At 40.0% G+C, this 72,089-nt stretch overlaps 1 long non-coding RNA gene across 1 annotated transcript; it reads left to right on the top strand.

Annotated features, from left to right (window-relative positions):
* The first annotated feature begins 14,589 nt into the window (after positions 1 to 14,589).
* Positions 14,590 to 24,556, top strand: LOC147916947 (uncharacterized). Its single transcript, XR_015552343.1, has 3 exons — positions 14,590 to 14,790; positions 17,576 to 17,648; positions 24,073 to 24,556. It is a non-coding gene; the product is annotated as an uncharacterized LOC147916947 (long non-coding RNA).
* The last annotated feature ends 47,533 nt before the right edge of the window (positions 24,557 to 72,089 follow it).

Genomic DNA, 72,089 nt, shown 5'->3' with positions numbered 1-72,089 from the left:
CCAATTTCAGCTATGATGGAGTTAACTGATCCTGGATTATCCCTTCTGCCATAACTACTAGAAGACTGGCCAAAATATATAAAAAATCTTTTTCAGATGCTAAAAAGAGGCATCAGCAGACTTTGGTCCACAAGTGAAGGGAAACTAGTGAGAGGAAGCCCACAGTTACCCAGATGGCTTCCTGCGGGCACTTTGAGAACCCAAGAGTGCGAGGCAGAAACGGAGCTGAGTACGGTGGTCCCCTGAGACTAGGAGAGAGGTCAGAGGTGAGGGAGGTGACGGCACTCGAATGTGAGGGGCAAGGAGAGAGCCACACAGGGACGGAGCTCCAGAAATCAGCCTACGAGTCCCCAGATCTTCGGTTGGACTCTAAGTTGCACCCGTGTGGGGTGAGGTCACATGGAACCAAGCAAAGACAAGCTGGGGAGAAAACACCCGCCTGGAGCCACAACCGGCACAGGACGAGACGTGGAGTTCTGAGTGAGAGGGGGAGTCCCTCTGAAGCACTTGGGGCATCCCAAGAGGCTCCGGGAGACGACTGCTCCAGAATCGGGCCGGTTCAGCACCATCTGCTTGGAACTCGTCCTACACAGCTGGAAGAAGCTTCCGCCGGGTGCAGCTATCTTCAAACGCGTTCAGCATCTGACATAAGACTCAGCATACTTCAAGGAAGGACACAAAACCCAGACCTTCACAGACATCGCATTCCCAATATCTAGGGTCCAATAATAACTTTGTGGACACTCAAAGAAGCACAACGTGACCCATAATCAGGAGAAAAATCAGCAAATAAAAATGGAGCTAGAAATTAAAAAGGCTTTTAAAAAAGGAAATCGTTGGGGTCAGCCCGGTGGCATAGCAGTTAAGTTCCTGTGCTCCACTTTGGCGGCCTGGGCTTCACAGGTTCAGATCCTGGGCATGGACATACCCACTGCTCATCAAGCCATGCTGTGGCGGCGCCCCACATAGAAGAGCTACAACTCTGCAGCTATGATATACAGCTATGTACTGGGGCTTTGGGGAGAAAAAAGAAAAAGAGAAAGATTGGCCACAGATGTTAGCGCAGGGCCAATCTTCCTCAAAACAAAAAAAAAGAAGAAGAAAAGAAAAGAAATTACAAAGATGATTCGATTAACAGACAAAGACCCTAAAAAACAGCATTATAAGTATGTTTGAAAGTTTAAAATAGAGCATGAGCATAATGAGGAAACAGACAGAGACTTTTGATAAATAAATGGAAACCATTCAAAGGAACCAAATGGAAACTCAACAACTAAAAATAGAATGAAATGAAAAACACACTGCTTGGGCTTAACAGATTAGATACAGCAGAAGAAAACAGCAGTGAATTTCAAGCTCAGGCAATAGAAACAATACAAACTGAAACACAGAAAGAAAAAAAAAGGCTTAAAAAAATGAATAGAGCTTCAGTGATCTCTGAGACAATATCAACCAGTCTAACAAATATGTAATTGGAGTCCCAGAGAAGGACAAGAGACGGGGGGGCACACAAATATTTGAAGGAACAGTGGCCAAGAATTTCAAAATTTGGTTGAAATATAAACACAGATCCAAGGAGCTCACAAACCAAAAGCAGAATAAACATAACAAAATTCACACGAAGACACATTGTAATCAAATTGCCAACAATGACTAATAAAGAGAAAATCCTTAAAGCAGCCAAGGGGGAAAGGCCATCCACAAAAGGGGAAAATGATAAAATGACATTTAACTTTTCATCAGAAACGAATTCAGAAAACAAAGAAATGATAAAGTGCTGGGGAGAAATGTCAACTTAGCATTCTACAACCAGAGAAAATGTTCAGAAAAAGTGAAGTGGAATAGACATTGTCACACAAATAAAAGCCGAGATAATTTGTTGCCAGTAACCTCCACTCAAGAAATGTTAAAGGAAGTTCTTCAGACTGAAAGAGAATTATACCAAAGATAAACTCAGATCTTTGCAAAGAAATGAAGAACATTAAAAATAGTAAATACATGGGTAAGCAAAATTCATTTTTCCTTGCTTTTAAAATCCCTTGAAAAGATAATTGAATCTTTAAAGTATAATTCATAATGAAGTATTGTGGAGTATGTAACATATGTAGAAGTAAAATATGACAGCAAAGAACAAAGCACAGGAAGCAGTAAATGAAGTACTGCTGCAAGGTTCTTAAATTGTACATGAAGATATGTAACAGGATTATCTGAAGGTAGATTGTAATAAGCTACAGTTGCTTAATGTAAATCCTAGATTACCATTTAAAAAATTCATAGAGTTGTAGCTCAAGTCCAATGGAGGATATAAAATAAAATATTAGAAAATAATAAATCCAAAACAAGGTTTAAAAGAGAAACAAATATTATATGAGACAAGAGAACTAGTAATAAGATGGTAGACTTAAATGCAAATATGTCAATAATTACATAGAAACGGACTAACTGCACATATGACAATGCAGAGATTGTCAAACTGGGTTAAAAACAACAACAAGATCCAATTTACTTGAAATATAAAAACACAGGTAGGATAGAATTAAAAGGTTGGAAAATATATATTGTTGTTGTTAGTCCCCGGAAAATATATATTGTTGTTGTTAGTCCCCGCGAGTCAATTCTGACTCCTAGTGCCCCTGTGGACAGCAGAATGGAACCCTGCTCGGTCTTTTTGCACCATCCTCTCACCTTCTGGCATTATATCAGACAGTGCTCTGCTGCTATTCATAGGGCTCTCGTGACCAATTTTTTCAGAAGTGGGTGGCCAGGTCCTTCTTCTTGGTCTGTCTTAGTCTGGAGGTTCCTCTGAAACCTGTCCACCATGAGTGACTCTGCTGGTATTGAAATACCAGTGGCATAGCTTTCAGCATCACAGAAATACGCAGCCCCCACAGTATGACAACCAGCAGACGGTAGTGTGGTGCCCTGAGTGAGACACGAACATGGGACCCTGCTGGATCTTAACCACTAGACCACCAGAGCTGGCTACATATGTATTATGTAAGCACAAATCATAAGAAAACTGGAATAATGTTATTAATATCAGAGAAAGCAGACTTTAGAATGAGGATTTTACCAGAAATAAAATAGGGAGGAATATATCATGTGATGACAGGGTCAATCCATCAAAAAGATATAACAATGCTAATTGTGATTTCAAATAAATAAAAAGCTTTAAATGAAGCAAAAACTAACAGAACTGAAAGGAGAAATTGGTAAGTCTACAATTATACTTGAAGACCTCATAGCTCCTATCAGTAATTGACATAAGATGTAGACAGAAAATCAGTCAGGATGTAGAAGATTCAAACATCCCTATATACCAACTTGATCTAGCTGACATACATGCATCGCTACAACCAATAACATTCGTTTCACCTGCACATGGGACATTCACCAAAATAAATCATATTCCAGGCCAAAAAACACTTAATATATTTAAATGATTGAAATTATTCAAAGTATGTTCTCTGACCAAAATGGTATTAGATTATAAATCAATAATGAAAAATCTGGTAAATCAAAATATTCGGAAATTCAGCAAAAATGCTTTTGCAACTTATGGGTAAAAAAGAAATCACAAGGGTAAATAGAAAATATTTCAAATTAAATGATAATTAAAGAGATAATTTAAAAGATAGCATATCAGAATTTTTGGAATTAAGCAGAGGGAACTTTATAGTTTTAAAATTTATATTAGAAAAGAAGAAAGGTGTAAATTAATAATCTAAGCATCCCCTATAAGAAGTTAAGTAGAGCAAAGTAAACCCACAGTAAGTCAAGGTAAGAAAATGGTAAAAATAAAAGTAGAATCAATGAAATAGAAAACAGAAAAAAAAATAGAACAAACTGAATGGAATCAAATGTTGATTCTTTAAAAAGATCACTATAACTGAAAAACCTCTAACTACACTGATCAAAAAAAAAGATAAAATATAAATTACCAGTATCAGAAATGAAAGAGAAGGCATAGCTAGAGATATTACAGAATTTAAAATGATAAATATGAAATGATATGAAAATGTTATGCCAATAAATCCAACAATGTAGATGAAATGGACATAGTCCTTAAAAACACAAATTAAGAAGAAATAGAAAATCTAAATAGCCCCAGATGTATTTAAAAAATTGACTTTGTAGTTTAATACCTTCCAACAAGGAGAACTCCAGACCCAAATGTCTTTACTGGTGAATCCTATTAAAAGCCTAAGGACGGGCCAGCCCCATGGTGTAGTAGTTAAGTGCGCATGCTCCGCTGCTGGTGGACCGGGCCCATATCCCAGGTGCACACCAATGCACCGCTTCTCAGTCCATGCCATGGTGGCATCACACATAAAGTGGAGGAAAGTAGGCACAGATGTTAGCCCAGGGCCAGTCTTCCTCAACAAAAAGAGGAGGATTGGCATGGATGTTAGCTCAGGGCTGATCTTCCTCACACAAAAAAAAAAGCCTAAGGAACAAATGATATCAATCTTATAAGAATTTTTTTCAGAAAAGGGAGAAGTAGAGAATAATCCCTAACTCATGACTCCAGCATAACCACGATATTAGAAAAAATACAACTATAGACCAATATTTCTTGTTAACACAGAAACAAGAATCCTTAACCAAATAACAAATTAAATCCAGCAAAATATAATAAATATATCCAGAATGGAGGAATCCAAGGAATAATATAATTTGCCACATTAATAGAATAAAGGCCAAAAAATAATATAATCATTTCAATAAATGCAAAAAACAATGTTTTACAAATTCAACTTCTATTCATGATAAAAACTCTCAGTAAACTAAAAATAAGTGGAAACTTCCTCAATTTAATAAAGGGCATCCATGAAACCCTACAGCAAACATCATACTTAATGGTGAAGACACAACACTTTCCCCAAAAGAGTAGGAACAATGTTTGCTCCCACGGCTGTCATTCAACATCGTAAGAGACGTGTTAGCTAATGCAAAAAGGCAGGACAAGGAGAAATAGGCATAGAGCTTGGAAAAGCAAAAGTAGAACTGTCTTTATTTGCATATGACAAGTCTGTGTAGATAATTCTAAGGAATCTATAAGAAATTTACTAGAATTCGTTTGTGAATTTAACAAAGTCACATGATACAATGTCAATATGAAAAATAACTTGCATGCACGCACATATATACGTATAATTAGCAATAAGAAACTGGAAAATAAAATTTAAAATTATACTATTTACAAGAGCATCAAAAAAATAAAAACAGAAATAAATTTAACTACATATGTGCAAGATCCCTACATTTAAAACTACAAAACATTTCTGAGAGCAATTTACATTCTAAATAAATGGAGAGCTATACCACGTTCATGAAATTGAAGATTCAATATTGTTTTAAGAGGTCAGTTCTCCCCAAACTGATCTTAGATTCAATGCAATCTTAATCAAAATCCCAGAAGGTTCTTTTGTAGAAACTGGCCAGCTGATTCTAAAATTTCTATGGAAATGCAAAGGACCTAAAATGTCAATGAAACTTGAAAAAGAACAAACTGGGGGAATAACACTACCTGATTTCAAGATTTACTATAAAGCTACAGTAATCAAAACAGTGTAAAATTGGCATAAAATCAGAGGAATATATCAATGGAACAGGCAGAGTGTCCAAAATAGACCCAATTTTGTATAATCAATTGATTTTCTTTACATAGCGGCCAAAGGGATTCAATGGGTAAAGGGATCTTTTCACTCACTGCTGTGGGGACAACTGGATGTTCATATGGAGAAAAAGTACTCCTCCATGCCTACCTCAATCTATACACAAGTACAACTTAAGATAGACCATAGACCTCAACATAAAGGCTAAGGGTATAAAGTATCTAGAAGCAAAAGTGGAAAATATTGTCAACTTGAGGTAGGCAAAGATTTCTTACAAAGGATCCAGAAAGCAATAATCATAAAAGAAAAAATACATAAATTGAACTTCAGCAAAATTAAAATTTTCTGTGTCTCAAAAAACATAAAGAGATAAAGCCACAGCTTGGGAGACAATATTTGCAATACATATATTGACCAAGTACCTATATGCAGAATATATAAGGAACAATTACATCTCAGTAATAAAAGGAGAAATAACCAATAAACAATGTGCAAAATACTTCAGCAGACACTTGCAAAGCAACATATACAAATCACTATAAGCTCACGAAAACATGTTCAACATCATTAATTATCAGGAAATGCAAATTAAAGCTACAATTAGATACCCCAAAACACCCACTAGAATGAATAAAATTAAAAAGACCAAGAGTATGAAATGCTGGCAAGGCTGTGGAGCTGCTGGAATTCTCAGATGTGGTGGAAGTACAAAATATACAACAAATTTGGAAATTGGCCTGGCAGTTTCTCATAAAATTAAACATGTACCTACTCAGTGACAGAGCTGCCCACTTCTACACATTTACCCAAGGGCAATAAAAACACATGTACATAAGAAATATTGCACTAAAATGTTCATAGCAGCTTTATTCCTAATAGCCAAAAACTGGAAATAAAAATGCCCACCAACAGGAGAATGGATAAACAATTTGTGGTATATTTGTAAAACGGAGTGCTATTCAGCAATGAAAAAAATACATACTACTGGCACACACAAATATGGATAAATCTTAAAATCATTACGGTGAGTGAAAGAAGCCAGACACAAAAGAATACAAATTGTCTGATTCTGCTTACATGAAGTTCTAGGAAGAGATAAAATTAATCCATGATAAAAAAAAAAAATCAGAATAGCATTGCATGGTGGATGGGGCATTAATTGACTGGAAAGGGCATAAAGAGATTCTTTGGGTTGATAAAAGTATTCTGTATCTTGAGGGGTCGGCGTCTGCATTTGTCATCACTCGCCGTACACTTAGGGTCTATACGTCTCTATGTATATAAATTACACTTAGATAATCTAATTCTACTAAGATTTTTGAACATCTTTATGTACAAAGAGCCCATGGGTGGTATGGGGACAAATAATCTGAATGACATATGCACTCTGACCTCAAGTTTATGGTCCTGTGGGGAACAAACGTTTAAAGGACTCAGAGTAATGCGACTCACATTAGTGCTGCAGAGACTCAAGACAGAGGGCTTTTGGAGCAGTCTAAGGAATTATTCGTTCAGCTCAGAGGATAAGACAAGAGCCACCTTTTATTTCAAGGAAACAATCATTTATTGAGTGTCTATAATAGGTTATGTACAAGAAATACAGAAATAAATAACTAAGGCATTTTGTTAATACTCATAAATAACGTGTGTGGAGCAGCTGCAGGGTGCAGACATGGTCTCCTCTAACATCATCTCCCTCTAGCGTGGTAGTTAAAAGTCAGCAGATCTGGATTCAAGTTCAGGTTTTGTCACCTGCTACCTATATAACCTTGGGAAATTACTCAACTTCCATAAATTTCAAATTCTCACGTGTAAAGTGATAATCAATAAAGTACCTATTATTTTGTATGTTTGTGAATATTAACTGAAATAGACAAAATCAAGACATGGTCCAACTCCTAAAGAATTGACCTGGGTGGCCTATAGCAGGTAATCTCATCGCCGTGTGTGTAGGAGTCTGTCACTGGTGCTCTGAGAATACCGAGAGGAAGCTGTATCACCCCAGGAAGAGGCTCCCTTAAAAGATGCTCGGTGGGATCTTAAAGAATTATTCAGAAGTGTTGGGGAATACGGAAACTTCAGGCAAAGGAAACATCATAAACACAATCTCAAAGGCAAAAAATAAAAAATCATAATTGCTGAAATGCAAGACACAAGGCAGACAAGGTAGGACAAATTCAGAGGGAGCAGGTTTTATAGAAGGTTTTATATTGCATGTTAAAGAGTTTGAGCTTTGTTCTCTTGGCTCTTAGGAGCCATTGAAGGGTTTTGAGAGATAGCAATTTTGCATTTCAGAAAAACGGGTGGCTCAATGAAAGTTTTATTTGAAAGTGGCAAGGTGTCAGAGAGAGCAGTTAGGAGGTTGTCACAAAACCTCAGGCAAGAGATGATAAGGCCTGAGCAAGGGCAGTGGTAGAGGGATGGAGACGATGGGGAAGATCTGAGAAACTCCAAGAAAGTAGAGCTGGCAAGGCAGGGTGAGCAATGAGATACAGGGGTGAGGGAGACGACACCCAGATTTACTCCCTGGGTGGTGATGCTGCGATAAGGATTATGGGATGAGGACGGGTTTGGTTCTGAGCGTGCTGAATCCCAGATACCTACAGGAATCCCAAGGGGCCATGCGTAGCACAGGTGACTCTGCACCTGGAGTCCTGAGGAGAGTTCAGGGGGAGTGGAGTGGGTTGGAGAGCACCAGGGGGAGGAAGCAGGGACGCTACAGCAGCTGAGACCATCTGAAGAGAAAACAGAAAGTACAGACTGCGGTCAGCCAAGGACGTAACCCCGGGGCACGGATCAAAACAATTCGTGAATGAGGAGACTAGAAGAAAGCAGAGAGAAATGGAAAGGGAAACGGGAAGTAAACAAGGAGAGGGTAACGTCGCAGAAAAGGAGGGACCCAAATATTGGCCCCTGAGCAGAGAAAGGAGAGGAGAGAGTACAGGTGGAACAAGAGCCTGAGGGGCCTTTGCTGCGTGAGGAAAGTATCCAGCATAAAGCACGTGGGGTGAAGTGGATCAAGAGGTTGGGACCAGCTCAGGGAGGATCTTGAAGGTTCTATTCTTTAGTGTTGGGAGACTTTTTTTGAGGTATAATTAATTGAAAAATAAAAATTGTATCTATTTAGGGTGTACTCATGGCGGTTTAATATACATATATATTGTGAAACTATTGCGAATCATTTGGGAGAGAAACTACATATTTGGTTATTTCAGAAATAAAACTCTAACCTTTATGTGAGAAAGAGTGAAGACAGAAGGGAAGCTGGAAGGGGCTGTGGGAAGCAGTTGGGAAGTATGGGACTGCGGGTGAGCCCTGCATTAGAGGGTGGAGAAGTGAACAGAACTGCTCTTCCCCGGGGTGGGGAGGAGGGCACTGGGCATCCCCAGTGACTCAGGCAGGAAACGCCCTGGAAGGAGCTGCTTTAGGGAGATGAGAACCGAGACCATCTGTGTCCACAGGCTTTAGATAAGTATGTAGACCACCTATGTCAACATAACATAGTTCTTTGTTCCCGGAAAGCTTCCAGAAAAAAGATAAGACCCGTAAACCAAAAAATAATTCCACCAATTGTTTTAGAAAATTCCTACAGATAAATTTACTAAAGATAAGAGTCTGTTCACCTGAGCAAACAGCCCACTTGCCAAACAAAAGTTTGCTTATCAAGACTTCTTCAGGAGATCTTGTGCAGTCCCAATTAGCTCCCATCTTGAGGGACCAGCCTTAAACCTCTTAAGCCTAGATGCCAAAATTCTGTAAATATTCCATTTCTGAGACACTGCTAAGACTCTGTCAAGGTCGTGTCCTCCCTTACTGAGACGAGTTAGAGTTAAGTTTTGCTTTACTAACAGATTCTCTGGTGATAATCTGGCGACTTGAAGAGAAAGAATGTAATGAGTGCAATGTAGGACATATTTGATTTGAAAATCTGTGGAACATCAGCAGGCACTTGAAAATGTGCATGGAGAGCTAAGGAGTTGACAGAGATAAAGGCAATATTTGATAAAGCCTTCAATAAATCAATATCATATTGTTCAGATGGACAAAATATGTGTTCAGGACAAAATGGTGCAAACTAATAATGATGACATTTTCTGTAACCTTCCCCATCCGACTTCACAACCACCTTCTCCCTCTGTACATCCCCCACTGTATGAAGGCCTGCCATGCCACACTCATCACCACGTCTATGATTTGTCAGGTTGCTTTCTCTGCCTGGAACAGTTTTCCGCTCCTTCCCACAGTGTAAATCTCTCAGAGCTAGCAGCCTCTGTTCAGCCTTGAAGCCTTCTCAGAGGCGTCTAAATCCTGATGTTTGTCCCTCGCCTCTCCTCAGTTGCATCAATGGCTCTCCAGTCCATTTATACATTTGCTTTGTATCCTTGAGCACCCTGGAATCTCTTTAAAGAGCGTGATCAATTCTTACACTTTGTTATTGCTCCCAGCCCCTAATTTATTTCTCACCTTGTAAGCCTTCATGCATATATTTAAATATATTAATTTGAACTCAGGAAGGTTAAGAAGAAATTGAAACATGTCTTACTTTGCAAAAAAAAGATGTTTAACTAGCAATTAGCTAGTTAATAAACATTAGCTTAATTGTATATTTGTTTGATGAAAGCTTAATGAGTCATCAGGAAAGAATGAAAAGGAAATCAAAAAATTTTATTAGAGGTAAAGAACTAAGAGCTACAACTTTTTGAATTTGTTTCTGAAATGTGGACATTGAATGTTTTGCATCAGAAATATATGTATATATCTGGAAACATTATATACCTATGCCTGTGTCTGGGGGATAGAGACCCCCCCCCAAATGTTTATAGGGGTATCTTAGGTGTAATGAAGGCAGGAGAAAAGATTATAAGCAGCATTTTCTCTTTATTTTGATATTATTTATTCATTTAATTTATTCTAGAGCATGCTAGTATTTGTCGGACAATAAAATAAAGCTGAACAAAATTTAAAAATATCAGTGTTCATTGTCTGTTTTCATATGACATGCTAGCACAAAAAGTCATCCTCAAAAGAAAATAGTCAGTCATGCACTTCCTCTTTTGAGCAGACAGAGTAGTTAGTTCTTTGTTCTATCTATTAAACCAGAATTGTTCTTGCTGAACCTATAAGCCCAGATGCTAATTATAATGAAGAACTGAACCTATCAACTCCCCTCAAATGCCTCAAATTGTACTGATGCAAACCAGGGAATTGTTTGTATTGGGGGTCTTGGTGATCAGATAAGGACAAGATTTGAGTTAAACTTGAGAACTTCAGGTGTAATTTAACGTTCTTACTCATTATTTCACATCCTGCATTATCTAGTACCCGGGGTAGGGCAGTAAACCAGAATTGTTTTCAGACCTGAGATTAATGTGCACAGGCTTCCCACTGGCTGCTCGTCTGATGGGCACATTTTTCCAAATCTTTGCGTGTCAGAATTCAACATGAGCAGTGATTACCAGATATGAACTTGGACACAATTAAAATGTGGTCTTCTGCCCCTAAATATAAATATCTCCTTCAGCATCTCCCTGCCCCACCTACTCTCTTTTTTATTCTGAGCTCCTTTTCAAGCTAAAAATTTATTCTCTAACTAATAGGAAATATCTTGGATGACCCTGACTAATTCCAAAGCAGAATCTATAATCCTTTAATCACTTTAAGAAGCAAACCAATAGAGAGGCATTTGGAAAAAAACAACAAAGAAAAAAGCTCTGGTGACAGAATATATTAGACGAGTGTCCCATAGTTGGACAATCTCTTTCCATCCGAAAAATCACTGTTCTGAAGCAGCCACATCGGATGGCACGTTGGTTTGTCTGTTTTTTGATGGACTTGACCATTAATGTCAAGTCAATAGAGTAAAATGAATGTGTACATATAGAAGTTGTCATATTGGATACTGTATTGATATTCTGTATTTCTTATGATCTATTTCTTTGTCTTTATCAATTTTTCTGAATTTCTTATTTTAGGAACACTATTGTGTGTACTTATAAAAGTGTATGCCTAAAGCCATAAATAAAATAGAAAAGCAATTAGCAGGAAATTAGAAATAGATATTTCTATGGTACTGTAAATTTTCAATCTCTGTTTTATGTCAGTCTAGTTTGCCTCATGGCAAAATAATCTATAATTAAACTTTACTGCAATATAAATGTTAGCAAAATGGACTGTCTTAGTCAATCAGTGTTCAGAAAAGATTAATCAAATCCAATTCCTTTCTCTAATGAACTTCTTCACGCTCCACTGTCTCACGCATCCCACCCTACGTGAGGCTGGGCGGGCAATCTGGAGAAGGCCATGGACAGCTAGGGCAGTCTTCTCGCTTTATGCTGTGAGACTGGGAGTTAGAAAGCATGTGAAACTAGCTATGGGAAAAATCCACACGCTTCATAACTTCAGAAAAACTTCATATAGGAAGCATCTGATTTCAAGTGCATTATAGCATATGATACTTACATGCCAATGAAAAATTAGCCGACTAAAAAACACATTTTGGAAGCTCCACATAAACACTTTGCACACCAAATTGGGCGTGGTCAGCCCAATCCCTTCAACTGTCTATATGGGGAAGTGTTTAGAAATAAGCCTTAGAGTCTAAGCCTGGCTCTGCCGCTTACAAATAACTGGACCTTGGGCAAGCATTTAACACCTCTGTGCCTCAGTTTCCTCATCTCTAAAGGGGAGGAACAATACACACGATAGGTTTTTTTGAGAAGATCGAACAAGGGTTGACATACAGACAGACAGACACAATACACATTCACAAACATATACTGTGTTTCTATAATGAGTAAAATTCGTACGTTTGATGATTGATTCAAGAACTCGTCACCGAATTCTAAGTTGCCGTCAGGGAGCTCCCGTGGGCTCTCCCTCTGTCCATCTTCCAGGACCAATTCCCCGAATTCTCCTTCCTCCCTGTTGCAGACTGCAGGCCTTCAGTTTGTTTTACTCTCCTTTTCTGAAAGCCTTTCCTCTTTGAAGCTGCTACCTCCTGTCACCCCGTGACTCTCTCCACCGCCAAGGCTGTAAGTCAAGTGGCAAAAATCATCTCCCTTAGTTCCCCCAAGGGCTCTACATTTTTTTCTTTTTCTCGCAGCTTCACAGTTTGGAGAAAACAGACTGAGAATAACAAAGGGGGATAAAGTGGGAGACACCGCAAAGCGTAAGACATCTCTCAAACTCCATTCAGGTAGCCACCTGTCAAAAGACGGTAGTTTGCATTTCTGAAACCAGTTGACCTAGAATCAGTCCTTGGCCGACATCATCCACCCCCAAGACACACACATACACACACACACACACAATATTACATCTTTATTTTCACAACCCTCTAAGTGAAATTTAATGTTTCCTTCATTACCGCAATAGTAATAGCAGTATCCATTCCTTTGTCACCTTATAATTGTTGCAAATATCATTTAATGCTCATTGCTGCTTAGAAATTAAGGTAGCTACTGGGTCTTGTTATTTAATGTTTTATAGAAAGCATATGTATATTGCAAATCTGGTTTTTTGATGTCTGTATTCCCATACAATTGGCTTCCTTTGTAATTGTATGCATTTGCCTTATGCACATAAAACATTGTGTGTTTGGTTACTGTTTCATTTAAATCCTACATTATTTTGTGTACTTGGCTGTTCCACTCTGTTTCCTTCGACTTGGATGTGAAATGCTGACATGTTGGCTATGATATGACAGTGACAGTGCCTTCCACACGTCACCATGATCCTGAAGCTCTTCTTTAACAATGGTGGTTGAAGCTAGGAATAAAAGATAAATACTAAAGAATATAATTTCTTTAAAGCCTCATCATTTAATCTTCGGAAACTATTTTTCTAGGGAAAAAGACGAATATGCAAATCTGAGAAACAATGAGCTATCTACAATTGGTTCCTGGAGTTTGCGAGGCCAAGTACACAATCTACGCCCAGAACACAAAGACACAGCTCTCTGAGTCTGCTAACTGAACTCCCTGCTGTATTACTGACGAGAAACGCCGTGAACTGACTCACATGGCATCCAGGCAGGACCGGCCCAACCCTGTGCGTAGGTGCCGCTTCCAAAGTCCACACAAATAGAGTGAGTTCCCTTTGTTCTGAGCACATAATGACAGCTGCACGTTGTCGCCATGCTGTTCAGAAACAAATCTCTGAGCTTTTTCAAAAATCTGAGCATCCTCAAATGATGATTTCCTATTATGCTGCGAAATTGCCTCAAAGCATTATTAATATTCTTTATGCCCAAACTGTGGCTGCTAAGTAAGCTGTAGAAGGAATTCTCTCACACAGTTACTGCAAGACAAAAATTTACCGTTTCTCTCTTAAAGAGCTTGCTATTGTGTGACCAGTGTTATATGCCATCTTGCAGAGTCAAAAACGTTCACTCATAGGAAACATTTTACCTGAGGATCTCATCTAAATATTAGTCCAGACAACTCGAAATCTGACCCAAATGTAGAGTGTTTTAGGAAGACAAAGCCGACAATCATAGCTGTCCTAGAGAGCGGTGAGAAGTGCCCAGGACATCCACAGGTCCAGACCTCACGCCAGTGAAAAGCTGAGGAAAAGCATCTGTTTGCTGGGTTAGAAATACCTTCCCCAGAGAGTATCTTTCAAATCCACAAGGATTTAGAGTTATCTTACAAATGTCTAGGATAATCAAAGATAGAGAAATAATACTTTCAGATTGTGTAGTGAAGAATGAATCTGACTCAGAGGGTCCGTCCTTTGCCTTGGGCTCCTGGGAGGGGTTCTCTGGCCCCTGGCATGTCCTGCCTGGTGGGAGGGTCTTTGTTTGCTAGGGGCCTTTGACCACCAGAGGGTCACAATGTGATTTATGATGGGGCTTTGAGCTACGCCGTGTCAGTGTTGACCGCCAGAGTAACAAGGGACTAAAGGCATTAGCCTGACCTCCAGGAGGGGCTGGAGCCAAAACATCAGCCACTCGGGCGGCAGGTGATTGAGCCGCATAAAAAGCCAGACCCCAAGGCTCGAGTGAGCTTCCCTGGCTGGCGACTTCTGCGCATCGCCACACGTCATGGCCAGGAGGTGGTGACGCTGTGCGCCACTCCGCAGGACGAGGATGACCAGAAGCTCCGCATGTGGGCTCCTCCCAGACTCTGCCTTGATTTTAAGCTCGTGAGGATGACAGCTTTCAGTGATTTCTGTGAGTTCTTGCAGCAAATTGTCAAACCTGGGGGTGGCCCAAATTTTCAGCCAGCTGGGCTGAAGTGAGGGTGGTCCTGAGACCCCAGCTTGCAGCTGTGTCTGAAATGAGGGCTGTCTTATGAGGACTGTCCCCTCCAACTATACAGTTTGGCTAACTCTGGAGAGGGATTAAGAGAGAATCTGAAAATTTAGGATTTTATACACTTGTAATATTTGGCTTATTAGAGAGCCAGCCTTATAACTCCAACTTCAAAGGAGTAATTGAGTTGTCTTTTGATTTAAGGCAAGGTCTTACTAAGTTTATCAGTTATTGATGACTTAGAACATTAAATCTGATGAATTTTTAACTTTAATATATTAGTTTTATAAGAGTTATTTAAATACTAAGAAGGTTTTGTTTGTCAGATATTAAAGTACTTAACAATGAAAGAAAATGATTACATTTATAAATGCAGTTTAAATTGTTTCAAGATATTGAGTACACTTGTTGTAAATGGGACCAAAAATTATTTAAACATACCTTAAAATTGATAGCAAAAATTTTTTAGAAATATAAGTAGAATAAATTTCTGAATTGATCTTAAAATCTCAAGGAGGACCTAGTCTTTTGAATTTTCAGATTAAAAAACTGATTAGTAATTTAAAAAATATTAAGAGCATTTTCTGTCCTTTTAAGTCTATTAATGGAGATTATAGTGCAATTTCTAAATTTAGGGAAGGTGAACTAGGAAAAGGCTAAGTGATTATTGAATACTAATAAAGGAAGGACAGGGTTAACACAGGAAACATTCAGAAAGTTACACATTTCTACTGTCTAATCTATTGTTTTCCCCTTCAAGCTTTGCCTAGATTTGGGAAAACAATATTTGGAGTTCTCCCATACAAAAAAAAGGTCATTAAGTTTTGAAAGCAAATTAGAGATTCAGTAGTACCGTTCCATTGGATTCTATGTAACTGATGAAGCCTGAGAAAGTTAGAAGGGCATAAGGTATCAATTAAGACTCTTTTCCTTGCAAGGAACAAAGTATCCAGTCCAACTGGTTTCAGCATAAAAGAGAATGTGGGGCTCCCCGAGCTGGTGCAGCTGAGATGTGCAGGCAGGGCTGGATCCAAGGGCTCAAACGATGGCATCGAAACCCATCTCTCGGCTCTCCTCTCCTCTGGTTGACTTTACCCACATGTTGTAAAGATAATGTGGCTACCAGAAGTCTGGACCTAATCCTTCCATGTTTAAAACCAGTAAAAAATAGCATACCTCTCTAAGGGGAGGCAGAATTATCCAGATGGCATCTCACTGGATGATGTGCCTGTTCTTCCTCAACTAATCACTGTGCCAGGGGCTGGGTGGGTATCAATCTCCCCCTCATCCTTGGAGCCAGGAGGAGAGTCAGGTCAGGAGCTGGGCAGGGGCAGGTAATTCTGGAGGAAATTCACCTTGGAGAAAGGTGCATGGATGCTGGATATAAGTCACTTGTAACACAGAATGCCAACATATCCAATAATTCTACTTTCAAAATGTGTCTGGTGGAATCTATTAACCGTGTAAGAAGTCAAGGAGCTTAAGCAAGGGTTAGGGAGAAAGTCCATTTCTCTGTGCGACTAAATAATGGTGAAGTCAGTAGAATCAAAGGGGAAACCATGTTAGTTTCTATTCTTATCCCACCAGTTGGCTCTGTGACAGGACAAGTAAGTCTGGTTAGTCCGCAGCTTCCTTACGTGTCTCACGAAAACTGCAGACCTGCCATACCCCGAGTTTTAAAGTTCATACAAGAATTGAAAGAGACCACTTGAAAAACAAGGCTTGAAAGATATCATTTTAAAATTGCAAAAGTTCTAGATGAATATAAGCATTAGTAGTAGCATTATTTCCTGTACCATACTAATTGGGGTGGTAAGTTGCAAACAGCAGAATCCATTCCTGACACTGTAAGTAGAAAAGGAAGTGGATAAAGGGGGTCACACAGTTCACAGCCTTCTGAGCAACCAGGCATAAAGGCTGCGCCACTAGGAATAAACAGGACAAGACCGCTCCAGGGGAGACTGAGGCCTACAGCCTGGGCACAGGCTCTGTACCTCACCTTTCCAATGTCAGGTGACAGAAGGTAGGCTGTCTCCCACTGCTGCTGCTGAAAGTGGGTGTCTCCCTGCCGTTCTCCACAATGCTCATCACCAGAACTGAATCCCCATTACAGGGCCTTCTTCACACGTCTCTCTAGCAATCAGAGACCTCATGTGTTAACACGTGCCTGTGGCAGAATCAAGGTCACAGACCTGTACCTTAGCTTCTAGGGAGCCTGGAAAAGCAGGTTTCTGGCTTTTATCCTAGCAAAGTGGGATTCATAAGGTAAGAAATTCACCAAACATAGGAAAGGTGCTCAGTACATCTCCAAAGGCACATAAAATATCTGCTATATGCACACCATTGTTGTCAGTCTTAAAACATTTGATATCAATGTGCAAATGCAACCTCAAAAATTAAATTCACAGCAGAACACATATGCCCTGCAGTTGCAAGTCTTGCAATTTAGACTTTCCCACCTTTTTTTTAAAAATCATTGACAATTAGACTAATTTTAAAGCCAAATTTTTGCCTTTTTGTGTTTTTTAAACCATTTTTTGTGCAAATGAGAATCTCCAGAGTTTATAAACATATCAGTCAACTTAAGTGTTTTTTAGAAACTCAGACTCAGCTACCAACTGATGGGTAGCAGTTACTCACTCATCTATATCCAAGGTAGAGACCCATCTTATAGACTAAATAGCCGAGTTTCTTTTTTTTCCAGTAATGTACCAGAAAATCATTATATGGAAATCCTGCAGAAGTGTTTTGGAGTTGGAACGATATTTGACTTACAGGTCTGTGCTAAGTAGAAATTATTCCTTTTCCTTCCAAACTGTGTTCTTCTAAACTTTCTTTAAATTCTGGGCTTTTCTACCCCCAATAGATGCATGAAATACAGAATGGAAGTGGGAATTTTGAACATTCATTATCTCTTCTATAGTGAAATATAGTACCTTTCCTTCTTGTTGGGGAGTTTTCTTATACAGTCAACAATGATGAATAGGTTTAAAGAGGTCAATAATTTAACCTTTGTTGTCCATTCCCCTGAGATACTGAGGGGAGATAGGAAGAGAAAGAATTTTAAATAAAGTCAAAAATACTTGTGTGGAATGTGTTACTTGAAATTTTCTTGACCTTATTGGGTGGCAATATGAGTTTTATAACTCAATTTTGCATCAGATACTTTCTGACCCTTATACAAGGAGAGGACAGTAACATTCATGTACATAATCCAGGCATTACATAAAAATTATGAATTTTTGCACCTGAGTGTGTGTGTGTGTGTGTGTGTGTGTGTGTGAGCAAAAGGGAGGGAGGGAGGGAGGTGTGAGGGAAGTAGAGTTTGAGTAGAGTTTGCTTAGACTGATCTTTAGGGAGCATGTGCACCTTGCAGGGAGGAGGGTAATGCATAAAATTTGAACTTTAAATCAGGCATTTTATTATTGCTCCCATTTATTACTATTAATCCCATTTTGCCATTATTAATGCCAAAATGGAGTCTCAGAGTAACATTTAAAGAAGAGTTGGTTCACATCTATAAATTATTTTAAAATTTTATGAGATACTATAAATATAAAAAGTGAAAATACTAAAAATATATTGCTTTTTAAGTAACATAATTTTATGCTTACGTTTTTAATAGAATTATAACATTTCTACATTTCTTATTTCATAATTATTTTATTTTACTAATTAAATGACTACAGTTGACTTGTTATTTGATGACTTATCTAAAAGAGAGAAATAAACGCAAAAATCCTGCTATCCAGCATGCTCTGTTACCCAGCATTTCCAGCGCGGCCTTGTGGCAGATGCTGAAGGAGAGAGCAGAGAACCAGAAACATAGTCTTGGGGATTTGGGCAGAAAAGGGTTAAAAAACACCAAGGAATAAAGTTCTGGCTCTAAGATTGATCTAATGTTTATCAATAAGTCGAGAAGAAGATGGATAGGGCTGCATTCAAGAACAAGAGTGACAGAAGAAGGGTGTAGGTCCGTGGCAATCCTGACACAGAGGTGGGAACCAGGGCTGGAGGAGGGGGATTGGGAAAGAAAGCAGCAAAGAGGACGGAGCACTCCAGCAGCGGTTGTGGGTTTAAGTCACACTTGCTGAGCTCTTAGAAACGCCGGGATGTTCTTGTTTGCTCTCGAGACAGTGGGAGATGGTGTTGCTCCTCGTGTACAGAGGAGGAAACCGGGAGGAGGGCGGGGGCCCAGGTGCCGGTCTCGTAAACAAACCATGCAGGAGGCCGCATCAGACTCTGCACCAGCCCTTTAATTCATGCTCAAAACGTGTCCCGGGCCACCTGCCCTGCTTGGACTCTTTGACGCTGTATCCTCACTACATGTTTGAAAAATTCTTTATTAGCTTGAATACGTGTTTAGCAATACTCTGCAACAAGTCAAAGTGTAATATTTTAGTTCTAAAAGAACAAAAAAGTAGCAGCCAGCAGGAAGTATGGCACCAGCTCATATTCCATCAATCTTCCCTTTACTTAGGGTGCTTTCCACATTCAGACACGGTGCCACGAGGCAATAACCACAAAAAGTCGACTATCGCTGTTTACTGAATCAGAGCCCCCCTTGGGTTAATGCCTAAAGCTAAATAGGAACTAGACGAGTTGGGTTGTATTTAAATTGGTCTACCTCAGGTCATTTCCAAGAGGAGCTTTCCTAGGCCAAATAATGTTTTCCCCTTGAAAGCGTGAAACCATGATGTATGAAAAACTGAATCTATTTTAGTATTGTTAACCCATTATGAAAATATTGGCTACTGGTTCATTAGATAGGCCCAATGTAGGCTATGAACTCAAAGTATTTTAAAGTGTCAAGAATATACATCTGTGACTTTAGTTAAAGATGGCTACCTGACTAATTGCTTATACATCGTTTTCCTTCCAAAATCCAACTGAAATAAAAATAGACAGATACTAGTTAGAAAACAGTAGAGACTACTCTCATGGGTAAAATTTTTGTGAAATTTCTACAAGTTGGAATCAATAAAAGAGACAGTGTTTAAAACAAATGCGCACACACACACACATACACCAAACCAGGCAGAGAGGACTAGTACAAAGATAAAAGCCGTGCATTCCAGCAGTCCCCAGAGCAATTCCAGAGAGTTTCCCCAGGAGAACGCAGGAAGTCACCCAGGAGCAGGGACTGCAAAGGCAAATGATCCAGGTAATTAATTAGGAGACGGCAGAGACGCCAAACCCACTGTGCCCTGCCAGCCCATCACACTCCCCATAATGCCACATACCGGGGCCATTCACCCCTGGCCAAAACCACAAGGCCCTTTCTAAAGGAGCGCTGGCTTCGTGGTGAGACGGGGATGTGCTCCCTACACGGGTGCCAGAGGGAGGGGCAGAGCAGAGCCCAAGACAATCCTAGACCTCCGCAATGGAGGAAAAAAAGAGGAACATCTCCTTCCAAAAGTGAAATAAATACAAACATGAAATAAATCCCCTACAGAACAAAATCCAGCTAACGGAACACAGAAGGGTCTGTTCTCCAAGTTCCGACTGACCTAACCTAAGAGCAGGCCCAGCCTTTGTCAGCTCCGAAATACAAGCCACCCCACAAAGTGTTAGTGAGAAATTTCAGCTTTTATCAGTTATTTCATGGAGAGACCAAGAAAACATACATTACGCATCACATAGGAATAACTTAATAACAGTCACATGTAATCACACACGTTTAACTGTAACCTCCAAAGACCTCCTCCTTCATTTCCTTCCCCTCTGTTCTAGTTGCAAAAATATCAAATTTTCTCTTCCTCTTTATGATGTCTGTGCCTCCAGAGTTCTGGCTGACTCCAGCATGTTCTTCTTTCTTTCTATTTAAGTAATTGTACTAATTTAATATATTTTAGTTCAAGAAATCAAGCACACAAATTGTCCCCAAGTTTGCATAACCCTATAATTAATTATATCTCTTTACCTACAAATCCCTTTGCAATACTTATCCTATATATTATTTAATTGAACCACTATTTCCCTGCAGATCGCTACTAATCACCACTTTTATACTGTTGTGTCTTCCTATTATTTCTTCATTTTCCTGTAAAATGAGACCACATTTGCCTTCCCAACACCTGCCTCCACTCTGCAATATTTCCCACTATCACACAGGCTCATTTTTTTAAATACATTTAACCACACACTCTGTATCTTATAAGACTCTTGCACCAAAGGAGATGTAATACAAATCAGGTCCACATATGAAAAGAATAAAGTGGATCTTTTGGGGTTTTTATGATTGGTCCCTGAAAATCTTCTTTCCCTACGGTCCAATTGACATGTGCCCAGTCCTGAGATGCCTTCCACCTCACATGTCATGCAGTTGGACATGAAGAAAAAAGATATTTGAAGGATTTTCCAGAATTCCAAGACAGTAGCCCACATGGCATCCCCTGTAATAAATAAGTCAATAGTATCAATACTGCTTAATTAGAACTTTTCAGGGCTGGCGCCATGGCGTAGCGGTTAAATGCGCACACTCCGCTGCTGGTGGCCCGGGTTTGGACCCCTGGTGCACACCGAAGCACCGCTTGTCAGGCCATGCTGTGGCCGCGTCCCGTATAAAGTGGAGGAAGATCGGCACAGATGTTAGCTCAGGGCCGGTCTTCCTCAGCAAAAAGAGGAGGATCAGCATGGATGTTAGCTCAGGGCTGATCTTCCTCAAGAAAAAAAAAAACAACAACTTTTCAGAATGGCAGCTGAAAAGTTAATTTCCTTGCGAGGTCAAATGGCATCTCCAATGGCCTGAAATTTCCAGACCAGCCTCTGTAATTCCACTATCCTAATAGAAGTGTGAAACCTAATTTATTTGTCTTGGCTAATTAAGTTCTACTGACAGTAAGTGCCACCACTGCTTGTCTATAAATTAGAAATGTTAATTATATGAGAATATTCAGTGTTACCATGCTTGGGAAGTCGATTACAACAGCCATGTTTTTAAAGGCTTGGACCAAAGTCACTTTGACGAGTTCTAACTATTCCACTGGAACGTCAATGAACCCTATACCTCCAAACCCAGAGCCGATACCCAACACCTTCTGTTCCCTGGTTTGCACCTGATATGTTAGCTGCTGTTTTCATACGTTATCCATCATGTTGAAAACATGCGAAGTAGAGAACATCAGAAATACATGCCAAAATGGTATACAAAAAATCATGAGCAGGAGAAAATAATTTAAATTTGTCACCAAGACTAAGAGAAAAAAATAGAACAAATAGAGAAAGGCCATAAAGATACATGCATAACATACAGAATTAATTGTAAGTTTTCTATATTGGAATAAAAGACCCTCTAAGTGTTTCTAGTAGACACCATTGCTTCTTACTCAAGATCTATTCCTTTCTCTTCCTTATTAACAAAAGTTCCTCTTATTCAGATAACTACATAGATTGAGGGTAAATTCTGATTAATCCAGGCAGTCATGTAATCACATTCCCTTTGCTGGTGGTGGTTCTGCGAGTTGTTCTAGACGGGTGTGCAGCCATCTCACAGCCCTGACCGAGGCCATCCTGATAGCAAGCTTGACACGAGGCGACAGAGCTGAAAAAACGGAAAGTTGTGAACGCTGTGAACACGACTGAGCTGCTAAATTAACAGGACTCTAAACCAAACTGTCTTCTGACTGCTTGTTAATTGAGATTATGCATTTACTGATACTTTAATAATTGGAGATGGTGTTGCAGATAACACTCATTTGTTCTTTGAGAGAAGCAAAGTTTCTAGGAATTAAGAGAAAATTTTCTATAAAACATTTTCATGTGAAACTTCATAGGGAAGGCATCAAGCACTTGGGTGAACAATATCCTCAAACAACATTCGTGTAGCAAATATAGAGAGGTTTTATAAGGATTTTATGAGGACATAGCACCAAAAAGCAGCTCCATAAGAGCAAACCATCAGGGCCGTACAATCCAGACAATGCTAGTTTCCTGCTAGTGTGACTATTTCAAAATAAATTCTAACCTACACAGAGGAGTTTTCCCAAAGAAGGCACCAGAGGTGAAAATGTTGTAACAGTGGATGTTCTGCCAAGAAAGGAGGAGGGAGAGTGGCAGGGAAGGGAGGAAGAAGGAGAAGGAGGATGCGGGATGGCCAGATAAATTGAGGAAATGCTGAGATAACAATGTTAACTTCTCATGGGTGCCTGGTGTGCTAGTGTGCATTGAGAATGTCCAAGAGACACTCGCAGCATGTAGATTTCCTCCATTAATCCGACCCCAGAGCCCCGTTTGTTCTCAGAGCATATAGAGGGAATATTTTTCTATACTCTTGTCATATAGAATGTAAAGGGAATCATGTTCTATACATTCTCCTATATAGATCATATTATAGAAAACTGAGCAATTAATATGCTATCATCAAAATCACCACAGACGTCACTGCTCTACACTAAGCTTTTGACCAATGCACAGCTGGCTGTCCCAGACTCTGGATCCCCACACGCCACCTGGGGTGCTGCCTGAGGGGCCCCCTGCAATTTAGACCTTGTTTAGGTGGATAGCACAGTTGATCTCCATTTCGTGGAAAAGGAGAAGCCTGGTGAAAACTCTGCTGGACAGATAAACATCCCACCTACACGTGGCCTTGCACCCGGAGGACCAGCAGGAAAATAAAATAATCAATGTTTATTACTACTGGCCTTACTCACAGTCTGAACTCCAGAGATAAAAAGTTTGTTCCAATTTTATTGAGGCAACTTGAGGCTCTCTGCTTGTCTTCCTGCCCTGAGAAGAGAAGTGACGCTGCTGTTTTACTTGCTTTGCTGGGACTCTTAAGAACTATTGTTACAAACTGAAAAATAGTTACTGAAAGAAACTTCAAACAAACTTTTATCAGGTCATTAAATGGAAAAATATCTCAATCACATGTTAGAAAAGAGGAAAAAATAATTATAAACTTTTTTTTTCATCAACACCCCAGAAAAATCTGAAAATGAGACAAAAACCTTAATTGTCAAACAAGGGATTCAATCTAGAATCTTAATATGATTCCCTTTGTATCCCACTGTGTCACACTTTCCTGGTGTGCATTGATTAGTGAGTAATATGTTGTTCAATTGAGACTAGAGACCAGTTACTGTGAAAATATTGCAAATATTATGGTTCATAGAGAGCTGCAATCCCTTATCTATTTTCTTGAAAGTCTCTTCTCTTCTGAATTCATCCAATAAAGACTAATTTGTTGTTTTCTCTGCACAGGTCCCCACCTAAGCCTAACCTTGCTCCCGGGTGAGGATTGTTCCTTTCAGGAAGCACTGATAGAACTCATCGTGCCAGACGCCGGGCCTGGTGCTGGAAGCACAGAGCTGGACAAGATGTGGTCCCCACTTTGAAAGCTCAGAGTCGTGTAAATGCTACCATTTGTCTGCCAGAGACTGATGAGTACTTAACCATTTACAGTCGTGAGGAGAACAGAGAGTGAGAAATGCACGTCAGTAATTATTAATCAATGGCAATTGCAGAAAAGAGGAGCTGATTGTTACAACCGGCGTGACACACGAACTTTGAGAAATGAAGCTAATACTCAGAGATGGCGTCTACAGAACACCAAGGCACCTGACCAGTTTGATCATTTGAATCAAGAAACTGTTCAAATGTAATGATTTTGATGCTCTGTCATGTGTATTCACACTTGTCAACTGAAATAAAGTTCAATTTGAGAAATAAATCCTGAGTGTGCGCTGTATTTAGACCATGTGGTCTGGAAGTAGGGGTGAGAGAAGGTAAAGGGAGGAAGAATTAACACAAAAGTGAAGAGAAGTGTCTGAGGGCTCAAGAAACTTACAAAAGAGCAGGAGGGATTAACATGCAGAAAGTTAACTTGAATAGAAGAGCAGGTCAAAGAGAGAAAGAACAGAGTCATAGGGAAACAGTGGAGGAGGGGTGGTGGGAAGGTTTTATGGGGTAAGTAGCGTTTTGAGGGGGCATTGAAAGAAGAGTATGATTTTATTGCAGTTTAAATAGGAGAAATTCATCCATCACCATGGACATTCTCTCGGCTTTGAGCTTTACTCTGACCCCCTTCCGAAACTCCACTTTGCCATCATTCTTGGCAGACATCATCCCTGTTCCACTGACTGGGTCTTGAATTTATGACACTTAAGTACTTCTAAGGTTATCAAGAAGGAAGTTGCTTTTAATAACAAATTTTCTAGGTTATAATGGGATTTGGGGAAAATCCATCTGTCTTGGGGTTATTTGACTCTAAATTTATATCAGTTCATAGATGCGTAGATCACAAACTCTTTCTACAGAGCTCAAAAAATAGAATCCATATATCAAACGCTAAAGCTGAAAGGTACGTAAGCCAGCATGTGACCCAAATATCTTGAATTTAGAAATGAGAAAGCAGAGGCTTAAGGAGGTTAAGGGCGTTGCTGAAGGTCATATTGAGGTTTGTGTGGAAGAAATGGTGCTAGAAATCGGGACCGCAGCTGACCACACTGTTCTCTCTCCATCACACTCACCTTCCTTGATTAGCTTGGATTCACCACAGGTTAAAAAATTCCCAGTTGCCATGACCCCACTCTGCGGGGAGGGTTCTGTTTGGGTGCCTCTACTGACACTTTATATCTAGGAATTCCTGTTGATGTGATAAAGCAGGGGCTCATGTGTGTCTTTCACTGGAAACTTGCCACATAAATCCAAAGATGGTTTTAACACTATCCCTGTTGCCTTTTTTCAACCACTACTTATGTATATTTTCCTGTCAAAAGGAATATGCTTTATGCACAAATTAGCATGTGTTGTTCATCCTGAATCTGTGTAATCAGTATAATAACAAGAGAAATGACTCTCAATTTTTGCCTTACGTTTTTTTCAATTCGATAAATTAAAAAGCAAGGCCAAATTGCAGACGCAAAGAGGCAGCTGAGAAGTAGGTTTAACTGCCACAGCCTCACAGTCTCTGTGGAAGAAAAGCCACATCTGTCTCTTCTGTGAGCTTGTTTGGGGATGATGGCACTCATGAGAGAAACACTCATTCAGGAATTCGTGTGATTTTATGAACCAGACCAAGCAAACAAAAAAATCCAATCAGCATGTCATTGAAAAGAAATGATTTTTGGTTTCACCAATTTGTGTCATAGTCTTTGAAAAAAAGAAGTGGACCAGATGATCCTAATTTCAAACCATTTAGCCCATTTTCTGAGTAATTAATATGCTTAAATATTAGCAGTATCTCAAGGGTTTTCTACAGAGAAGTGTAAGTTATAATATTGTATCATCTGATTCCTGTATCTACAGATTCACTGATCTGTTTAGTGTTTATATTTACATTTAATTTTAGCATGCAATAAAAACATTTACATCTTATGTTAACACACAATACTGATGTGGAGAAAATTCATTGGCAGATGACTTTGGGGCTATGGGTAAAATTACAATTATTTCCATAAATATTATGTGATCATTTTTATTGCTAGGCACGTATCTGCAGTCCAGTGACAGAAGGTAGATAAATCTCTAGTAGGAAGTATAATAAGAGGTATTAAGCTCAACATTAAGCCAATAGAGAGCTTCAAAAACATAAAAACTAGATGTGAGGATGCTATAGAAATAGCAATATCCCCTATGAATTATATGAACATTTCTAATTAATTCTTGCACTTTAACGCTCTAATATATCAGGAATGATTTAAAATTCTACATGTTCAAATGGAACTACAATTTGTTCTTCGAATGAGAGAACTGTGTGACTTGACTGTGAAAAATAATTTACTGTGATCTTAGGCTGCATTACTGAGAGTGTTAATATCCAGATCAAAGGAGATCAAAAGTACTCAAAGCACAAGAGGAAGGAAAGCTCTTCTTTGAGAATGCTAGCTAAAGAAGGTTAAGGGAATAAAATTAGAAATGTTGCAACTGCCAGTGTAAGAACTGATGAAGGCAAGGACCATCAGTGGATGCTAAATTGGTGTAAATTGTTGGAGAACAGGATGCTTATACAGTCTTAACGTATTGTCCCACATATTGTGGATTAATTACAAAGGAGAAGACAGACCTCTGTAGGGAGGGTCTGGGAATACCATCTTAACCAAACAGTCTGAATATTTGCCCCCACTAATGGGACCAGCTGACACCATGCACCTCCTAATGTTATGGAGTGGTGTGACACAAATTTACCTAAGTAGTGTTCTTGAGAAAATGTTTAACCTGAATCTAAAGTGAAAAATTAATCAGACCAACCCACACTGTGGAACATTCTATAAGACAAAATGTCAAAAATGTCAATATGATCAAAGAAAAAGAAAAGTGAAAGGACTTTAAGAAGCCTAAGAGACACAACCACCAAATGCAAAGCGTGATGCTGGATTGGATCCTGGGGCAGAGAAAAAGAAACACCTATAAAGGACAATTGGGGACAGTGGGGGAGTTTGAATGTTGACTGAGTATTACCACAGCGATGTTAGGTTCCTGGATGTCTTGATGATATAGTGGTTATGTGACAGAAAGTCTTTTTTGTTCTTACGAAATACATGCTAATGCATTTAGGGTCAATGTGTTATAATGTCAGCAGCTTATATCACAGTTTCAGGTGAAAATTCATACATTTATATATGGGGACAGATAAAGCAAATGCAACAAAATATTAAATGTTTGTGACTGCAGGTGAAGAGCATATAGGAGTTCAATGTAGTATTCTTTCAACTTTTCTCTAGGACTAAAATTTTTTTAAAAATTGGGGTAAAAAGAGTACACCAGGAGTACTGAGTCCAATTCTTGACACCATATTTTAAAGGAGATGACCGTGGGGCTGGCCCTATGGCTTAGCAGTTAAGTGTGTGCACTCCGCTACTGGCGGCCTGGGTTCTGATCCCTGGGGCGCACTGATGCACCGCTTGTCTGGCCATGCTGAGGCAGCGTCCCACATACAGCAACTAAGAAGGATGTGCAACTATGATATACTACTATCTACTGGGGCTTTAGGGGAAAAAAAGGAGGAAGATTGGCAATAGATGTTAGCTCAGGGCCGGTCTTCGTCAGCAAACAGAGGAGGATTGGCATGGATGTTAGCTCAGGGCAGATCTTCCTCACAAAAAAAAGGAGATGACGGTGTCCCAGAGAAAGGTAAAAGGATCAAGACGGTGAGGGGATCAAGAAACAAGTCATATAAAAATTAGGAATTATTGACTGACATACAGAATGGATGACTATTCTCCTGGACCTGAAAATCCCATCATACAGAAGATGGAGTAAATTTTTTCTGTCTTTCTTCTGAAAGAATGTGTCAGAGAAATGACTGAATGCAACAGCACCCTAAGGCCAAAACCAGCAGAGACTGAACGGCATTTTTCCTGAAGTGGGTGAAGACCCCTTCTCTCCCCTTCAACTCCAGGAGTCCATGGTCAAAACCAGAGACTGGTCTCAACATAGTCTTCTGGGAGCGCAGTGACATTTACCAGATAACAGCACCCCACAGTTTGCTTCAGTGCTCTCAGACATCAGATGTAGATCAGAAGCAATACTCAGACTTCTGATTCCAAAAATGCATGTTTAAGGGGCAGCACATTCGTTATAGGTCAGGCATTTTGTTAAGCACTCGGATTCCAGAATTGACAAGAATGATGAGGTTCCTGCCCTTGTGGCCTCTCAGTCCAGCCCATACTTTTAGGAAACAATGAGGACCAAGAAACAAGTTTTGTCCATTTTACAGGAATATTGTTCTGTGCTTAAGGAAGAACTATAAAGGTTATCCTGAAAAGCCAGATCTTCTCTGTGAAACTACAGATATGTAGTTCCTCATCGTCAAGCAAGACTTGACTGTGTTTATGAAACAATGTTTTGTCCTATTAATATCTAAGCACATTTCAAAGGAACATGTCCCAATGTACTACGTTTTAGGGACAGAAACACTGATACTATTTACTTTTAATTTATTACATTTATTTTTTATTATTTGGTATATGTATACCTTCTAAATTTTTGTCACTATGAATTAATATGGGTTCAATAATTCCTTTGTAATTTTGCAACATAGACATTAAGATACCTGAATGTTCCCTACAAAAGTTAGGTTGATAATTACTTTCTGCAATTATATATTCAAAAACCAAGTACATGTTGAATATTGGTAATTTAAAAGAATAGGCTTTTTTTCAATGGCTTTGTCAATTTTCTGTCTCTTTAGGAAGGGCTTTTGGTGGATCTTGTCCAGGATCTGCATAAAGCTGGAGCAAATCTGTTGTTCAGAGGGGTCTGTGCCAGAGGAGGCAGTCCTGGTGGACCAAAAGAGGTAGGACATTTTTTGAGGAAGACTCGGATGTTGATAGAGGAAGTTTCAAGCTGTGTGTAGGGGAAGAGTGGAGGGAAAAACAGTGAAGAAGCCCTGAGCATGTTAGACCCAAAGATCTTGGTAAAACCATAAGGTGAAAATGAGTCATATGGAACAAAATCAGTGCAAGTGGTTCAGGATTAAAGCGTGAAGGTTTAGGGACAGGCTTTTATGTGAATGTCTACTTGGTGAGAAGACGGCTTAAATGAACCAAAGTCAGCGAGACCAGATTGTCTTTTCCTGCCGGACTCCGTCTCTGTACACTTCCAGAGAGGCCCGAATACAAGACTAAAAACTTGGCAAAATTTATCTTTGGTATTCATATTTAGACCAGGGCATCTTGCACTTTCCCACAAAATCATATTAGTGGTTTAAGTTCTTATTGGCATTTCACGCTGGTGAGAGCTGGACCTGCTTCTCCACCCTAAACTTCACGGAAACTGTTGCTTATTCACCCTTAACTGCTCAGTCCAATACGACAGGGACCCCAGAAAACATTGGCCAGGCCCTCAACATAAGTGTGCAGAATGTGGGACTATGATAATTTGTGCCCCTAAGACTGTGTTTTGTTATTGTTTATCAGTTAGGATGACTTCATATAACTCAAAATCACTTAGAAAATGAACTGATTTATTATCAGACACAACCAGAAATCAGAGCTAGTTCCAGGTAGTGGTTCCAAAATTGTTTTATGACTCAATGCCATTCTCAGAGACATGGCTTTTTTCCCTCAAATTTGTCTCCTGTGGTGGCAAATGTCTCTATTTGTTGCCAACTTCACGCCCTGACGTAGCAGCATACAAAACCCAGAAGAGACCATCTCACCATCACATGGGATGTGAGGCAGGAGGCAATCGAGTGGGGGAAGCAGCGAGAGTTGCATTATACACAAACTGCACTTACATCTTTGGAGATAGAAGACAAAAACAGCATTAATTTTCAAGAAGAATTATACCTATTGTCATTTTCTGGGCTCAAGTGAAAGACATTTGGAGACCCATCAACACAGGGCCAGTGAAGAAGTTTGCCAGCTGAGACTGTCAGGAACCCATTCATTACAAGGGTCATCACCTAACTTTAAAATAAGGCTTCCCTGGACATGTACAACAGATGAGGTCATGAGCTCTGACCCACTGCCCATGACACGTCTGAGAAGGAAAAGGGGAGAAAAGCACAGGAGGAAATAAGGAGTGAGAAACAAGAAAAGCAAGCAGATACACGGCGCAGGCCCACGCGGCCCCATGGAAAGTGGTGTGTGGATAAATTGAGTGTGGCATTTAACCTACCACACGTCTCTATCCAGAGGATTCCCTGGAGAGAGTCACTAACTGACAGATTCATGAAGACCACAAAGGAATTCATTGAAATGGATAAACTACGACCAGTTCTTATTGTGATGGCTACACATGAAGCATTGTATACACGATATTTGCACTTAACACTAGCATAATTGTACATAAAGAAATTATAAATCTTGTAAGCTGCACCCTGAAATGGATTTCTAGACCCTCCTCAGCAGCTCACTAGCTAAGCGACCTGGTCTGCTCTGGCTAGAGCAGATTTTCCTTCTTGCCGTATTGGGTTCTGCTCCTTGGCTTCCCATCATCATGCTCCCAAGCAACCCTGGGCTGCTTCGTTCACTCCCTTGTTCTCAGGACCTAAAACTGCAGTTGCTTCCAGAATACTTTACATGTGGCATTTCTCAGCTCTGCTACTATGAAAACTCTACTGAGTGCCCACTGCCGGTCACTTACCACAGGACCAACTTATCTTCTAATACCAGTGGCCCTGAGGCTCTGTTTCTACACCACGTTCATGACCAGATCCTTCCATGAGCTCAGCTAGTCTTTTTGGCTGGAAGGGTAACTGAGACCAAGTCCAGCCTGAGAATCTGCCCCTTCCTTAAAAATAGACTCCATCACTCTCCATATACTATTCCACCGAATGTCTCCTCTGGCTACCTTGTTCCCCTTTGACATGCCCACCATCACATAGACAACAGGACAATCCATGATGGATTCCCAAATTTGGTGAGTGATGAACAGAGATAAACAAGAGGCCAGTGTGGGAAAAAACTTGGAATTCAGGAGTGAGGGACCCAAAAGTGCAGAGACCGGGGAACAAGGCAGGAAGATTCTACACTGGCAAATTAACAGAATTTGCAAAATAATAAGAATTTTCATCTCATATTGCTGGAAAGCCATTGCACCCAAAATTTTCACTTTCATTTAGTTGATTTAATATTTTGTTCAGTTAAGGTGTATTGAATGAAATATTTTAACAAATAACATACTGATGGAATGAAAATTCAGTAGCTTTTTGCCTTGGGTAAAGATATGATCTTTCACATTCTACCTAATATTTTAGCTAGAATTTAAGGTAGTAAAAGCTAACAGTTTAAAAAGTAAAAGCAGTGCCACCCATTGACGGCTTAAGAGAGCCAGGCCCTGGACTGAAATATTAACACATGACCCCATTTTCCTCACGTCATCCTATATGGTCACAACAATTACCCTCATTTTACAGATGCAGAAACGGAGGCCTAAAAAGTCAGGTAAAATGCCCATGATGACAAATCTTAAGGGAAAGACTGGGCTTTGCCCCTGGATGTCTGATTCCAAGGCCATGCTACAATCACAAGCTCGTCAAAGATGGAAGTTGGGAGTTCAGAAAGCTGGCTTCCACCTGGGGCAAATCTCCACATTCAGATGGCAGCTCACTTGTGACACCAGCGCAGTGACATCCTTAGGTGAACGTGAGGTGCTCCCTGTTTACGGTACTTTTCCCCCCATGTGGACCTGTCAACCATCCCATGTGAATGATGTCCTGCAGTGAATGATGTCCTCTGTCCAGTCCAGCATGTTGCCACGCGCTCCATGGATGCAGACGCAGCTGGAGGACACTGGGCTATGCTCAGCCTCTGTCTGTGGACTTGGTGATAAAGTGTGTTTGCCAGGAGAGCTCGGTGTTCTGTCACTTGTTTGTTCATGCTGGAGTTGGGAGGCACCCCACAGCGCAGGCTGCAAAACAACAGATGATGCTGTGCTGGTCACCGTGGAAACCAGACCCTGGGTGGAAGGAGTCTCTCTTGGCACTGCTGTGTGCATGCACTTCCAACAGTTGACTCTCTGTCCCTTAGAGAGGTCTGAGTCCCCAAAATCACTTACAGAATCCCAAATCCAAAATGTCAATTTTCCAACATGTGCTGATATGCACAGTTCTAAAGGACGTTTAACATATTTTTTAATGGCCTGTGGTAGGCAGAATAACGCGTCTCTAAAGATGTTTATGTCCTGATTCCTGGAACCTGTGAATATGTTACCTTACATGACAAAGGGGAACTAAGGTTGTTAATCAGCTGACCTTAAAAGAGGGACATTATTCTGGGTTATCCAGTGGGCCCAATGTAATCACAAGGGTCCTTAAATGTGGAAAGAAGAGGCAGAAGAAAAGTCAGAGATGTGTGGGAGGAGGATCAACTAGCTGTTGCTGGCTTTGAGGATGGAGGAGGAAAGCCACCAGGCATGGAGCGTGGTGGCCTCTAGAAGTCCAAACGTACAAGGAAACAGGTTCTGCCCTGGAGCCTCCAGGAGGAACGCGGCCCTGCCAACACCTTGTTCTATCTCAGGAGACCTCTGTCAGGCTTCCAGCCTACAGAACCATTAAAACACTAAAGTTGTGTTGTTTTAAGCCACCGAGTTTGTGGTCATTTGCACAGTAGCCATAGGAAAACAATACACTGCTAAAAATTTTTAAAAATAGTAATCTATTGAGTGAATACTTGGAGACCTGTGACTTTGTTAATTTAGAAGTTGTTCCTGGGCCCAGACAGCTCCACGGGGAGACACGGGCACTGTGAACGGGGGGACGGTGCAGACACAGCCCTGGTCAAACAGCGTTTGAGAAGCCAGGTGCAGGCATAACAACATGCCTTTCTGCTCATGTTAGCAGTTTCCGTTACCTGAGGAAATATCTAGAATTAATATGGATTAGTTATATTTGAAGAATGGAAATAACGGATCTGGGTTCTAAGGGGTTGTGAGCTGATGAGAGAAAAAATATGATGGCAAACCACCAAAGGGAAAATATAATTTTTCAGTATTTTTGCAAACTCTTGTTCTATTTCCCATATCAATGTGATATAGAAAACATTACCATGTTGATTTCCCGGGTTCTTGGGGAGTATTTTATAATTCATAATAAGCTAAGAAGACTCAGAACTTAGCGTACCCTAAAGTACTAAAATTAAAAATTAAACTAACATTAAATTTTTTTTCAGTTAGCTAATGAACAAACTTGAGTGCCTACCACATTTAAGATACTGATCTATGTGCTATGGAGTATAAACATATGTTTCTTCCATTTCTCAAGGAATTAATAATCTAGAACATATGTATGTATATATACACACGCACATATGTACACAGACACACAGACAGATGCAGACACACATATACACACATACAAATAATTATATCATAGGTACACAGACACACGCAGACACACATATACACACATACAAATAATTATATCATAGGTAGAAGGTGGGAAGAGAGACATAAAACATACATGGAGGCGAGAGAGGTTACAACGCGTTGAACAACTGTATTTGCCATATGCTCATCATGTTTCAAAGACAATCTCTGACCCTCACTGTGCAGCCAGGTACTGTATATTCCCTATTTTAAGATTAAGAAAATCAGACTCAGAAAAGTGACTTACTCAAGGCCAAATGGCTAGTGGTGACAATCAGAAATTTCTTATACTAAGAAGAGCTTGGTTCAGATGCCCCAGCTACGTACCTGGTACTGTTCTCAATGTTTTACACCCTCAGCAAGGTATGAAGTAGGTCCTTCTTATTATCCTCTTTTACAGGTGAGGAAACAGAGGCATTGAGAGGTAAGTACCATCCCTAAAGTCACACTCTTAGCAAGTGGCAGAGCTATGACCGAACATCAGAATCCTGGCTCTACAGTCCGTCGCTCAACCACTATCCACACAAACTCTTTATAGTCACTCTTCGCCACATGAATGCTGAGGGTTTCCTTATAAACCTGCTTAAAACTGGAGCCTAATACACTGCTTGACAGAAAACCATAGAATTTGTCATTTTTATGGATATGAATTAATATTATAATACTTGGAAGGAGTGTTCAAACCCAGAAGACTCTCTCGTGAAGTGGTAGAAAGTAATCACTGTATCTGTGACAAGGACGTGAGGTGCACTGTGACTCCCACTGTGGCTTCAGCGGAAGATCTCAAGGCTGAAGTCACTTATTCTAAACTTCTGCAGGTTAGAGAACCCCTCATTAATTTTCTTGGGGTTGTGTAAATATTATAGGAAACTGTGGTTGCTTGTTTTATTCATAACTCACAAAAACAAAGCACTTTTGCATGTGCTTCTTTCTCCTTTCATTTTGCTCTGGACATTTCTTTGAGTTGTCCTCCAAACACATCTCCAGATTCTGAGAATTGGACAGTTGACAAAACGACCAACTATGCGGAAAAAAATCTAAAGTGAGAAATTCTCTCTGTGTCTATTTCTCCACTTCAGTGTTATTTTCATTTGTTTGCATTTCCCACCCTTGTGACAATGTTACAGTGTTTTGGCAAAGTGATAATAGAATTTTTCTGGAAGAAATGGAGAAAAGAACACATCCTTCTTCATATGGCAATCTGCAATTAGCAGTTGTTTTTCAGTGATGTGTGACAGTCAGGGAGCCCTGCCTTTCTGTAAGCCTGGGCTCCTTTATTTGAGAATTGTTTCCTCTCTCAGAATGGGTAGAATTTCAAACCTTTGATTATCAACTTGACCTGAAGTTTTGGACTAGAAGCCATGAGTTTTGCCCTCAGCTTCTGATCTGCTGCGAAGCTGCGGTACGGAGGCGGTCAGAACTACAACCGCGTGAACACGGACCCCTGCTGGCTGGGCTCGTGGCACCATGTTCTCCTTGAATCTTTAAATAATATCATTTTAACTCTCAAATAAACTCTCAGATTGAGAAATTTGCCCAAGTTCACACTGACAGTGACCAGAGTCTGTCAATCTGGCTCCAGGTGAATCCTTAAAGTTACCGTCTATCTAGGTGTGGTTAACCAATATTCGGGTAAAGTAGAGCAGAAATAGAATTGATGTTGTACTTTAAACTACGGAGTTCACATCTGAATTAAAATTTAGATTCTACTCATTACTCATTGTACGATATTAGATTTAACAATCTCAGCCTCAATTTCCTTAGTGGTAAGATGGAAACAGTATTACCTACTTTGCAGTTTTTCTGAGAATACTAGAGATAATATATTTGAAATGCCCCACGTAGTGCCTGATATATAGTAGCCACCAATAGGTAGTAGTTATTATTAATTCATAAACATATGAATTCACAAATAAATTTTTGTTATGCTCCGAATATGCATAAAATATTCAATAAGAAAAAAATGTTTGCTCCCTTTACAAGTATATCTGTATGAGGGAGAGTTGTAGGTGAATTGCTAAATAGGGCAAGCTGCAGAGACAGACTCATCAGTGATCTTTGTAGCAGCACGAGCAAAGCGATGTAAGGACACTGCAGAGAAGGACTCACATAGCCGTGCTGGTGCCCAGGGGCTCAGGCCAGGAACACGAGACAGTAGGTGACAAGACTAACCCACTGTGAGGGATGGCCTGTCTGGGTTCACATCGGCTCAGGCATGTGGGCAGAAGGAAACCTCAGGCATGTGGGCAGAAGGAAACCTGGAGATTGGAGGTTCCCAGAATCTACACTATTGTGGGGTTGGGGTGGGGGAGGGAGAGCTGGGCTGACTCACGGGAACTCAGCCACCTGCCCCAGAGGCTCAGCGTGATCTTCCCAGGTTTCCCAAGATGAAAGGGCCTTATTCCAAAAAGACTGCACCAATCTACATTCCAATGAGGAGGCCATGGGACTGCCTATTTTGCTTAATTCTAAGAAACCTCAAAAAAATTTTTTTCTCAAAGAATTAATTTTCTAGACTTCATACCAAGCTAATGCCAAAATTGAAAGATAAGAGTGGCACTTCCCTCTCATGAATTCAGAAATTAACTGGTCTGGGATGTCAAAGACTTGGGCAAGCAGGGGTCAAGAATAAACAAGCAAACAACGGAACAAACCCCGACGGCAAGCGTGTCACACAGACTGAAGTAACGCTGCAGCCGCTGGGACGGTCGCTGTGCTCTGGAAGGCTTCTGATAGTAAGAGAGGAAAACATCAAGATCCATCATGACATTTCTTCTTAGCCTTGAAGTAAACCTGATGTGGTGGACGTGCCTTCTTAAACACCTAGATTTCAAGGCCCACCCCCCGAGATTCTGACTTCGTAGACCTAAGGTGTAGGCCAGGGTCCTGCATTTTCACCGAGATCCCAGGTGGTTCTGAGGCAGGTAGAGCAAACTTTGAGAAACACTGACCGCTGGCCTCACCTCTGGCTGCACCCTGACCCAACGGGGAGCTTTTAAAATCTCAGATGGCTGAGAGCCGCCAGTGGACGGCTTGCAAAGGGGTGAAAAGATTGTGGTTATTAAATGTATTTTAAAACCTTATGAAATGCTTTAGGAGCATTCAAGACCTTGCAGTGGATTCCAGAGTGTTTATATTTTAGTTATTAGAAAAGTGTGATAAACATAGAATTCTTGATAACCAGAGTTTATGACATTCTCTGCTTTTTATTTTACTAAAACAAGAGAAGGAACAGAGTAAACTCCACAGACTATTCTTGAAGCAGATGGTAAATATCAGGTATTGTGAGAAATTCCTCACTAAATATTAAAAAATAAATAATATTTTTATTGCTTTTCTGAGAGTCTCTTTGCACAACTAGGATGAGATTTTTGTTGTTACTGTTGTGTTATGAGTCCCTGAGTCTGCACCCAGAAAAAGGTTTTGAATTCTGATAACAAGTATTTACGCCTCCTTCCTAGTATTAGAATCAGTGATTGTTCACTTAATTGCTTAGCAACCTACTTGCAGAAGGCTTAACTCTTCAAGGTTCAAATCTACTTCATTAATAGTTATCTGTTAGATAAATGATCCATAAAACTTTGACAAGTAATTTTTATAAATGATAAATGTAGCGTCTCCACCATCAGTTGCTCTAAAGGTTAATGGCAGGCTTGTCATTTCCCTCAGTTTCATTAGGCGGATATTGTCAGAAAGGTGTGTACCAGCACTGACAGGTTTACTGAATCAATAGTGGTAATGAGGAGCTGCTCTCTTCAGGAAGTGGAAGTAGAATATGGGTGTTGTTTTGCTCATCACACGCCTTGGATCAATGATCTGGGTCTTGAAAATAACCAGCTATGTTATCGGTCACCTACAGGCAGGCAGAGAATTTGGTAAATGATAGTGAACTACACAGATTAAGGTGATGGACAGGTAGGTAAGATTTTCACTGTGTTTCTGGAAAATAATAAAGTCTCTGGCCATAGGATAGGACAAGGGTTAGTTTAAGCTGGGCACGATGAGTGGTAAGACTCAAGTTTGGCAACCACATGTCACCTCCTCTTTATTTTCAAAAATAAGTTAAAAAAACAAAAACAAAGCATTTAATTGTATAGGATGGAGACTTCACTAAGAGGATTTGAGGCTGAAACTGGTTATTCCTGTATTTAGTGTCTCTGTAAAACCCCAAATGTCTTCGGCTTGGCTTTGAATTGCACTAATTTACAACACTCTAGTTCTGTTCAGCGACTTTAAGAATGTGGCTCATTAAACAAAACCTGGTACCTTAAAGGAGATGATGAACCTCAGTGGGTAAGCGTTTTACCTGCATATTTATGAGCTCAATACAGAGAAGCAGATATTTCCATATGAGGTGATATTAAGTCAATTTCTCATTTAAAAGCAAAAACACAACAACAGTGTTGCATTTAGAGGCGTTTGTCTTGGTTGGTTTGGAAGCTCACAGTATCCAAGATCCCCTAGAACATGGGATGCGGACTTTAGTTTATTCACAGTTATCCCAGGGCCTAGAACAGTCTTACCTCGGGGTAAGCACTTGACAAACACTTGTTGAACAATGGATGTTTATCCACAGATAAACAGACTCTCGTACCAAGAGTTTACCACATTTTAACAATATGCCAACTTTTGTGTCAAAAGAGGGGAAAATAATAACACATATTTGCAAGTGGGAAGACAGGTGTTGCAGGAGGAGGGGAAAGTGTGTGTAAAAAGGCCCTGGTAGAAAAATTGTAAAGATCTCCAGGGGAGCTAAAAGTGGAGTAGAAAAGGAGATGTGATCCTAGTTTATGGTGTAGTTTAGCTGTTAGTGGTCATAACGGTGCAAACACCACACACTGCCGCAACCACAGTTACAACACGACGACTAGAAGAACGGGTCATGAGAACCGTGTCTCTTTACGGTGTGGGAAGATGTCACTTTTCATCCCCCAGGACAGAAAGTCAATCAACAACGCCTAAACCTGAAAGTCAAGAAGTAGCTACAGAAGCATGAAATTTAAAAACTTGGAAATGAATCCCAAAACAATCAGCTAAAAGAAACGAAAGTGTTTGCCTGTGAGGAGGAGCGAATAGTGGACTGGTGGTTTTGTATGCACGTGCGTGTCTGTGTGTGTGTGTGTGTGTGTGCGCGCGCGCACATGTGTGTTTGTTTTGTAATAAAAGTTCTTCAGAAAGGCAGAATTACAAGGAATGTCACATCAAGGCTAGTGGACTGGCTCCATCCCAGGACCTTGTTGCTGATGACCTCATACTCACGTGACCTACGGATGCACCAAGGAGTCTTCATATCAAATCTAGAGCAGGCCACTACCCACGGCCTATTACACGCAGTTCTCTTCGTAACACAACGTCAAATAGGTGTTAAAAGTGGAGAGACCGTAGACGAGAAGACTCACGCTTCACTCAGCCTCCAGAGAAATCCTTTTGAAACAAAATTCTGGTTAAGTTGGCTCTTTATTTAGAAGCCCTCCACGCCCTGTCACGCACACACGGTGTGCCCCTGACCACCTTCCCGCCTCTTCTCGTGTCTCACCTTCCTCACCAGTCGTTCCTCTCCAGCCGCGCTGTTTCTGTACAATTTCTCAAACAGCATCATTTCTTCTTTAAGGTACGTTATGAAAAATATCCCTGAAAAATCTCATCAATGTATCTACTGCAAGGATGTTGTTGAGTGTTGGGATTTGGGGGGGGCAATAAATAACACCCCTCTTCAAGCTCAAGGCCTGACCAATTGTGAAATAGGCAGAGTGTCTGACAGATGAAGGTCAAGATTTCCCTTCCCGCTGAGGGAGCTGATGAGAGGGGGATCCTAGCTCTGTAGCAGAATGGGCTCCCTGAGGATGCACCAGCGGAGCCACAGGCTGATGTGGACGACAGCAGCCTAACCCCACCCCTCTGAGGCTAAGCTGCATGCTGAAACTTACCCTGGGGCTCGGAGAATTCAGATTCCCCGAAGGCAGATTGGTTCCAAGAGTTACAAACAAGGAAGGGGCTGAGCTGTACACACTCTTTCCCTCAAATTCCCTGATTAGGTGAGTCATACCTTCCGCTTCGGGGCAGGAGGAAGGGCAAGAGAGAAGCTTCTAGTCTCCTGCTTTCCCTCCTGGGGTGGGGAGTGGACATTCCGTTTTCCCCATGGAAACATGAGAGAAGAGGGGAGAGTCCTCTACCCCTAAAGAGCAGAACCCTCTTCACTACATTCACACGACGTCTCCTTTGCAGAGACTCACTAGCAAGAATATCTCTTAGATTTCATACTAAAAATAGCTATTTAACAGCTAGTTTGTTCTTACGGCTTTTTTAGACAATGCAGATTATTTTCAAATTAGCTGCTAGAAAAGCAGAGCTAAATCTGCGGCCACTTGTAATAGAGCAGACGGGACAAGAGGGTGGATGTGCTGGGTCCTGACTGTAGCCCCAGCTCTTATTCTTCTGCATAATCTCCACCTCCCCCTTGCTCACACATTTTTAACTCACTTTGTTCTTACAGTGGTGTGTGTGTCTCTGCATGCACCTCAAATTCTGTCCTGAAAAGCTTGGTTATAGGGATATTTTTTTAATTATCATAATTATCATGTTAGTGGATACCAAATATTCATTTTACTAGGTTCCTAAACCATTTCTGTGCTAGTTATTTCTTAGGCTGCTTCCCGTGTTTCACTGTCATATATGAAACTACAACCTTCTTTATGCAGACTGTTTTTTTCTCTTTAGTGTTATTTCCCTAAAAATTCCTATATGTTTGATAACTGGAGTCAAGAGATATGCACAGTTTTCTGGCTTTTAAATATTTTTCCACAATGCTATCATAAAGAGCTGTAACAGATTATTACTACCAGCAATGGATTATACTAACAGTTTCAACAAAACTTTCCCAGGCTAGGATATAAATGTTAAAAATTTTTACTAGTTTAATAAGTGTAAAGTGCCAATTCTTTGCTGGCTAATCAGATCAGTACTCCAAAATTTTGCTCATTAATTGTATTTCCAGTCATATGAAATGAGTGTTCACATCACTGACTTCATTATCTATTGTAATCCACGAGGTCTTTACCTAGCATAGTGTATTAGTGACTGACAGTCCTCCAAAGAAACAGAACCAAAAGGAGATATATATATACATCTGTTTATTTATTTATTATAAGGAACTGGCTCATGCAATCAAGGAGGCTGACAAGTCGGGAGGATGGAGACCCAATGGTGTACTTCCAGCCCCAAGATCGGTACACTCATGGTACAGGAAGAGCCAAAGTTTCAGTTCAAGTTCTAAGGCAGGAAAACACTGATGTCCCAGCTTGAAGGCAGTGAAGCCGGAGGGGTTCCTTCTTACTCAAGAGAGGGTCAGCCTTTTCATTCTTTTCTGGCCTGCCACTGATTGGATGAGGCCCACCCACATTAGGGAGGGCAATCTGCTTTACTCAGTCTACTGATTCTAATGTCAATCTCATCCAGAAACACTCTTACAAATACACCCAGAATAATGTTTGACCCAATGTCTGGGCACCTCATGGCCCAGTCAAATTGACACATAACGTTAACCATCACACATAGACATTAATCTCTTGCCTTTCATATTTGCTAAAAAAGAGTTAGAGTTTTTAATAAACTCTATTAATTTTTCTCTTCCGATATTTCTTATATGTCAAAATTATTAAGATTTCAATCCTTATAAGAATTGACATTTAATAACTTGTGTTTTGGCAGGCTTCCAATTACACACACATATATATGTGTACAGCTATTTGTATATATACAAATATACACACATATACACACACACATTTAACTCTTTGATATCAACTATAGCATAATATATGACTTCTTATTCTGTGAATCCAGTTGGTAGTAGAACCAAATATCACAGAATTAGTTAATTTCTGAGTTCTGACTGGAGAACTGAGAAAAGACAAGGCAGGAGGTATGAGGGTAGGAAAGTCCTGGAAGGGTTTTGTAAAGAACACCAGCTCAGAGACCATCACATCAAGCCATCAGTGTTTAGGGGGGAATTTACCCACTTAATCAGAGAAGTTTATGTGCAGACAAGTGAGAAAATACCTTCCCTGTGACCGTCAGCAGTTTTTATTTCATGACTGGACTCTTGATAACAGTTCTGAATAATAATTTGTAACCAAGCATTGTTAATGTGGCCATGCCACCAGGCCTCACTCACTTGCTCAAGATTAATTTTTTTACTAGATGATCCAGGAATACTGACTTCAAATATTTCCTAGATGTATTTCTAAAGAGAGAGAGAAACTATTAGCGAGTTGGTGAATTTCTGTGCTTGTTAGAAGGTCTTTATTAATAGAAAAACATCACTGTCTTATTGGATCCAATGTAGATTGTGTTGTCCCTTCGCATCCCCCAGGATCGCAATATGCTTGGAACAGTGGACCAGAACCGAAGGGAGGGCTTGTGAATTAAACTCTAAGACCCCTGAGAGCTCCAGCTTTCTATACGATTTCAATATGTACAGTTAAGTTATCATGTGGAAGCTTACCTGCTGAATCTGGAGCACAGAACTACCACAGTAATAGCCACGTCGGTCTTTTTATATCATGAGGATCTCACAGGAGAAGGATCCACCAGCCCCTCTCTCTGATACTCAAACATCACAAGGTTCTTCGTTCTATTTTAAAATATTTGTTGAACACCTATAACTGTACTCAGAACCAGCATCAAAGGTCTGAGTAACCTGAAGTTAACTATCACTCCTGGTTTTTTCCCATTACAATTGTTATTCACCTACAATCTGTGAGAGGAAGGCAGGGGGACAAAAGATAATTTTCATAGTTGAGATAACTAAAATAGAAAAATAATAACACAAAACAGTTGCAGATACTTGGAAATGTTTGGTTCTTAAATTCAATAAATCTTAATTTAAAATAAACAGAATTTAAGAGGATTTTTTAACACCATGCTAATGGTTACTGGTGAAGTGAGGCTTCCAGGTTGACTAAACATTATGAGGAGAGCATATACTTGGAGGTTATTGATTTGCTCCAACCCTTGTCCAGCCCTGCTTATCACCACAGCTTCCAATCATGGAACAAAATGAAACTATGTGACAGCATGGGAATCAAACCTGTGTCCTCGGCAGTGACCTACAGGCAAACCTTCCAGGCAACAGAATTCACAGTGTGAATGACTGGACAACAGAGAATAACAACTATTGTGAAATGTTTTTTTAGATTCTTATCCAAAGCAAATAGCTGAGAGCCATAAATATCATTCCACTCTAATCAAATAGTTTTTTCTTTAATTTTTTATTTGTAACAGAAAAGTTTTACTGCAGGGATATGCAAAGTATTTCAGGAACCTATATAGACGTCATAATCTGAGGTACAAGAGCATTGTCAACACTTGTTCATCGATACGTACTGGTTTGCATCAAGTACCAATTATTTCAGAGTATTTTGTAGAAACTTACGCCCGGCACTTCACCACACTGATTCTACCAATGCTTCGCCTTTCAGTCAAACAACCGCTACCAGTTAAATCAGATTTGGTGCAGTTTTTTTTTTAAGTTCAGTTATTGATATCATGAAATAGCTTATCAGTTTAGCCAGGGTAATAGTGAGAGATTAATGACCTACTAACTAGTCTCTAAAGTCTTATTTGCATGAAGAAACTCTAGATCTTTTGGGTTAAATGGTGAAGAACAACTTGGAACTAGAAATTAGCCCCCTGGTACCTCAGGATTAACATTCTCAAATAAATGTCTCAGGCTCTGATGAGGGGGAATTGAGTGGGACATTGGACACACTAAGTAAGCAGGAAATGTTTTTAGGATAGGAGGAAGTCAAGACATACTGGGTCAAAGGTTAGAGCATCATAAGGATATGTTTCGTGCTTTTTCCTACGATAGTGTCCCTTGAACGTGTTCCAAATGCTTCAAAAGAGTTGGCTATAAGAACTAAAAAACAAAAGTGGCAATACTCCAGATGAAGATACCAAATAAAGACCCCCACTGAAAGACATTTGTATTACTTTCAGTACGGCTAGGCTGCTGCATCAAATAGACCCAACAATAATTCATGACTTCTAAGAAGATGGAAATTTATTCCCCTTTGATTTAACAGTCCACGGTGAGCATCCCAGACAGTGGACAGTTCCACTCCATGAGACCATTCGAGGGCCTGAGTTCCTTCCGTCTGGTTTCCCTGGCAGTCCTTCAGGCAGCGGTTTTCAGTGTGGTCCATAGACTCTATGGGGATCATGAGAACTTACAGGGGATTTATGAGGTCAAAACTATTTTATAATAATATTATTGATAATCCATACTAATGCTAATTATTAACTAATTAGTAATTAATAATTAGTGTTGATTAGTTTGTAACAATTAATACTAATAATACTACTCATAATAATACTACTAAGAATAAGACAGTCTTTGCCTTTGGCCCAGCGCTGACATTGCTCTGAGGTGCAGTAAGATGCAGTGGCACCAGACTGCACTAGTAATCATCACATTCTCCACCCTCACACACTGACGGTCAAAAAAAAGCCACACTTACTTAACTAAGAATGTCCTTGATGAAGCAGTAAATATTACTTATTTTACTGGATCTTAACCATTGAGTACCTGTTTTTTTTAATATTCTGGTGACAAATGGGAAGTACACATAAGCACTTGCGTTGCTTACTGTAGTATGATGAGCGTCTCATGAAAAAACACTTCTGTGATTATTTCAGTTGCAAGTTGAACTAGCAGCTTTCTTCATGGAATGGCATTTGAACTGAAAGAATGGTTGACAATCCATAGTTCTTCATTCTTGGACACTTGTCAACATTTTCTTAAAAATGAGCAGAGTCTGTCATTTTAAGGAAAACAAGCGACAGCATCTGTTGCCAATAATAAAATTCAAGCTCTCAGATAAAAATTAAAATTTTGGAAAATTTATATCCACTCATGATCTTAATCAGTTTCCAATACTCAAAAACTTTTCTGATGAGATTGGTAGTGATATTAATAAATGCGGTGATTTTTTGATACTGTATAATGAGAAATGTCAGGGTTTGGAGATCTGCCTAACTCAGTGAAGCAGTATTTTCCAGATGATTATGTTATAAACCCATTTTGTAGCATTGTGGGGGAAATCCACTCAAAGTGGAAGATAAACTAAAGGGTTTTAATATAAGAAAGCATGGAAAGTTCATTGACGTGATTTCAGATTCCACAATTTAACTAACTTTTAACAAATTACCACTTGTTGAGCTTTGGTGGAGAATTAAAAAAAGAATATCCACAATTATCTGAAAAGGCTATAAAATCCCCTTCCTTTTTCCAAAAACATATTGGCACGATCCTGGATTGTCTTCATATACTTCAACCAACACAACACAGCACGATGGATAGAGTTTAGAGGCAGACACAAGGATACAGAGTTCCTCTATTGTCAGACACTAAAGAAATTTGCAAAAATATAAAATGTAGTGCTTCTCAATATTTTTATTTTGAAAAATATAGTTGTTTTCATTAAAATATATATTTTATATTAAATTGTAGTAGGTTTGTTATTTTTAAATAACTATAAATATTTTTAAATTTTTCTCACTTTTAATTTCTAATATGATAAATATCAATAGCTATACCCTACATAAACATAACTTTTAAGGTCCTCAGTAATTTGTAAAATGTAAAGGGGTTGTGAGACCCAAATGTCTGGGAATTGTTGCTTTAGGGCATGTGCTCATCTACACGGTTGACGTTGGGCCTGTCTTGAAGCTAATGGGAAGGGAAAGGCACGGGCACAGGGCTGGTACTGGAAATGGCACGTTTCCACTGGGCTCACATTCTGAGTGAGAGCTTAGCCATCCAGACACACCCGACTCCAAAGGGGGCTGGGAAATGCAATCCTCAGCTGGGCAGCCCTGTGCCAGCTACAATTCTAAAATTGTGGAAGAACTAGGAAATAGATTTTGGTGGAAAACTAGCAGCCTCAGTAACGTCACCTAAGAAAGCCAGGCTTTATTTACAAAAATAGGCAGAGGAATGGATTTGGCCCCTTGGCCATACTTTACTGACCACTGCTGAAGGTAGACTGTGAGAAGGTAAAGATGTATTCCATAAACCCCACAGCAACCACTGAAATAACAAAACAGAGTTATAGCTAATAAATGCAAAAAAGACAATAAATGGAATCATAAAAAATGTTCAATTAATCCTAAATAAGACAGAAGGAGACATGAGGAACAATATGGAAAAAGGAGAAAACAAAAAGCAAGAGGGTGGATTTCGACCTGGCTGTATCAATAATCACATTAATGTAAATGACCTAAACACCCAAATTAAAAGGCAGGGATTGTCAGATTGATAAAAAATCAAGAACTAAACATATGCTGCCTACAAGTCTTTCAATATGAAGATTCAAACAGGTTAAAAGTAAAAGGATAAAAAATGTATACCATGCTAACACTAACAAAAAGAAAGAGTGTCTATCTGAATATCAGAGAAGGAGATTTCAGAACAAAGAATATTACTTAGGATAAAGTAGGTCATTTCATAATGATACTAGACTCCATTTATAAACAGCCACATGCAAAAGAATGAAACCGGACCCCTGTCTTACCTATTGCCACTCACAAAAATTAACTCAAAATAGATTAGACTTAAATATAAAACCTGAAACTATTAAACTCCTGGAAGAAAAGATAAAGACAAGTTCCTTGACATGGGTCTTGACGATGATTTTGTAGATATGACACCAAAAGCATAAGCAACAAAAGCAAAATAAACAAATGTGTATATTAATGTAACTTAATATTAACAAACTAAACAACAAACCATATGATCATATCAATAGATGAAGAAAAAAGCTTTTGACAAAATCCAACATCATTTATGTTAAAAAAAACTCTGAGAAAATTAAGAATAGAAAGGAATTTTGTCAATTTGAAAATGAAAAGTCTGAAAAATATATGGCTAACCTCGTACTTCATGGTGGAAGACCAAATGCCCCACCATCAGGAACAAGACAAGAACGTCTGCTCTCATCTCTTCTACTGGACATTGTGCTGGAGGTTCTGGCCATTACAATAAAAAAAAAAGAAAGTAAATAAAAGGTATCCTCATCAGAAAAGAAAAAGGAAAATCATCATTATTCATGGAAAATCCAATAGATTCTAGGACAAAACTACTAGAACTAATAAATAAGTTTAGTAAGATTACATGATACAAGATCAATATATTAAAATCAATTTTATTTGTATAAATTAACAAAGAGCAAGTAAATATTAAAATTTTGTAAAATACCATTTATAATAGCAACAAAAAATATGAAATACTTAGGGATTTATCTGAGTAAAAAGGAGCAAGACCTGTACACCAAAAACTACAAATCATTGCTGAAAGAAGTTAAAGAAGACCAGAAAAAATACTGAGATATACCTTGTTTATAGGTTGGAAAACTCAATATTAAAATGGTCATGGGCCGGCCCCGTGGCTTGGTGGTTAAGTGAGCGCGCTCCACTGCTGGCGACCCGGGTTCGGATCCTGGGCGCGCACTGACGCACTGCTTCTCCAGCCATGCTGAGGTCGCATCCCACATACAGCAACTAGAAGGATGTGCAGCTATGACACACAACTATCTACTGGGGCTTTGGGGGGAAAAAATAAATAAATAAAATCTTTAAAAAATAAAAAAATAAAAAAAAATAAAATGGTCAATTCTCCCTGAATTAATCTATTTGGATGCAATACTTGTGAAAATCCCAGAATACTTTTTTTGTGGCAATAGAAAAACTTATTGTAAAATTTATGTGGAAGTGTGAAGGATCTAGAATAGTCTAAAACAACTTTGAAAAAGAAGAACAAAGTTGGAGTGTTCTTATGATTCCAAGGCTTATTATGAAGCTACAGTAATCAAAACACTATCCTGTTGGAATCAAGGTCAATGGAAAAGAACAGAAATTCCAGAAATAGACCCATACCTGTTGGACAACTGGTTTTTAACAAATACAAAGGCAATTCAGTTGAGAAAGGATAAACTTCATAATAAATGTTACTAGATCAATTATATATTCGTAGGCAAAAAAGTAAACTTCACCTCATTCCTCACACCGTGTACAAAAATAACTTGAAATGCAGTAGACTAAAGTGTAAAACCTAAAAGCATGAAACTTCTAGAAGGAAATATTCACTATCTTGAGTTAGGCGAAGATTTCTTAGATATGACCTCAAAAGCCTGCTTGATAATAGAAAAACAATTAATAAACTAGACCTCACCAAATTAAAACTTCTGTTTTCCCAAATACACTGTTAGAAGAATGAAAAGGCAAGACACATATTGAGAGAAAAATTTGCAAAGCATCTATCTGAAAAGGGCTTGCATCCAGAATACACACAGAATTCTCAAAATCCATCATAAGAAAACAAACAACTCAATAAAGAAAATGTGCAAATTTGAACAGACACTTCACCAAAGAAGACATATGGATGGCAAATGTCACATGAAAAGATGTTCAGCATCTTTTTTTTTTTTTTGAGGAAGATTGGCCCTGAGCTGACATCCATTGCCAATCCTCTTCTTTTTGCTGAGGAATATTGGCCCTGGGCTAACATCTGTGCCATCTTCCTCTACTTTATATGTGGGACGCTGCCACAGTATGGCTTGACAAGCTGTGTGTAGGTCTGCGTCTGGGATCCGAACTGCAAACCCAGGGCCGCCAAAGTGGAGGGCGCAACCTAACCACCATGCCACCAGGCTGGCCCCTCAGCATCATTATTTGATAGAGAAAAGCATATTAAAATCACAGTGAGATATCACTGTACATCTATAAGAATGTCTATTTTAAAACAAGTGTTATTAAAGCTGTGAAGGAACTGGAATTCTCATACACCACTAGGAGGAATGTAAAATGGTACGAGGACTTTGGAAAACAGTTTAGCCATTTATTAAAAAGTTAAACATACACCCTACCATATGATCCTGACATTTCACTCATAGCTATTGACCCAAGAGAAAAGGAGAAATGTCCATATAAAGACCTGTACAATGATGTTCACAGCAGCTTTACCTGGAATAGCCAAAAATAGAAAACAACCCAAATGGCCATGAACAGGTGAATGAATATGCAAATTATGCTATATCCATACAATGGAACCAAAAGGAACAAAGTATTGATACATGCTACAACATGGATGAATCTCACAAGAATGCTCTGTGACAGAGGTCAGATTTTTTTTAAAAGGAGTAAATACTGTATGATTCTATTTGAATGAAACTCTAAGAAGCGCACGCATTTAGAAGAACAGAACGCAGATCGGTGATTGCCCAAGCACAGGGATGGGGGCGGGGCAAGAGGGAAAGTTACAGCTGTGCACAAGGAAGCTTGGGGGATGGTGGATATGTTCACCCTTTTGACTGAGGTGATTATTTCACGGTTCCACACATATGTCAAAAATGACCAAACGGTACACTCTAAATATGTGCAGTATATTGTATCCGTGTTTCAATTATAGCTTAATAAAGCTTTTATTTTTTAATCCACAAAGATCACAGCAGGGTGCAGTTACCCACCAGTGTCAATCTATCCCACAGGGTATTTCCATTTCCGCTTTGGTTTTCTTCTCACTTCCACCACTGATTTATTTCAAATGATGGCTAAACTCCAAATTCATAAAAAAATTTTTTATCACCCCCTCAGACTTGGAGAGGGTGTTCTCAGGAAAAGAAATATTCAGCAATTTGCCCCGCTGTACGCAGCTTTGCCTTGCTGCGGTCAGTCAGCCTACGTCTGTTTTCTCAAGGTCAAATCACATCCACACAAAAGATATTATCAATTATCTTGGCTTTCGTTATTAAAACGGCTCATCAAACATGACACTCGGAATATGAAACACTTGGTTTGACCAAGGCAAGAGAAACCAACCAAATTGGATGATTATGCCTAATTCTAAGGTCACATCTATAAAATTAAAATCACATTGTGTTATTTTATGTGGATAAGTGGGACTTTTTTTTTTGCATTAACTTTATGAAGATAAGGATTCTCTAACCTATAGAAACTCTTTCTAGCAGCCAATAGGTTATTGAGCTCTCAGGATTAATAATAAAGGTAATTATTAAGCAATACTAATTAAGGTTTTATAGTCTTTTACAATTTACAACATACTTTCCTAAGTTTTATCACCTTAGAAAATGAGGGATGACTCTATAAAGTGTTTTCAGCCTGTGGCAGAGGGCAGCGTGATCTGAAGCACAATTTATTTCTGTCTCTGATACTCATATACGTGGTTGCCATTGTGCAAGTCTTTTATTCCAAACGTCTCCGTAAACAAGACCTAATCAAATAGAACATGTCCGTCAACAACGTGCAGCTCACTTTATGGAGAACATTAATTAGTATTGCTTTATAATTTATGTTCTTTAGAGAACAAAATCTTCAAATTCCTCTATTTTTAAATAAACTTTGTATTTTAGAATAGTTTTGGATTTACAGAAAAGTTACAAAGATAATATGGAGCGTTACCACCTACCTCACATCCAGTTTCCCTGGTGTTATTATATTAGTGTCATACGCTTGTCACAACTAATAAACCAATGCTGATACATTAGTATTAACTGAAGCCCACACTTAATCCAGATTTCATCCATTTTCCCATACTATCCTTTTCCTTCTTCTGTTAGAGGATCCAATCCAGGGTGCACCTTACACTGAGTCCTCTTGTCTCCTTAGTCTTCTCTGGGCCTGAAAGTTCCTCAGACTTTCCTTGTTTCTCACGACCTTGACAGCTTTGAGGAGCACTGGTCATGCATTTTGTAGCATGTCCCTCATTGTGGGTTTGTATCATTTTCTCTCTTAGGCTGAGATTATGGGTTTTGAGGAAAAAGACCATAGAGGTGGAGGGCCATTCTTATCACACTATGTCAAGGATTACGTGCTATCAGCAAGACTTATCACGGACCATGTTAACACTGATCTCCCAACTGGGGTAGCATTTGCCAGATTTCTTCACTGTGACATCAGATTTTTTTTCTTTTTTTTACCTGCTCCTACTCTTCGGAAGCAAGTCACCACGCACGGCTCATACTCTCAGGGTGGTGAGTGGAGACCCACCTCCTTGAGGCTAAGTAGCTATATCAATTATTGAGAATTCTTCTGTATAAGAGATCTGTCTCTGCCTCATTTATTTATTTATTCAATCATTTCTTTATATCGATATGGATATTTATTTGATACCTTGGGTTATAATCCAATGCTAAGTTATTTATTTTGTTGCTCAAATGGCTTCAGCCTTGGCCCCTGGGAGTTCTCTCCCTTTGGCTCCTGTGTTCCTTTGACACATAACACCCCCTCCGTGGTTTTGAGTTTGTGAGCACGTTTTTTTCCTTCCGGGACTAAAAGATGCTCTAGGCTCTTCTTATATGTTCCTTGCCCCAGCCCTAGAATCAGCCATTTTTCCAAAGAGCCCTGGATCCTTTTACTGGAGAATGATATTAGAGAACATGAATCCTTTATTTCTGTGATACAAAATCTTTGCATATATTGCCAGTGGTACTTCCAAATGTGCACTGGAATAAATGGAACAGTAGTCCTACTGTGCTCTAGGGGCCTTGACAGAAATTAAAATGACTAACGACTTTTCTGGAATTCAGTGATGTATTTTTATCCTAATTTACACTCTGGTCTTTAATAATCATTTCTCTTTATCTTTTGAAGTCCTTAAGTAGTTTACAATCAAATCAAAATTGAATAACAAAAACAGTTTTCAATAAATCAGTTAAATAAGGTGTAACTCTAATCTTCTAACCTCAGTTTTTCACTCTGCTCTGTAACTGAAAGTTGTTACCCATGGCTGTCCCAAACTTTCACACCCATCTTCCCGATGCTCGATATCTGGGACTGGTTCTAATCACGGAGTTTAAACTTGAACGTAGAGAGAGATAAAAGTCTAATGCAATCTCAATAATAAGTACTGTTTAACTTTAAATGCTTTTAAAAATACATTGCCACTCACATACAAAAAAAAGATGAAAAATTCTGCACAGATGCAAATAATCTCAGGGGCCCCCTATTTTATGCATTTAAGTGTGAGTTACAGAAAAACTCCAACAGATATTGTTTCCATCAATAGTAGGTAGAAATTTCTGAACGTTTATCTTGAGAACAGTGTTCTGAAATATCTAGGTATGATTTGAAGTTATAAAACTATCTTTGACAAAAAAGTAATTTTAACCAACACTAGGTAGTGATGCCTTTTTCAAAGCACCAAAAGCTAAATCTTGAACTACCTTAAGGCCAGATGATCACAGCTTCAAAAGGCACGCTTTGTTGTGAACGAGGTGTTTTAGAACCACAGTCTGCTGGGGCTGAGAGGAACCTGCGAGTTCACACAGACCCAGTTCACAGAGGAGGATGTCAGGCATCAGACCATGTGAAATATGCTATTTTTAGCTTGTGTATGGAGGAGGATTTGTGGAGTGACTATGAAATCAATACCAAAAAATTCTGATGTATGGAGTGGTTAGGACAGCCAATTAATTCAATTAACAACTAAAATCATATTAAAGTAGTACTCAATTTTTCTTCAAAATACATTTTTTATTTGTTAGAAATTTATTGTTTGTTTGTTTTAAAGATTTTATTTATTTATTTATTTTCCCCCCAAAGCCCCAGTAGATAGTTGTATGTCATAGCTGCACATCCCTCTAGTTGCTGTATGTGGGACGCGGTCTCAGCATGGCCAGAGAAGTGGTGCGTCCGTGCGCGCCGGGATCCGAACCCGGGCCGCCATCAGTGGAGCGCGAGCACTTAACTGCTAAGCCACGGGGCCGGCCCCTGAAATTTATTGTTTTAATTATGAAGTCCTGGGTCTGCTTATCCTTTGCACACCAAAACAATTTCTCCACCAACCATCATATTTAATTCTTTGAGATCTTATTTTTAGCTCTATCAACATATCACATAGATTTTTAAAAAGCACTGGAATGGAAGCCTATAGACCAAAATTATAGACTCCCATCTGTCAATAACTCTCACATTCTCTAAGTGAGTTAAAAGCTCTGCCTCAGTTTCCTTTTCTGTAAAGCAAAGGGGTGAGTCTAAGGAGCTCCGAGGTCACTTCCCGCTGTAACATTCTGTGATTCCATTATTTTTATGTCCATTTTAAGAGAGCACTTCACCTTATGTGTCTGTCTATACATGTATTGACACAGAGCTTGTCATCCCTTTCCTGTTTTTCCTTCTAGCATTCTACTGTTTCTATGAAGAGAGTAGCTATCATTTGAAGAAGGCAGTCGTCCAAAGGAAAGAACTTAGCAGGACATACGATTCTGTGATCACGCTCTTTGCTTGTTTCTGCACTCACATTACACAGCTGAGACGCAGCCGGCAGCACCGCTGGGACCAGACCAGGAATGTAAAGGGATTAAGGAAATGTGCAATGGATTGCATGTCTTAAGCTACCGAAGTGTGTCAAATCTCGAGAAAACTGTGATTTTTTTAAATGTGATGTTGCCTCGTTGCCAGGCGGTCTGTATCCAGCACTTAGTGAAAGCAGGCAGCCCACTCTCATCATTATTATTGTGAACGACAGGGTGTAAACGCCCCGACCTGAGCGGGCCGGGCAGGACAGTGTTAACTGCCCCGAGCTTCACTAGAATGTACACCATGTGCAGGTGTGTAATTAGCCTCATGCTTTTTCTGTCCCGACCTGGAGTCTTTTTCTTCTTTTTAAAAGATGTTATAATTTAGTGTTCTGTTTTTATAATGATGCCATTTTTTTCCAATTGAGAAATATTAGTTACTTTTTTTTCAATAATCACCCTCTTATCTGAGTTCATCACTAGGAGAGAAAGATTGCTGCACATTATCCTAAGTAATATTTGGATAAGCCATCAGGCATCAACTGAAATTAACCTGAACATTCTCCCATGAGATGAAGAACATTTAGGCATGCCAGCTGGAAGGCATTTACAGTTTCATTTTTCCAACTTCCTCAGAAAATCTTTCCAGCGCACATCTGTGGCGGTTCCTTAATGATTCGAGTGATGCGGGCTTTGTGTGGCATTAGGGCACCCAGAGCCGTTTAAACCAACCTGAAGTGTCAGAAATGCACCCAAAAATGAAGAGCAAGAAGCTTCTCAATTCACCCTTGCAGCTCTGCCCTCTGGTTTGTGATTGACTTAAAGGCTCCTGCCAACTTCCTAAAAGGCGGCTCAGAGTGCGCAAACCTCTTGAGCATAGTGTCTGTTCTCTAGGACACCCTCAGTGTGATGATCATTAACTTTAAGACAGGAAGGACCCTGCAGATCACCGGGCCCAACCCTATTATTTTATAACTGGGGAGACTGGGCTCCGTAGAGACTGAAGAGATGACCCAAACCCGTACACCCACCTTGTGACAATGGGAGGACAAAGCCCAGGGCTCCCCCTCCAAGCACAACGCTGTTTGTACTATATCAGGATGCTTTCCTCATTCTTCCAAAATTATAAATATATGAATTATGTCGATAGATTGTATTCATATGTCAAGACTTCAATGAATCATGATTATAAACCCATGGTGATGTGCAATGCATTGTAAATATACTTTTAACAACACAAGAAAATTACTCTGGGTCACTGTGAAAACTGATTTATCCCGCAGTAGATAGACTTTACAGTACACGTATAGTAGATTATGGTAAGCAGTGACCCAAAATTTTTAATATCTTCTAAAGAAAATTATTTGATAGCTTTAATTATGTCCATATTCTAAATTAGATCTTTTCGAAATTAGCTTCTATTTAGGAAAAAGAGGAATTTAGCATCAGTTGTTAAAATCAGATTGCAAATACTGCAAAAACCCTCAAGACTTATGTATTCTTTCCTCTGCTTCTAGGAATTCCCATATTTAAACTATTCCGGATGTACAAGAATCTACGTGTTTTTGGAGAGCTTTTCTAAATAGTTTTTTTTTTTTTTTGGAAACGTTAAGACCTATTGAAGCTTTATAACACGGCGGAATCATATCTGGACTCAAATCCCACCTCTGTCATTTATTGGCCATGTGATTTGGGGGAAAGCCCTCTAAGCTTCAATTTCCCCCAAAGGTTGAAGAAATATGAATAGCCAGATCTTAGAGTTATGATGAGGATTAACTGACAAGCCTCTAGCTTAGAACCTAGCACTTAAAAGGTGCTCAAAAAATGGTAATTCCCTATAACTGCTCAAGAAGCTTTTTTTAAACACCAATGATATGGGTATTTACTGAGGATACAGTAATCACAATACCAGAATATATACTTTGGGGAAGCAACAGAAATATTACATGTGGTGCCATCCTCAGAGTTAGGAAGACAAAGCATCTACACTCATGAACAAAATGATCAGTATTAGGCAGCATGATTAAGATCAAATGGACAGACCAGGCACTGGTGGATAAGAGAGATATCTCACCAGAAGCTGGATTAGTCAGGAAAGACTTTGAAGACGTCTAGGTTGAGCCTTATGGAATGAAGTGAATTAAATAATATTCTCAGTAGAAAGAAGAGGACTGGGCTGGGGCGGAGAGAGGATGGGCCCAGTGAGCTAAGCCATGGAATTTGAACTGTTGCTCTTCTCAGTCTGGGTGGAGAGGAAGTTCACATACTGCACTACAGTTAGGCATCACTACTGTGAACGCCCCCAAGCTGGGGATGGGGAGTGATGTCCTAGATATTACCAGATCATCCAGATTGCAAATAATTTCCCATTTTTACCCATAAATTATAAGATTTTAAAAACTTGTCCCTGGCTACATCCCCCCTCCCAATGTGTTCACCCTCAGTACACGTCCTTACTTGTTGCAGAAGGAATGCAGATGGTGCAGCCCCTGTGGAATGAGCATGACGGTTTCTGAGGAAGTGAAACAGAGTTTCCACATGACCCAGCAACTCCACTCCCAGGTATGGACCCAGGAGAGCTGAAAGCTTACATTCATATCCATGAATGTTCACAGCCCCTGTGGAATGAGCGTCACAGTTCCTGAGGAAGTGAAACAGAGTCCCCATATGACCCAGCAACTCCACTCCTAGGTATGGACCCAAGAGAATTGAAAACTTACGTTCGTATACGTGAATGTTCATAGCCGCAGCATTCCCAATAGCCAAAAAGTAGAAACAGCCTAAATGTCCATCAGCTGATGTTAAACAACAGGCAGTATATCCTTACAACAGAGCGTTCAGCTATACGAATGAAGTACAGATACACACTGCAACGTGGGTGAACCTTGGAGACATTGTGCTAAGTGAAAGGAGATGACACAAGAGGCCACAATTTGTATGGTTCTGTTTATATGAAACGTCCAGAGCAGGCAAATCATGAAGACAGAGTAGAGTAGTGGTTGCCAGAGGCTGGTGGGAGAGAAGATGGGAAGTGACTGCTAAGGGGCACAGGGCTTCTTTGGGGTTGACAAAAATGTTCTGCAATGAGGTAACAGCAATCAAAGCACAACCTTGTGAATATGCTAAAAATCACTGAACTGTACACTTTAAAATGGTGAATTTTATGTGAATTATATCTCAGTTTAAAAAAGTAGGATCCCAAGGGGCCGGCCCTGTGGCCCAGTGGTTAAGTTCTGCATGCTCTACTTCAGCGGCCTGGGTTCACGGGTTCCGATCCCGGACGCAGACCTATGCCACTCGTCAGCCATGCTGTGGCTGCATCCCAAATACAAAATAAAGGAAGACTGGCACAGATGTGAGCTCAAGGCAGATCTTCCTTGGCAAAAAAAAAAAAAAAAAAAGGATCCCAACATGCAGAACAAACAAAAACTCATCTGTTCTCATTGAAGACTTGGCAAGTCAACCCTCTCCTCTTTGTGGTCCTGCCTTGAAGCCCTATCACCCCAAAGAAACCTGGAAACCACTCCCATAAACCTTGAGGACATGTCAAGTGTCCAACATGTCACCTGGGAGACTGCTCCTCACACCAGGGAGCAAAATCTTTATTCAGTCCTAATTACTCATTTTGTTTGGGTAATATGGACACTCTATCTAGAGGAAAAGAAACCATTAGAGGTTAGATTTTTTCTTTTTTTGCTAGGAAAGATTCGTGCTGAGCTAACATCTGTCGCCAATCTTCCTCTTTTTTTCCCTCCCCAAAGCCCCATTGCATGGTTGTATATCCTAGCTGTAAGTCCTTCTAGCTCTTCTGTGTGAGCCGCTGCCATAGCATGGCTACTGACGGACCAGTGGTGTGGTTCCATGCCTGGGAACCTAACCCGGGGCGTTGAAGTGGAGTGCGCTGATCTTTAACCACTAGGCCATTAGGGCTGGCCCAAGGTCAGGTTTTTTAGAGCCTCTAAAAGTGATTTCTCCAAAAAGTAATTGAGAAAAAAAGTAGATCAGGAGACATCATCTTTAATGTCTACACTGCCCAGCGTCTAGTTTGTTTTTAGACCTGAAAATTGCCTCGTGGTGTTTTGGGTGCAGGAACTGAAACAAGCCTATAAACGTATGCACACCCGTGAGCTGGCTATAACAAAATGGAACGTATTTTTGAGGAAAGCTTGGGGCGGGGGGACAGCAGGTAGCACCTGCAGGTCTAGCTGTCTACCACCCTCCAAGGAGAACAAAGAGAAGGGCACATGTGCCCACCACCAAGCCATCTCCCTTATCCGAATAAATCATTTCTTACCTTCATTCTTTAATTGTAACATGAGGAGTTCCCAAATGATTGTATGCTTGCAGGCCCAAAGACAGATTTTTATACTAGTGTTTACAAGTGGAATTACAAAGGCAGGCACTTCATGTGGCAAGTGGAACTGAAGGCATGAATCAGACCTAAGTACGTGATGATTGTGAAGACACTAGTCCCCCAGATATAATATGGTAGAGTTTTTGTGTTGTTTTTCTTTGTGTTGTCATTGTTGCAGTTTTGACTGTCAAAAGAGCAACTTTTCTTCTATTTTGTGTGTGTGTACCTGCATGCACCCCATTGAGTAGGCCACCCAGTGCCCCTGACGCCTATTCACACACCTGTGCACAGCTGCACACACCTGCAAAGCTCCTAGAGAGGTGTCTTTTCAGTGAGTATTCTTTTTGTTACATTGGGGATATTTCAGCTTCACTCCCGGGCCCACATTACACTTCCCCTTTGAGAGACCTGGAAAGATTTGTTCTCCACATCAACCAGTATGGAGGGTATAAGTAAGGAATTAGCACACAGGCTAGTACTGTGCTGAGCACTCTTCATGCATTATTTTATTTAATGCTTACAGCCCCAGGAGATAAGTTTATTATCAGCACCACTTTACAGATGAGGAAACTAAGGTGTAGAACAGTTGAAGAACTTGTTCAAGGTCACATGGTAATTATCAGAGCCAGAATTCTAATCTAAATTTAATCTGACTTCAAAGTCAATGACATTGAAACTCTTCATTAAACACAGCCTTTTGTAGAAATTTTGATGAAACTCTTTTGCACGCATTTTCTCCTAACATAGGAAAAGAAAGGCATAGAAAAATATTTGAAAGTGTGATGACTGCATTTTTTGGCCTTCTTAATATCAGGATGGGTAAGACTCAGAGGCATGATAGAACAGACACCTATTAAAAATTGGTCAAAAGCAATATATATATATACACACACATATATATATACACATATATATATAAATGTACACATCAGTAATAGTGAATGGGCAAAGAATAGAGAAATAAAAGAGACCCACCAAGATGCATGTTGATAAGAAATGTAGGAAGGTTTCCATGCAAATGGTTCTTGTTTGGAAAAAAGTGCTTTTCAAAGTACCTTGGAAAAATGCATTGTCAGGGAAGAACGTGTGGGCCAATCAACCCTGTGCAGTTGGTTGTAAGTCATTACCTTTTCACAGGGAAAGGGGAGAAGCATCAGTTTGCCACCCTTGAGACTTTGCTGGTGGTGGTATGAAAGGGACTTGTCCAGCCTGCTGTGAGATCAGGATGTTCTAGGAGGATGCCCAAAGTGCTCCTGGAAATGTGGCCTAAACACATCTGGAGGGCCATGTGCTTTAGCAACCACCAGAAAGACCAGCTTGATGACCAGCAAGATCCAGTCACTATAATGAAGACATTTGTGTATAGCCTAACACGATCATGACAAGTGCTCTGAGAGGTTCAGGGGATTCAATTGGTGATGTAAAAGAAACTTTCCACTCCAAACAAATGGACTGAAGGTATATTTTATTATATAGAGGAGAGTAAAGGCAATAGTCAGCAAATAGATCCGAATAGGTCTAATAATAAGAGGGAAAAACACCAGCTCGATAGGAAAGGGAAACACCAGATCGACTGAGATAGCAGCAGATTTGAATAGGTCATATAACAAGAGGGAAAAACATCAGATCGATCAGAAAGGGAAACACCAAATCAACTGAAGGGAAATGACACAAATCAACTGGAAAGAGAAACACCAGGTTGACGGAAAAGAGAACACATCAGATTGGTTGCTCACAACATCCACGCCCCACTGCCAGGGAGAGTCCCTTCAATTGACACGGCTGGGCGGGAATCCAATCATCAGAGGTCCTGGGCAGGGCATCCCCTCCACAGGTGAGACTCTCACCAGGCCTCAATTTCCAGCAGTTTATATAGCATCAGTAGTTTCCGGAGTAAACAGTTACAGAGTTTGCAGAGCCAGCATTCAGTGTTCCCATGCACAAATGGTTATCAGTGGCAGACGTGCACTGAGCCTCCTGGCTATCATCCCAGCCTGGCAGTTGTGCACATGCATTGTTTTCCCTGGTTATCGTCCCAGCCTGGCACAGATGGCCAGTCTGCCCCGAGCTATGACACCCAAAGAGGCTTGAAATGTTTGCAACTATCTCCGTGGGAGAAGGGCCAGTTCCCAGGAGAAAGGTCAGTTCTCACCACAAAGAAAGCAGCTTTATATTTCTTTGTGTGCTGGTGGCTGTAGGTCAATGGAGCAGCCAAACATGGCTGTACTCATGTCAAGACAACAAGTCTGACAAATCAATATGAGTTTCAATAATTGTGGTAATTTAACATTTTATAAATTGTTAAGAAATGAACACTGAGTGTCAGTGTAGTAGAATGAAAATGAAGTGGACCTGCGGGGGGTATTTCTACCACTTATGAGACCTTGGTCGAGGTCATCAACTCTGTGAGCCTCATTTTCATCAATAAAGTGAGGATCATTCAGAAAGTCTTTGTTGAACAACTACTAAGCACTCGGTTCTGTAGTTAGCATTGTGGGATATTAAAGAAGCATGAGACAGAGCCCACACCTCTCCCAAAATTTAAGATAATCTATATTTTTACTCCAGGAAATAAAAACATTGGTTAATGATAAAGTTAGCACCTCAATATTCTTAATCAAGTTGTCAGACCTCAGCTACTATGCCCAGTACAGTGGTGAAACCTTTATTTATTCCTCTTATTTTGTGAAGAAGATAAGGACTCAGCTCAGGGGTTACATTGCCTCAGGAAAACCCACGGGAAAGTTTTAGGAATGCAAGATACAGTTTTATGGACTAACCTAAGTGTCACTCCCATCTTTTCATTCTTAATGGTTATTAGCAACAGTCTCTGGAATCAGACTAATGAGGATCATTCTCCAGCTCTGACACTTACTAAACACTAAGTAACACTTAGTGACACTTACTGTTGATCTTGGGCAAGTAGACCTTGATTTTTTCCATCTCTAAAATGAAAATCATGAACACATTTTTGTGAGAATTAAATAATCCATGTAAAACACTTTAGAAGCATGGCTGACTTGTGTTAGCTATTATTGCTAACATTAACCTCTCCACACAGATCACTTAAGATGCAGGGTCCAGTAGGTGCTAAAATAGCTGCAGACAGTTGTGGATTTGTCTTCGCAACAAATGTCTCAACGCAGATTAGATTAAATATTCAAGTTACAATTTATCATTGATGCTATGCTGTGGAAATCTTTCTGACATGAGACAAAACAGAGTACAGAAGGCGGTTTTATACACAATTCGGTGTTTTATAATAAAGTTAATACAAATATATTTATGTGTATGTATGTCTTTAGACAAAGACAAATGCACATACACTTAAGCCAAGTATCAGTGTGCTCCTCCCAACAAAATGTGGCAGTGCTGTCCTTCCATACTTAGTGGTGATGACTTCCAAAAATGACCACAAAATAATACAAAACACTGATTAAAAGCAATGATATTCATCTGAAATACATACTTTTAAGAGCAGAGAGAGAAATAAGTGGTAGTCCAGGAGGAAAAAGAAGCAAGGTTATTATTTGGTCTTTGGTTTTTGAAGTTTCTATTTGAAGCCTTGAATTCTATTTAACCTTTAGTTTTATCTTCTTACTGAACTTTTCCAGGGAGCGGAAAGGAGTTCTCTTGTTACGTTTTGTGGCTTCCAAACCTTGACAAGTTACTCCTTTTTAATACATGACCATCCAGAAACTTAACCCTTTACTGCTAAAGGAGAAACCTTTCCTCCAACTAATGACTTGGAGATTTGTATACTTGCTATTTATCATTTTCAGAGGACTATCTCCAATGCATAATTAGTTGAATACATAAAGGATATTAATTTTATCTCCATTATAAATCACTTCACCATATTTCATCCCTTTCTCCTCTAAGTTTTTAAAATGGAACTCACACCATGCTTAAGACTTTTATTCTGTGTACAGCTCCCGTGTTAACCTGGCACCTGTAAGTCATGATGAGATGCCACAGTGTCCACCGAAGGGATTGCACGGACAGATAAAAACCAAATCTTGCTATATATCGTGTTAAAAACCCTGGGCTTTACAATCCCCATTAGCATATGGAAATCTCTGTAAAGGCAGCTTTAACTTTTTACGGGTTTAATTTTTTTTAGCCCACTGTCTCTCAGACTCTTCCATAATAGAAGTTTATCTTGAGGCACCTCTTAACATTTTGTAGAACTTGTGTCCCTTAGAACACGCCTTGGGAAGCAATAATGACAAATGCGGAGGGGCCCTTCGCACACCTGACGAAGCTCACCTACAAGAGCAGGCACAGACCGGGAAGTGCAATGGCCTCTGAAGCCACTGCAGGAGGTGGCTGCACGGAGCAGGCGCACTTGAGTCGGTGGAGGAGCTTCCCTGAGTTCCTCACCCACACTGCTGTGCTGAAATTCAGGCTACAGCTCGGGGTTTGAGGCCACTGGTGGTGAGGAAACACATCTCCTGGAGGTGTGCAGACAGGAAGGCAAACAGCAGCACACAGACATCACAAGAGCAAGGCGCAGCGAGACTGTTCACAGTGGGAAAAGGAGCCCCATTCACGCCAGTAGACTTTGGGGGTTTATGACCGTACTAAAGGCCAGAAGAATGTATACTAATAATGAAAACACTGATTTTTCCAGAGAAACTCATGTTCAATACCTCACCCTCAAGTAGATAAAGTAATGTGAAATAAACTTCAGAAAGATTTCCACGAAAAATTAAAATTTAAAAGTTTTGGTGCTTAAGAAAATTCATCTTTATGAGACACCTTAATCACAAATAATAGGGAAAATTTCCCAAGAACTATTATGTTGACTAACTTACCCCAGGAAAATGAACTGTGGGAATCATACCAAATATGTTTAGATTTAGACCCTGAATATAATTAGTTTAGTATGTACAGTTTTAAATAAATGAGTCATAGAAAACTTGGCACCCATCGGCAGATGCTTTAGCTTCCAGTGCTACTGAACTAATCTACACCAAGCAAGACGGTTTACCCAATAAGAAGTAGCTCGCCCCTACCCTCACTTCTGGTGAGTTAACTACAGGACACGGTTGACAGGTTAGCATACAAAAGCACATGATGCCCAGGTAATCTTGAATTTCTCTGAAATTCTCTGCAAGCTAAATTTAACTAGTTGCCATGGTTTTTATCTGGTAACTCTACTCTCGACATAAAATATACTATGGATTTAGAAAACTGGACGGAAGTGAGTCTCCAAGCTCATAAGACAGCTTGGGCAAGATGGACAACTAAGCAGTTGAACGTTTTAACACAGAAATAGGGAAATAGATTCTAAAATTGCTAAACCCTCATCACTGGCTAAGGCTCAGCAAAAATTTTTCAGGTGACACCCTAAAACCAAACTTCGCTCTATTACATCCTCAGAACAGGAATCTTTGCCAGAGACCCAGGAAAGGCCGAGCTGTGGTCCAGAGAAACTGCTACCCCAGCTTCAATTTCCCCTGACCACCACCTTGGGAGGGGGTTCAGTTAGGAGAACCCTCATCCTGGGGGCTCGGGTGGGGATGAGGCGCTGCTTCCCCCCTCATTATAACAAATAGGCTCCTGCCCTGAAGCCTGAGTGTGTGGCTGTCGGCTCATCCACACGGGTGTGCGGAGGCGGGTGGAGACAGCTAGACGTTCCCCTTGACCCTGGGTGTGGGCCAGGACTGAAACCGAGTAAAACACCCCAGAGGAACTAAAGCCGCAGGGTCTGGAGTCCAGGTGAAAACAAGGGAGCACAGTGGACCCCTGTGACACTCCGGACACCAAGGTTCATGCCCAAGACGAGGCACTTGAATGGAACAGTGCTCTGGGGCAAATTGCATTCTCTCTCATGCCCCAGCACCCTCATCTGAAAAATGGGTATAATGATGGCACTTACTCATAAAGTTGTCAGGAAGGTTTGATATGGACTTAGAACAGCACCTTCAATCAATGCCATTCATTTTCACAAGAAGATTTTCCTCTGTCTCATTCTCTGTTCAACTGGAGATTTCCCAGAAAAAGGGGCAGGTTGTCAGAAGCCACAGCGACTTTCTTAAAGCAACACAGTCATGTGCAGTATCCGCCTCACTGAACTGTTTTCTGTTCTCATGGCCTGGGGCATTTAATAGCTTCAGAAGACTCTTCACAGACAATGACCTACGTTTTCAAACATTTTAAAAACCTCAGAGATTTCTGATTCAGTGTCCTGACTAAATGGAGACTGGGTCTCCCCTTCAAGCCATGTTGTTTTGTAAAGTGGCCCCCAAACACGGAGCAAGGAGAGACTGAAGAAAGGCAGACCCCTCCAGACTGGTAGATGGTGGGTGTGATAAACAGGGGAACTTACACAAGAGTCTCGTCTTGGGCACTGCAGTAGGAGCAGACCTCCACACCCGCCCACCAGAATCTTTAAAGTTTATATAGCGTCCTTACAGTTCAGTCACGTGTATGGTCCGGATGGTTTCAACAGCACAGTGCTCTCTCAAGGCCACGTCCTTGAAATGGCTCCCACTGGGGAACGGTGGGCAGAACATACATTCCAAGGACAGGGGAGACGGTGAGGAGCCTCCGATTGCGGGAGTCCAGCTCTCTGGTCCACCTGCAGTCACATCCTCTGGATGACCTCCTCCAACAAGCCAGGACAACCCCATAGCCCGGAAGGACTTTCCAACTTAGACGTCAAGTTAGGATCAGGAGTAGCGTTGCCTGATTAAAGGTTTCTGATTTGGACCACCCTGAACTCTCAGGTGGCTGAGATGCACAAGCCTCTCTGCAGCTGTGTGTGAGTCAGAGGTGGCCCCTTTTGCACTGGCCGTAGCCACCACCCCACTGAATGGATGCCTCTGCTCCCTGCTCCCCACATCCCAGCCTCCCCCTGGGCGGAGGTGCCTGAGCCCACTTGGCCCGGGTGCGTGTCAGGGAGCGGCTGCTTTTCTATGCTGCTGCTTAATGCAGGGTATTTAAGAAGGACCCTTACAAGGTATCTACTCTCAGTTAATATTTAGCGGCACCCTTTTGGGTTGAAGAATTATATTGTGACCTTTATTCATTTCCTATTCCTGAAATGCCTTTCATGAAACATTGCCTGACACTCTTTTAAAACTAATTAGGAGCAGCAGAATGAGTTCATGGAGACCACCTCTCCTTGTCTTCCCTCCCACGTCCTCGTTATTCTGCAGTCATAGTTCCAAAGCTGAGACCTCAGCACTGGGGCCCCTCTTGGATGCAGAAGGCCGAGCCCTCACCGTGCTCTTCCCAACAGTCCCAAAAGTCACTCATTTGGACTGGCAGCCCTCTTAATTAACACCTTGTCTGTGTTTACTGCAAAAGTTCAGAGTTGAGAGCTAATGCCAGGAAGGTAGCATCTTCAAGGTGGATTTGCCACATTCAAAATAGAAATGATTTTATCTGAGACATCAGCCCAATAATGTTTCGAAATGGAAAGTTACATTTTCCAATTATTAATTATTGATCATCCACATTATACCAGGCAGAATGAATTCATCATTTCTAATTGCTAGTAATATACATTAAAAAAGGCACGTAAACCAACAGACAGTCTTCATTGTTAAAATAAGGGGTTACAAAGGTAAGGTAGATGCTGGTGTTGTTTGTAATAAAAGCTCCCTAAACAAAGATTTGTGAAAGCAGAAAGAGACCGCATATTTAACATATCCTTCCAGTGGAAAAGTACGATATTTATATACAATACTCGCCTTAAGCCATTAATATGATAAAGTCTGAATAGCGCATTATCTGAAAGAGGCGCAAATAGCAGCCAGGGAGGAAACAACGGATGAAGCGTTTTCTTTCTGCTGCTGGGTTCTGCCCTCAGGATATTCACACCTAGGTACTGCCCCTTCAACTCCACAGGAATCATAACTCCTCCCACAGGCACTGAGAGATTCACATCTGTCTGATCCTCCTAATTAGCTTGACTGATTGGTGGGGGTCAGAGCGCCATCAGGAGTCTGGCAGGGTTACCTGCAGAACGACATTTCATGGTTTTGTTTGTCACTTATTAATTACTGTTAACTGTCCAGTCGGAGGATCTATTTCAGGAAAGTGGAGCTACGTAGTGTACTTTGTACACGTGATTTTTGTTTTCTTAGGTATTATTGTTTATTTACCCATATCTAACACAATAGATTTTCAGACCCAGTGATGAGAGTGTAGCATTGGGGACATTTTTAAATTGTAGAATAAATATATTCCTGGTTTGCAAAAAATATATTGGTAACACTGGGTCAAAGCGAAATGATGAGAGTGCTGTAGAATGGCTTCTGCTTGGTTCCATCCACTGGAAGAGAAATTCTCCTGTAAGGAACTAGGGGCACGCTGTATTTACAAACCTGGAAATAGACGAGAGGAAGCATCATCTTCAGCCTTTCTCAGAAGCAAGGAATAGTCTTTTATGATTAAGTCATTTTACTGATCCCTGATTTTACTGAATCTAAAATGGTTTTCCAGTCTACAATTATTTGCTATCGTTGTCAAAAAGCCTCCTTAACTGGAAAAAAAGGGAGCAAATCAACCAGGTTTTACTTCACCGATAAGAAGAATAAAAACACCCAGAACAGCGTGATGATTGGAAAATTGCTCTGAATTTTGTTAGTTCTTGTGAATTGGTGGTAATTTTTCATATGATGACAGATATTTCTGATTCCTTGTGAGAGACTGAATATACAGACAGACAATAGCCAGACAATGACCCACAACTTGCAGCAACCCACAACCTCGGAAGCAATCAGCTCAAAAAACGGTGAGGACTCGATCACTAACAGACAGCTGCCCTAGTTTTCACAACCGCCCTGCCACTTCTGATTTAGGACCAACGGGATAAAGCCAAATCTGCCCCCCTAAGTGCCCGGCTTCTCCTGAGCCGCCTCCAGCTTCCACACACCAACAGCCTCCAGTGGGGCACACCTGAAGCTTCCCTTTTTCCCACTATAAAGCTTTCCCACTCCTCTGCCTGCCTTTGAGTTTCTGCCAAAATGCAACCGATGGTGGGCAACGTCCTTGTTATACAGCAACTCCCTAATAAATAGCCTGTTCTCATTTGAGTGGGCTTCATTTATTTCCGCACCTGGGAGTAGGCTACATCTTTCTAAGCCATCTTCTTAAAATTTGTGACTTTTTAAATCAAAATATTTTAAGATGACTCTTTGGACAGCCGCCATAAGTCAATAGCACCTTCCTAAATAACAGGATCCAATTTTGTCCATAATATGCCAAATATGAGGATGAGTTTTCACCCAAAAGTAATTTAAACTATTATTTTAAAAAGAATACTCCCAGTTTACTGGGTATATTGTCTTCAATAACATTCTAAATAGAGCCAAGAAGTTTTATTAGTTACATCTAAAAGAAAGAATAGGGTTAAAACAATCTTTCCAGAGAAGTTTTTCAAAGATAGAAAAAGTGGAAAGCCTCATAGCTTTCTAACTATGAAGGGGTAAAGAGATGAATGGTAAGGCTAGATTCAAACCATATAGAAATGCATAAATTCAAAATAGATCAGGGTCCCAGCCCCACGGCTGAGTGGTTAAAGTTCTGCATGCTCTGTTTAGGCAGCCCGGGGTTCATGGGTTCGGATCCCAGGCACAGACCTACTCCACTCATCAGCCATGCTAAAATTAAAGGACATAAAAATAACAATAAGGAAAAAGGAACCTACTAAGGTCGCAAGAGTCAAAGTTGAAGCCCTCTATCAGCCTCAGGAGCTCTGCGCACCTACTTGGTTCTGAATTTAAATAAAGCACCAAGGATGCCAGTACAGCATAGTGGAGCTCAGGAACAGACCTAGTTCCTGTCTAACCCATTCGTGCTGTGAGCTTGTTTCTTAACAGGTCTCCTGGGAGCACCAACGCTCTCTTAAAAACACATTACAAGCTAGGCTTCATTGGCATCAATACCGTATGTTCCCCTGTTGATTTTCCAATTTAATTGCTACAAAATTATTTTTTAATTTAATATATTTAGTTTAATATATTTTAAGTACTTTATTTCCTTATTTGTAGAAAATCAAATGCTTTAAAATATATTAAATACTATAATCGATAATTACTTTGTGCTGTGAACAAATTTCAATTTGGTAAAGTTATTTCTTTCTTAAAAAAGACCCAAAAATGCACAGCCAATCCCATCTGCTCAGGGGAATCATTTGTATGAAGCATCAATATTACTCCATAAAACTTCATAGCACAATCATACTATGGACCATTTAGTGTACCATTATAATGGGAATCATAGTGAAGATCATTCTGGAGCTATCAGACAGCTAAGGGAAGAACAAACCTCTGTTAATCTCCTTCCATCCCACTTTTTGTATGCTGCTAGCCCCACATTCCTTTCCAGCCTTTCCTTTCCACCTCCTGGTTGGTTTTATTTGAAGAAGAAAACTATAATGAGTCAGGAGAGTGTTGTAGTTACAAGTCCCAGACATGTGTTTGACTCTCGGTTTCCTGATCTTCTTTAAAAATAAGCAGAATAAAATAAAATGTTTTACATAAAATTCATTTAGCGTTTCTTAGCCAAATTCTGATATGTCCAATGGAAATTTCGGCTAAAAGCAAACAAAACATTCAACATAGTGAATTCTTGAAGACCTGTGTTAAGAAAGAATTTGCATAATCTCCCATGCACCCTTTCTCTAAAAGCTTCTGGAAATGATTTTCCACTAAAATAAGGAGTTAGCCGAGGAACAGAAGAGACAGGGGATCAGGTAACAGGAGATCCGAAAAAGAAAAGAGGCATCGGCAAAGGAAATCCCCAGAATGACAGTGAAGGAGCCACAGGATGGCCTCAAGGACACAGGTGCAGACAGCAGCCCAGGAGCCCCCAGGAGAAACTCCTCGGGAGAAAAAGAGAAAACTGACGGAATATCAGATGCAACTGAACACCCTGAGGGACGATGTAGACGAGAGGTCGGCAAACCACAGCCTGTGGGGCAGATCTGCAGCAGCAGAGTTGAATAGGTGTGACAGAGACCACAGGTCAAAGGACTGAAAAACTGAAAGATTTACAGCGCTTTACAGGCAAAGTTTGCCATAAAGGTTTGGGGTTGAATTAACCAAAAGCACGTAGGGAAATGAAGAAAAAGAAGGTAAGGGATGATAATTGACTCCAGTGAAAGCAAACAGTTATGTAGAAAAGGGAAAAATAATAGTTTACTACATGGCTCATCTGTGAATTGCATTTTATAGTTATAATAATATAAATGTTGAATATTCATCTAAGTAAAATTACATTATTTGGGGAGGATGGTGAAGGCTGGCACCAAAAAGAGAGCTCAAGCCTTGTCATACGTAAGGGAAATTCAACAGATCATGGCTAAAACTGAAACATCGAGGGGTAACCATAAAAAGCGAGTTGTTTAGACATGTGACACCAAGAGAGCCAAAGGAGGTCAGAGCGCTGCATTGGGGGAGAAGAAAGAAAGGAAAAGAGCTGACTCTGCTGTGCTGGTAACAAACCTTGTACAATTCTTTGACTCTTAGATTATGTGCACATATGATTTTGAAAAAAATAAAATTAAAACTAAAACCAAAATAATTTGGGCCTGGCATAATACAAAAATCACTCATAAAACAACCGTGTCTTGAGGAAGTTTTCAACCCCAGACAATGTGCTGCCCATGTGCATTCAATTCCCGCACTTATCCTCAGTAAGAGCAATTATCCAGAATGACTCATTCACACGATCTCCAAACCCTAATGAAAAACGTTTATTGTTACATAATAATGGTTAAGTCTCACTGATTCCAGGGTCCTACCAATATGATAGATTTCCTGGGAATTATTTCTCCAAGAAGTCTCAGATAATGCTGGAAGTTATTTATTTGTGATGACACTATAAGCTAATGTTTCTGTTCAACTTTCCTGTTTGTAAAATAAAAGAAAAAAAGAAAGAAAAAAGACAGAAAAGACAGACATCCTAAGATTACTGAGATAAAAGATAAATAAGAATTCTCTGGTGCTAGGTAATAAAAAATTTTAAAATACTATGTAAAAACAATACGTACATTATAGACCAAAAAAAGTATTTGTTGGAGCTATTCTCATCCTCTTCCGACATTTGACAGATTCATACAACATTCTGCACAACGAGACCGAATGCCAAGCTAGAGCCAAAGCCTTCTTGTTTCCTGAAAAATACTTTGCAATTTAGAATGCTTTTTGCAATAATCACTGCAGCTATTTGGCTTATACTTAATGCTTTTAATTTTTACTTTGATAAGTGAATAATATGTATGCTATTAAGACGGCCTTCAAGGAAAAGGAAAGACATTCCTATGTATGATCGTGGGTATTGCACAAAATTGAGCTTCTCTTTTGTTTGCGCATGTGTAATTCAAAATACCACTGCATTTCATATTCCCTAATTCTTCTAGCAATAATCTCTCCTTTTCATATCACATCTAAGACTTGATTCATCAACTATGAGATCATTGCTATTCAAGTGCTGGCATTCCAGAATGTGAGAGTGACAGAGTACAATGAGTCTTGTGTTGAGAAACTTTTACAGGCACCAAGGAATGCATATAATATGAAAGAAGGGATGAGCTCATGCATAACATGTATCAGTGTGAACTGAGGGGTTGAAAATTGGTATGCCTTGATGTCAAATAAAGATCTTTATCTCCCTTGACTCTGAGTGTAGGGACTGATAGATTGAGTGACGTGATTACAGTCATTGAAGTCTAAATTTTCTAACTTTTAATACCTTTTGTCCAAAATGACTACTGTAATCAAAAGAAAACATAGAAGAATCAGTCAGTGCTTTTTAAAGATATATTTTATATTGTTTCAGTGGATTTTTTAGCTGTGCCTACATAATACCGGAACATCAGGATGAAAATTGAATTCAATCAACCAGAAATTCTGACAATATTACGCCAAATATACAGATGGCAGGTAACAAAATACAAATCCTAAAGCTTCACGGAAACTTTTATGTTTTATTTCTTGTTGTCGCTACCCTTTCTGCCTCCCTAGGCTGCCATTCTATACCACACCACTGAATCTCTTTACTTTGTCCCCTCTCTTTCTTCGGGACTTCAGAATTTCTGAGTGAGAGATTGCATTCCCATTTGTCCTTGAGAAGTCTGAAAAAGTTCTCACCTGCCTTCGTTTTCTCTTTTCAGTCTGTTGTTCACTTCCCAAGACTGGTTTCACTGCTGAAATATTTCCTTGGATCTTCCCAATCAAAGGACACCCCATTTTCCTTCTCTAACTTTAGGTTAGGGGAGGAAACCACCTAAAATAGGGTAATAATTCGTTCAAGCAAGGAGGTTTCACCACTCCATGAGTCACCTCACTTTCCCCTGACTTTTGAATTCTACAGTCTCAGCGATTTCTACTGAATCATCTGATGCTGAGCATTAGTCTCAAAATCTCCTTTTCTTGGAGGGTTGGCTCTGTTCTCTTCCTCTTGGCTCCTTGATTTGGCTTGTAATTCGTTGCCTTATTTTAATTATTTATTTACTTTATCTCTGGCTCTCGTGTGGTTTTTGGTTCCTCCCCGGTCACCAAAATCTTTTGTTCATTAATTTGAATTATTTGTTCAACAAATATTGATTGACTACATTCTTTGAGCGACATACTGTGCCAGGAGCAGTGAGGAATTTAAAAAATCAAAATAGCTCCAAGGATCTCATAGGACAATAAAGATGAATCTTGCACACTTAAGACTAAAATACACAAAAGAGCAAATGAACATACCGCAAGAGAGGTGCAGAAAATGTGAGTTCTGAGAGAAGAGGGATTACGGAGATGGGAGGAAGGTTGGCACAGAGAATGAGAAAAATTTTCAAAGGAAAAAGTGAAGACAGGATTTGAAAACCCAAAATACGTGCAAGTTGGGGTGGGCGGGTGCACAGAGGGAAGGGGTTCAGAAAGGGGAGCATTCCAGGTAGAGGAAATGAGTCATTTCCGGGCATGGAAATCTGATATGAAATATTCATGTCTGAGTAGAGCTCAGTCTGAAGGAAAAGAGAAGAGTATCCACTCTCGTTTCATTCCAGTTCTCTTGGTTTAAAAGAGTTAATAAGATACTTATCCACATAAGAGGCAGAGACTTTGTCATGTGAAATAAATATCAGTAAGAACTAGTATTTGGCTAGCACTTTGGGATGTATTTGTAATCCACATGATGGTAATTTAACAGCTATGCCCACTTGTACAGTCTCCTGCAGATGCTCGAGGGTGTCACCCAAGCAAGAGCCAGGACTGTTCACAAATGAGGGATCCAATTTCAATTGACTCCAAATAGGAACAGACTCTTCATGCTTAAAGGCCTTCCCAGCCTCTTCTATCCACTCACTCAATGAGATCATTTCCATGAAGTGGCGATGTTGGTACTGACTCGTAAAATATGACTAAGAACTAAGTGAAGGGGTCGTGGGTGGGGACATGGGTTCCAGGGAGAGGGCCCACAATGCACAAAGGCTTAGTGGTGAGCGAGAGAATCGTACTTTCAAGGAACTGAAAGTCTGAGGCCCACACAGAGGAAGCAAGGTGGCAGGATAAAACAGGTCACCACAGGGCCTTGGCCAGGTTAAGGCTTTGGGTCAATATCCAAAAATCCACAAGAAGCCATAGTAGAATTTGCAGGAAGAGAACAACATAATGAGAACTGAGGTTTTTGAAGACCACCTTGGCTGCTGTGGAGGGAAGCGATTGGAGTAGACGCAGATCAGTTAGGAGGCGACAGCAGGAATCTATCAGAGACATGACAGTACTCCGACTACAGTGTTCCTGATGGTAGAGACAAAAGAAAGTAGAAGGATTCAAGACGTAGTTGAAAGACAAAAC

Source organism: Ceratotherium simum, chromosome 5, assembly GCF_057802395.1.
Source record: "Ceratotherium simum simum isolate JZ-2026a chromosome 5, ASM5780239v1, whole genome shotgun sequence".
Classification (NCBI taxonomy): domain Eukaryota; kingdom Metazoa; phylum Chordata; class Mammalia; order Perissodactyla; family Rhinocerotidae; genus Ceratotherium; species Ceratotherium simum.
This window is presented reverse-complemented; position numbering and strand designations above follow the sequence as displayed.